This window comes from Carya illinoinensis, chromosome 14 (genome assembly GCF_018687715.1).
Source record: "Carya illinoinensis cultivar Pawnee chromosome 14, C.illinoinensisPawnee_v1, whole genome shotgun sequence".
In the NCBI taxonomy this organism is placed as follows: domain Eukaryota; kingdom Viridiplantae; phylum Streptophyta; class Magnoliopsida; order Fagales; family Juglandaceae; genus Carya; species Carya illinoinensis.
The window spans coordinates 4,766,956-4,828,072 of record NC_056765.1 but is presented as its reverse complement, the minus strand read 5'-3'; the positions used below and the strand labels follow the sequence as shown (position 1 = coordinate 4,828,072).

Sequence of the window (61,117 nt, the reverse complement as noted above, 5' to 3'; positions counted from 1 at the left end):
CTTAGCTCTGATACCAATTGTTACTGATCATAGGCCACATCTATGTCACCTAACAATTGTACCTACCAGACTAGCCGGCCACCGTCTCTACCGGTGCACCGTCACTCATGGTCGGTGAGTCTTGCTTCGGTGACACAGTCACAAGCGAGAGTTCTCATGAGTGATCTGCCTGTATGAACAGTACAGGTCAACTAGCTCTGATACCAATTGTTGCCCAGATGACTAACACAAGAGGGGGGGTGAATTGAGTTGTATTAAAAAAAAATAATAATTATAAATCAAATATATAATATAAAATATAAACAAAATATGAAATAACAATAAATATAAAGAGTAAGGGTAAGAGAGAAGCAAACTCAGTATGTTAACGAGGTTCGGCCCCACTGCCTACGTCCTCGCCTCAAGCTACCCCTTGAGGATTCCCAAATTCACTATTCAACCTCCTTCAGGTGGAGATAGAAATCTATTACACCTTTGAACAACACCGCTACAAAAGATCCGTGTAGAACACCCTCTACACTTGCAATCACCTTACACGTGGTGATTCAACTATTCCCCGTGTAGAATACTTTCTACACACACAAGGGTTATACACACCCTTTTTCTGATACAAGAGTTGATAGTGGGTAGGTTATCAGAAAACACTTCTCAATGAGTGAAATAAGAACAATACAGCGCAAACTATATCTCTCAAAATGAACAAGGATTAAGGCTCAATGCTTAGAGAAGAGAGAATGAAAGTTTTGAATGAATGTTGTATGCTCTTGGTGTTGTAAATGTGAAGCTCTCAAATAATCTATTTATAGGCATATGAGACTTCATATTCAAATTTAAAAAGATTCACATGTCAAAGACAACATCATTCACTTTTTCAAAAAATTCAAATAAAAGGTTCTTCTTTTTCAATTGTCAAAGACAACATCATTCATTTTTTTTCAAAAAAATCAAACCTAATCTTTTACTTTTGGCATATGACAAAATGAGCACACTTTCTTTTTCAAAAAATTCAAACCTAATCTTTTACTTTTTGCATATGACAAAAGGAGCACACTTTCATTTTCAAAAAATTCAAACCTAATATTTTACTTTTTATATATGACAAAATGAGCACACTTTACTTTTCAAAAATTTCAAACAAAATCATCTACCTTTTATATAAGTCTAAAAAAGCATCAATTACTTTTGAAAATATTCAAATAAAACATGCACATGTGAAAGATGACAATCAATCATCTTTAATATTTTCAAAGTTCAACCCTTTAATTAAGGCATGCACATGTAAAAGATGACAATCAATCATCTTTCAAAATTTTCAAATTTAATTTTCAAAAATATTCATTCACATGTGGAAAATGTATTTTAATGCTTTATGATAAAATATTAATTTTGAGCATTAATCCTAATTTCGAATTTTAAGAGATTTACAACATTACTCTATGACTTTAATGTGAACTTATTTCCTTCTTGCTCATGCTTGGTTCTTTGATGTGCTTGATTCCATTGTGTGAACAACTTGAGCTTGAAACTCCTTTATTCTTTGAATTCATTTGTTATCATCAAAATCCATGTGTAGATTTATAATCACATGAAACTTGAAACCTTGGGTTCAACACATTTCATGAAAAATCTCTTCAGGAGGCACTCTTCAGGAGGGTTATACTCTTCAAGAGTTTATATGGGAGAATTTTATACAGAAAATTTGGATGGATCTTATTGCTTGATTGTGGGTACGGCCTCTTCAGGAGCACCAAATTATTTGTGCTTTTCTCTTTCGAGGTGTTTAATCTTTTGTATTAATATGTCTCACATGCTTTTAGACATGTCTTATGTTCATTAGATTGCTAAATTTCTTAATTGTCCTACTGGGACTTCAATCTTCCGTAGGATTTTAGCAGCTAAAATATGAGACATTTTTATCTTATTACATCCATAAATTAATTATCATTTGAACTTCCAGTTCATCTATGATAATCAAGATAACGTCGAATTATTTCATTTTATTTGCTTTTAGCAAATTTTTCTTTCCACTCCTAGTGGTAAGGATTTATAGTAAAAGAATCTTCTGGTTCTTCTATGGACGTCCATATGAAAATTATTCGACTTATCGTAATTGATTTTGGATTATTAAAATAATCATGAAAAGATACAAATATTTTGAATCATATCACTTTTGATGCATCATAATATTTGATTCAAAATATTTGATTCAATAATTGTATAATATCATCTCAAAGAGAAAACTGGTAGTTTTTTCAAGACGAGCTTCTGGCCCGAAATCATAAAAGTATTATAAAGATATTCATTATCACATCCAATCTCTTTCGTTTCTTTGAATAAAATGCATCATTTTTTTCACTACAAAGAATAAAATGATATAAATCTAATATCATTTATTTCAGGAAATGATGTGAAACTATTATGACGTGACTAATACTTTCTTATCAAAAACTCATTATTTTACTTAGCCACTAGAAGACCAGATATAAATTTAGAATATATTGTGAACTTTTGTACTCGTTATTGCTACTTCAGGAGCACACTCGATATTGCTACTTCAGAAGCACATTCGAGATATTCATTTTAAACATATATTCTTTAGTGGCTTTTCTTTACACAATTTCAATTATGCAACTTCAGGTATATTAATCATAATGAGCTTTTGGTACACGTATCACTTCTTTAAACTATGATATACTCAATAAAATTATTGATTTAAAGCGATCTTTCAGGAATGCTCCATTTCTATTATAAGATGAAACTTATTATCAATAATTCATAACAAGTATAAAAAATAAATAGAACTTATATATAAATTATGTGAATAAAAATTTATCACAAATATAACTGAGTTATAAATTATGTGAATAAATATAAAATTTTATCAAATAATAAAAATAAATATAATTTTTAATACTCATCTTAGAGATTATAAATAATATATTAAAAAATTTACTTAAAGTGAAGAGTAATAACTTCTTAATCATCGGAACCTACGTGCTGAATAGAAGATCCAATTAAATTGGGGTCGTAGGAGCGCATGGGCGGCCTCATCATCTCCTGGAGGTCGTCGTCAGTAAGTTCGGGCAGCACTGCCTTTAGTTTAGGAGCTGTTTCGGGCTTCAGCTGGGCTTGGCATCTGAGGAGCTGGGCAACGTAGACGTTGGTGAGGCCCATCTCCACCGCTACCTGACTGTAAGACTTGCCGGAACTGCGTTTCACCGCTAGCAACCAATTCGCTATGCTCACTTTGCTTTCTGCCATTTCAGACCAAATCTTGCGTACCTGTGCGTCTGAGAGATTAAAGTTGTCCAGGAACCGTCTGGGAAAGCAGTGATTCGGGTCGCCAATGTATATGGACTGCCCCAGGTAATCGATGCCTTCGACTCTTCAATCCATCTCCACCATTTCTTCACGACATGAATCAACCCATAAAGAAATTCAGATCTGCAAGGCCATCCGGTCAACGAGAAGAGGAGGATGTAGTCTATGTGGTCCTAGATCCGCCGGAGAATAATTCTGATCATTCTTTCGCTTGCTTCCGGTCCCCATCATTCCAGATATGTAAAGGATGTTCGTGCCCAGATCCGAAAGATTTCCCTCTTCATCTGAGAGGGTGAGACCGATCTGGATCAGAGTCAAATGGTCGACGTTGGCCTTGAGGACCATGTAATGACGAGCGGGCTGTCAACAAGAGAACCCATAATCCCGAGAACGGACCGGCCATTCAAGACGAGTTGCATCTGTCGGAGTGCGAGCTGCATCTGCTGGATCTGGTGACCGAGTTGCCGAAGAAGACGAGGCACAGGGTTCGTTTCCTCCGCCGGAGGCAATAGAGGCAGGTTTGGGAGAAAGGCCGGATGGTTCCTCTACACGCCTTTCCGAGTCGAGGTGCATGGGGACATGAAGAAGGTTCCCGAGGAGGTGATCGAGTCGATCAAGAAGAACAAGATTTGCCTAAAGGGTAGGTTGGCCACGCCCATGGGAGGCGGCGTGAACTCGCTCAACATTCGAAGCTTCAAGTGAGAATAATGAAAAAGAACTGGGTTTTCTTGGCCGAAGCTCCAGGATTCCGGCAAGCATGTGGCCGAACTCTCTGATTCGAACTCTGTCATACATGAAAGTTAGGCCTTTCCTGCTACCATCTATCCCATGAGAGAGAAACTCGAGAACTAAGCGGCAGAAGGAAGATTTTTCACGCATCGTGCTGATAACGTTGCTGATAACGTGTCGTGAATCAAAGACAAAAAGAGAGAATGAGAGAGAGGTTTCGTTATACTCATTCATGAACTTAGAAATATCTAAGTAGACTTTTATGCTGATCACATAAATATTTGTTTATCTTTATTTACATTTTTAATGCTTGATTTATTATTTATTTCATGGTTGCATCCAAGCACTGTTTTAATGCTCCCGTCATCATTGTGGGTCATTCGACCATATTGTTAGACTCTGACTCCATTGAAAAATTACATCAATAATTATGGTAGAAATTTAAATAAAATAGAAAATGAGAAAAAGAGAATGAGAGAGAAGAAATTTTTGAGGACTATATATTGTTTATTATGAATAATTCAATAAGGCATAAGTCCCTATAAAGAAATTACAAGAAGATAGGTAAGATAATCTCTAGATAATTATAAAATTCAATTATCTTAATAATAATCAAATCAGATTTTACTTTGAGCTTGATTTGATTTTATCTTTATCTCTAACATGATAGAGATAAGTATGCGTCACAGGCGAAGAAAGACCTATAGGTGACCAATTAAGAGACACTCACGAGAAGATTACGTGGTACAAGGTGATTAAGAGTTGAAACTGAGTAAAACATTCGGAGATTATAGGATAATGCAAGGAATAACCATGGCTAGCAGGGAATCTTACTTGGGGTTTGTCTCGTGAAAGGTTCACGCCAACATAATAGGCCAGTCCCGCATAGATACCCATGTTGGCGGCACACTATCATCTCCAGTATCTTATCCACGAGAAAGACTTTACCAAATGGGATGCCTTAAACCATATAAATACACCACCAAGTATGTGCCGCTAGATTATTAGATTGATTAAGAGACTTTAGGTTTTCTTTAACTTAAGCATTGGAGTTAGGGGTGTAGCCGGTTCGATTTTGAAAACATTTTGGAACTGAATCGGTATATACCAACTTTGAAAATTTAAGAAATAATATGGATCGATTCATTACCAAAATCAGAACTTTCAGTTTTTTCAGTTTTGAACTTATACAATCCGGTTTTCCAGTTTACTGTTTACACGTGTAACACTATATAAGTTTAATATTATAATATTTTCAATACTAAAGTTAACGTCGTGTTTTGTACACCCTTGGGCCGGGTTGCTCAGCGGTGCAGGTCTTCACTTATGGCGGATCCTGAGGCGGGAGAGGGGTGGCACTGCGGTAGCCCGGGAAACCTTTGATGGCAAAGTTAGTATAGAGTAGAGATAAAATGATTAAATAAGAAGACAACAGTTATATATGATTGACAACAGACTTGAATTCATCCCCACTTACCTCCTAGTTCTGGGTGACTTTTTATACTTGGTCATTCAAGTTAGGACATGCCTTGTGTTTTCGGGCGAAGGGACGCCTCTCCTTGAAGTCTCCACCACCATATTGAATTTAATGCGGTGTGGTTTTTTTGTGTCAATCATTTAATGCGGTATGGGTCTTTGGTAGCATTGCCGGATGCCGTCTCTTTCCTTTTTCCCGATTATGGTTTCCTGCACCCTTTTGTAACGTCACATCTCAATGTTGATGATTACCTCTAATCTGCATGGGTCTGGATCCTGCCCAACCCGCATGGGTTTGGGACCCACCCTGGCTATCAAAGGGGGGCCCTTCCGAGCTCGAGTCGTCATTCCTGGAGCTCATGGGGCTTGGCGAAGTAATGGGCCTAGGGCAGTACTATGGGCTTTAGGCCCTGACGAATATACCCCCTAACAGTTACCCCGCCAATTCTCATTGGGTTGATCTGATGGAAATTTTCATAGCTTCTTGTTTATCACAGTTGATCACTCTTCTTGTCAATGAATGGCGACATGAGCTGGTTAGTGGCCATTCCATGTGTCCGATGGTGATTCCTCATATACTGCTACCGGGGTGCCAATATGGTTCCTATTGCTTCACATTCCTTGCAAGTTTAGGTTGTCAGATGTTACCCCTCTCTCTGCAACTATGAGACCATGCCTTTAAATTCGCTCCCCTTTCCATTCGCATTGCTATCTTTCTTCTGCCTTTTGTACTTTTGCTTAGCCCACTGCCCCCATTTTTTGCAACTTCAACCCTTTTTGGCTTAACTTAGTTTTCTCAGCCCCGATGGCTTCCTAGAAATCCACCAACTTGACTTGGCTGGCTTGTTAGAGCCCGGGTTTTTGGGTTGCCACTGGCGCTCTGGGGCTCTGGGGCTCTCTCTCTCTCTCTCTCTCTCTCTCTCTCTCTCTCTCTCTCTCTCTCTCTCTCTCTCTCTCTCTCTCTATCTCTCTCTCTCTCTCTCTCCCGCCGTGCGCCACCTCTCTTATCTTCTTCCCCACCAGCTGGCAACCTCACCCCTCCATTTTTAGCCCCTCCCGCGTCACAAAACTTCTCCACACATGGCTTCAAGCTGTACGCTCTTAGTGTCCCAGTGCCACTGTGGCACCACCTTGGGCTGCCATCTTCTCACCACCTCACCGGCAACCTCCCAACTACCTAACTCACCCAACATCAGCCCCGATCTGCCACTATTGAAGCCCCTCCATCTTTTTTTTTTTATTTGGATATTTTAGCCTTTAACCGCCGCCCACACCGCTACCCACGACCAACCACCATTACCAATAGCTTCACCAACACCTCTAAGTCCTTCCCTAGCCATCCCAAATCTTTGTTTATTGATTGGACTAAACTGTGACTCAAATTAATGAATCAAAAATCTAGTGCAGTTTTACCTGCAAGTATACAGGCGTTGTAGTATCTTACAGGATCGAATCCACGGGGAAAGGTTACTTAAAATTAAACTTGTTGAAAAATGTGAAAAACTTCACAAAGAGAAAACAAGAGGATGATATGTACAATGGATGGAAGAGGTTACTAGTCATAGACTAGATTCATATTTTTAGATTTGTGATTGTCGGATTGGAATGTAAATGACTAACAGATTAAATTCAGAGATTAATAAAACTAAATTAAGAACTAAACTAAATTAGAAAATAATTGACAAAACATGTATTGAAAATTGAAAATGCATAAAACCAATAATCTAGGATTCATCACAAATTCTCAAATTAAACCTTAGCAATTGTAATCACTATTAAAATGAAAACTTAATGAAACAATAAAAATAAATAACATGAAATAAGTAAGCAACAAATAAATTACCCAACTAAAACAAAAACAAACCAAGAAGAAAACCACCTCCAAGATGCTAGTCGAAAGAAAAAACGTAAAGAAGAAGAACAAAGACATCGAACTGCTAAACGAAAATTAAATGCATGAAGACAAGGCAAACCACCTAGTTCATGAGGTCTCAAAGTAAAAGCAATACAATAAATGAAAAAAACAAAAACTGCACTGTTGCTTCTTCTAAACAGAAAATAAATTAAGATCAAAACAAAACAAACTTGCACTGCTGCTACTTCTTGAAAACAGAAAATAAAAAGACCAAAACAAAAACTTGTGCTGCTACTAGATTCTCAACAGAAAATAAAACAAGTCCAAAAACTCCCACACCGTGGTGCTATGCTTGCTTTTAAAACAGAAGACAAAATAAGAAAACAACTAAAAAAACTGCCCGAGCTCCAATTCTTCAAAGTCTGAAAGAAATAAGAAAGATCCCCTCCGAAGACTCCTGGTTGCTGCCACTTCTTCTAAACAGCAAACAAAATAAGAAAAACAAACACTAAAGACTGACCGTGTAAACAACTCCCCCCGGTTCAACAAAAAGAATAGAAACTTTAAACTAAACTACTGCCCGAGCTCCCTTTCTTCCAAGTCTCCCCTCTGAAAATAAAGCAAGAAGTTCCCATCAAAGCAAAAGCAAACTCCCTCTCCACTCAAGGGAAGCATCATTCGGTCTCTCCACTCAAGGGAAGCATCCTTCCAATCTCGGCTGCACCATCCAAAAGCAAAAGCAAGCAAGAACCCCCACTCGGTCTCCAAGTAAAGCAAGAAGTACCCCACCAACATTCTCCTCTCCCCACTTGAAAGTAAAGCAAGAAGTCCACCATCAAAGCAAAAGCAAGCTCCACCCAAGCACCACCAACCGTCCCTCTCCACTCAAGGGAAGCATCTCACGGGACCACTCACTCCACTCAAGGGAAAAGTAAGCTCTCTCCACTCAAGCCCCCCACCTCCACGAAAAAAGTAAAAGACATAGCACTCCAGCCGTGGCCCCTGCATGTCTGAATTGCTATCATGCATGTGTGGTTTGTTGAGTGCTTCGTGTGAGTGGAGTGCTGTCCATGTGTCTGGTCCCATGTTGTCCGAAGTTCCAGCTAAATTCCTCAATTCCGACTCCCACCTTTCACTCCTTCATCTCGGCTGCACACTCCTTTATTCCTTTTCTTTAAGTTCAGCTCTTCCACTCATTACTCTCCCTCTCTACTCACTTTTTCTCACCCTTTCTATATTCATGCATTCACTTTCAGCGACTCCACTCTCTCTTCATCTTAGGATAATTAACTAATAAAGGCTAAACACAACAGCCCCACATCAATTGTTCTCCTCCATCACGGATGATCTCTTCAATCACCTCTCAACCGATTGCTGCCTCTCTTTCCAGCACAACTCACCAGCTCCAAACTCATGCACCGATCGGCTGCAGCAAAAATAAAAACACCCACCGGTTGCTTTCTCTTTACTTTCCAGCACAACATAGTTTAATTCCAGCACACTCACCGGTTGCACATGTTTCTTCATTCTTTATACATGGCCTCAATCCACCGATTTCTCTCATCTTATTCAATTCAAACCAAGGTTGCCGAGTGGATGATTTCTTGGATGATTTCTTTTCCAGCCCCACATTAATTGCTTTCACCTTTGTCTCTTTTATTTATTCCATGGAGTACCATGCATGTTTGCTTTGCTGCTGTACATTTGCAATTCAAACACAGTTTCCAATCTCACGAGGTCCCCTTTAAATGAATTTCAGAGCACGAATTGCATTGACATGTTGCAGATTTCATTGGTATGGTGCCATTGAATCTATTATTGCTTAGATCAAGCTTGCACCTGAGGATTGATATCGCAATTTTATTTGATCATGTGAATTTTATTTGAACTGAAAATAAAAATAACACTCAAAAATAAATTAAAAGAAAAATAGATTATCACAAATAAACTATATATGTGAGGAAATATTGTCTCATTAAATCATAGTTATAAAATTAAGCATAAACATGATATTAATCAATTAAAAATCACAACTCGTATTTATGCTTATTAACTATTTTTCCATCTAAAACCAATAATAATGTCATGATGAATTGAAAATACATTGGTTTTAAATAGCTAAAATATGCAATATTTCAGCTCAATCACACCCCCCAACTAGCATTTTGCTAATCCTTGAGCAAAATAATGAAAATTAGTTGAGATGAACATTGCATAAAGCTCGAAATTCAAACAAAAACAATCAAACATAATTCTGAATTCTCACAAAAAATCGATTCGTGACTACTCAACACCAGGATTTATATCCACAAGGAAAGTCTCAGTAATTGTTCACATAGAATTGGGGCAAATGTCTCAGAACTCGGATATGTGTGTGTGGCTAAACCTCTGTATGTTCCTCACTAATAAACATGATTTATCATAGGATTTTTCAACCTTAAGATTAATCATTATTGATTCTAACTACCTGAAAGCCTAAGGGACTAGCAGTTTTCACGCCAACTCTGTTTAAAGGTTGATCATTCAACCCCCAAAGTTTTGGGTAACTGTTTCTAGCCCTTTATTTAGGAAAACTTACATGATTTTTTTTTGTTTTCTTTTCTTTTCGTTTTCTTTTCTTTTCTTTTTCTTTTTCCTTTTTTTTTTTTTTTTTTTTTTTTTTTTTTTTTTTATATAAGGCTCGGTAGTCCTGCAGTTTACTTCTCCTGTTTTAAATCAATGAACATTAATGAGGAACACTACAAGTGTAAGCATGTGCAAAAAGTTCTTTCAAAACTTGCCCTTCATTCTATATAAATTATACTAATTCTCATTTTTGTAAATATCGAATCCCGGTGTTTCAAGTCACTCCTCAACAAAATATGATGCATCATAAGTCATGTTCTATATTTAAGGTTGAAAATAAATCTTCACAAAATAATTCCGCTCAACTACTCCACCAAGATACTCAAATTTCACAAAAAAATGCCAGAAGTGTGCGTTAATCGTGCACCTCACAAATTTTATTTTATTTTATTTTATTTTATTTTATTTTATTTTTTTTATTTATTTATTTTTTAAAGGAATTTAACACATTTAACAGAAAACCCTCCCCCCAACTAAATGTGACATTATCCTCAATGTTCAGCAATGAATATCCGATGATGTATGTTATACAGTCATGATTAAACAAAGAGGAAACAAATTCACTTGAGATATTCGAGTGCACAAAAGGAGTAGATTTCTGTCAAAGTTAAAAACATAACAGAAAACAAAAGAAGGAAAAACAAAACAACACATATAGTATATACAATGATGATTCAGAAATTAATTCTGATACGCAGGATCCTCCAAAGTAGTGGACCCAAAACAAAATAAACAAAATGCAAAACAAGCAAGAATTTTTTTTTTTTTTTTTTTTTTTTTTTTTTTTTTTTACATAAACTTGAGGTTTTTAGCCTCAAGTTTGAGACGCTCATGCTCTTCATACAGCATCAGGTCATCCTTAGCCATGGGAGCTGGCAAGCGGAATGAAGAATCTAAAAGAGACTTCAAATGTCTATTCTTCTGCCGTTCAATTCCTTCCCTTATGTGAGCCTCTTGAGAAATTCGTTGAAGTACAACGATTTGTTCTTTCAGCCTTTCAACCTCATTGTTTTTGGCTTGTACCCTTTGGGAAAAAGCCACAATGGAGGATGAGTAGCGAGTCCCAAGACTCACCAGGTCGTAGATAGCCTCTGAGTCCGACCTATTAGCCATACTATTATTTTCAAGTTGCAGCATGGCACTAATGGTGGCTGCGGAAAGAACAGGAGGTTGGGATGCAGAAGGTCTCATGGATTGATCTAGAGGAATGCTTGAGGAATGAGCCATTTGCTAGAAGAATAGAAAGCTTAAAGACGAGAAAGTTGAAAGAATGCAGATGAGTTTATAGAGATGAGAATGAAAACTTGATGCGGATTTGATGAAGTTCAGGACTGATTTTATAGAGATAGTACAACGAACCAGACGAGCTATCATCCACGTCAAAAAGCAATGTGATTTCGGTGAAATGACAACTCGGAGCCTAAAATCCCGTTTTTCAACAACATCAGGTGATTTCAAATCTCCAGCCACTCTTGTCAGATCACGGACGGATCCAACTATTTTTTTAACTTTCAAATCTCCAGCCACTTGTCAGATCACGGACGGATCCAATTATTATTTTTTTAACTATCTACAGTCACACTTGTCGGATCACGGACGGATCCAACTTTTCTTTTCAACTATCTACAGTGTCTACTAACGCACCGTTTTATTCATTCCACACCCCCCAACTAGTGAGAGACATAGTCTTTATTGAATCGAACGAAAGAAAACAAAGTGCACAGATCTCAACAAGCAAAACAAACAATCAACATGAAATATAAAATCAAAGCAAACAAACAAATAAAAACAAAGCAAGTAAAGAAAACTGTAAAGGAGGAAAAACAAATCAAGACACTTCCCTGGGATTTACAATGTACGGCCCACTCCATCGGGATTTGCAAAATTTTTGAAATTGTTTTCTTAGCTCGGAGAGAAACCGACGTTTATTTTGGGTGGACCATTCAGAAGGTAATCGCTCAGTCCCTTGAAATGGTAAAGAAAAATCTGCAAAACAATCAAAAAATTTAAAATCATCTTCATTATCAGAGAAAGGAGAATTTGAGCAAATAAACTTTGTTGGTGTCAAACTCTCCACAGCATTCAAACCACTTGTGTCATCAAAATGTGTTGGCATCTTGCAAGTGTTGAAAACGTTCAACTTAAGTGCCATGTTCCCAAAGGTAAGTTTTACAACTCCACTTTTGCCAGCTGCCAATCTCTGAGGATAGGGTACCACAGGTTGGTATCCCTTACTAGTTTCAGCATCTGCACTCACAGGCTTCTTCTGTTCTGGTCTTGCTACCTCTGGTTCTTTTTCAGCTTCATCCGTCACTGCTGCATCTTTAGGCGTAGGAGCAATTACCTCTGTGTTTATGGTCATCTCAGGTCGGGGAACTTCCTTCCCACTTCTCAAGGTAAGAACAGCTTTTGCTGTCTCAACAATGTCTCCCTTTTCTTGAGCATGTAATGCAGAGGTCAAGTCGCTGATAGAACTTCTCAGCTCAGTAATGGCCTGTATTGTCTGAGCTTGTCCCTGCATAAAAGCCTGTAATGTTTCCTCAAGGGTTTCCTTATGTGGAGGCTGTGCAGGAAATTTCCCTTTCTCTAGGGTGCTCAAGGTTGTGCTCATTTTATTAACACTGCTAGGCAACTCATTTATGGCCTGAGTATTTTGATTATTTGTGTTGGCCTGAATGAATTGTTGAAGTGTATTTGCCATCTGTGCCATACTGTCTTCTAGAGTCTTATTGGCAAATGATGAAGACTGAGGACTTTGTGCAGCTACATGAGGTTGAAATCCAGGATGAGCTACATAAGGATAGCTCTGAGGATTTTGATATGACGGATACTGGTGCTGAGGAGCACCTTGATTAAATGGCTGCTGCTGAGGTGGTAGGGACCAACCAGGCTGATCATTTCTCCATGAGAAATTTGGGTGATTTCTCCACCCCGGATTATATGTGTTGGAGAAGGGCTGATTCTGTGCTTGATTGACCCAGTTAGTTGATTGGATTGGCTCAGACCAACCATCTTGAAATACTGGCATGACATGATACATCGATCTTATATGGTGGAGATGAGTGGTTGATGCAAATGAGATGAATAACCAGAGATAAAATGGTAAAAAAAAAAAAAAAAATAACAAGTTTAAATTTAAGTTAAACTACTTTCCCTGGCAACGGCGCCAAAAACTTGATTGGACTAAACTGTGACTCAAATTAATGAATCAAAAATCTAGTGCAATTTTACCTGCAAGTATACAGGCGTTGTAGTATCTTACAGGATCGAATCCACGGGGAAAGGTTACTTAAAATTAAACTTGTTGAAAAATGTGAAAAACTTCACAAAGAGAAAACAAGATGATGATATGTACAATGGATGGAAGAGGTTACTAGTCATGGACTAGATTCATATTTTTAGATTTGTGATTGTCGGATTGGAATGTAAATGACTAACAGATTAAATTCAGAGATTAATAAAACTAAATTAAGAACTAAACTAAATTAGAAAATAATTGACAAAACATGTATTGAAAATTGAAAATGCATAAAACCAATAATCTAGGATTCATCACAAATTCTCAAATTAAACCTTAGCAATTGTAATCACTATTAAAATGAAAACTTAATGAAACAATAAAAATAAATAACATGAAATAAGTAAGCAACAAATAAATTACCCAACTAAAACAAAAACAAACCAAGAAGAAAACCACCTCCAAGATGCTAGTCGAAAGAAAAAACGTAAAGAAGAAGAACAAAGACATCGAACTGCTAAACGAAAATTAAATGCATGAAGACAAGGCAAACCGCCTAGTTCATGAGGTCTCAAAGTAAAAGCAATACAATAAATGAAAAAAACCAAAAACTGCACTGTTGCTTCTTCTAAACAGAAAATAAATTAAGATCAAAACAAAACAAACTTGCACTGCTGCTACTTCTTGAAAACAGAAAATAAAAAGACCAAAACAAAAACTTGTGCTGCTACTAGATTCTCAACAGAAAATAAAACAAGTCCAAAAACTCCCACACCGTGGTGCTATGCTTGCTTTTAAAACAGAAGACAAAATAAGAAAACAACTAAAAAAACTGCCCGAGCTCCAATTCTTCAAAGTCTGAAAGAAATAAGAAAGATCCCCTCCGAAGACTCCTGGTTGCTGCCACTTCTTCTAAACAGCAAACAAAATAAGAAAAACAAACACTAAAGACTGACCGTGTAAACAACTCCCCCCGGTTCAACAAAAAGAATAGAAACTTTAAACTAAACTACTGCCCGAGCTCCCTTTCTTCCAAGTCTCCCCTCTGAAAATAAAGCAAGAAGTTCCCATCAAAGCAAAAGCAAACTCCCTCTCCACTCAAGGGAAGCATCATTCGGTCTCTCCACTCAAGGGAAGCATCCTTCCAATCTCGGCTGCACCATCCAAAAGCAAAAGCAAGCAAGAACCCCCACTCAGTCTCCAAGTAAAGCAAGAAGTACCCCACCAACATTCTCCTCTCCCCACTCGAAAGTAAAGCAAGAAGTCCACCATCAAAGCAAAAGCAAGCTCCACCCAAGCACCACCAGCCGTCCCTCTCCACTCAAGGGAAGCATCTCACGGGACCACTCACTCCACTCAAGGGAAAAGTAAGCTCTCTCCACTCAAGCCCCCCACCTCCACGAAAAAAGTAAAAGACATAGCACTCCAGCCGTGGCCCCTGCATGTCTGAATTGCTATCATGCATGTGTGGTTTGTTGAGTGCTTCGTGTGAGTGGAGTGCTGTCCATGTGTCTGGTCCCATGTTGTCCGAAGTTCCAGCTAAATTCCTCAATTCCGACTCCCACCTTTCACTCCTTCATCTCGGCTGCACACTCCTTTATTCCTTTTCTTTAAGTTCAGCTCTTCCACTCATTACTCTTCCACTCATTACTCTCCCTCTCTACTCACTTTTTCTCACCCTTTCTATATTCATGCATTCACTTTCAGCGACTCCACTCTCTCTTCATCTTAGGATAATTAACTAATAAAGGCTAAACACAACAACCCCACATCAATTGTTCTCCTCCATCACGGATGATCTCTTCAATCACCTCTCAACCGATTGCTGCCTCTCTTTCCAGCACAACTCACCAGCTCCAAACTCATGCACCGATCGGCTGCAGCAAAAATAAAAACACCCACCGGTTGCTTTCTCTTTACTTTCCAGCACAACATAGTTTAATTCCAGCACACTCACCGGTTGCACATGTTTCTTCATTCTTTATACATGGCCTCAATCCACCGATTTCTCCCATCTTATTCAATTCAAACCAAGGTTGCCGAGTGGATGATTTCTTGGATGATTTCTTTTCCAGCCCCACATTAATTGCTTTCACCTTTGTCTCTTTTATTTATTCCATGGAGTCCCATGCATGTTTGCTTTGCTGCTGTACATTTGCAATTCAAACACAGTTTCCAATCTCACGAGGTCCCCTTTAAATGAATTTCAGAGCACGAATTGCATTGACATGTTGCAGATTTCATTGGTATGGTGCCATTGAATCTATTATTGCTTAGATCAAGCTTGCACCTGAGGATTGATATCGGAATTTTATTTGATCATGTGAATTTTATTTGAACTGAAAATAAAAATAACACTCAAAAATAAATTAAAAGAAAAATAGATTATCACAAATAAACTATATATGTGAGGAAATATTGTCTCATTAAATCATAGTTATAAAATTAAGCATAAACATGATATTAATCAATTAAAAATCACAACTCGTATTTATGCTTATTAACTATTTTTCCATCTAAAACCAATAATAATGTCATGATGAATTTAAAATACATTGGTTTTAAATAGCTAAAATATGCAATATTTCAGCTCAATCACACCCCCCAACTAGCATTTTGCTAATCCTTGAGCAAAATAGTGAAAATTAGTTGAGATGAACATTGCATAAAGCTCGAAATTCAAACAAAAACAATCAAACATAATTCTGAATTCTCACAAAAAATCGATTCGTGACTACTCAACACCAGGAGTTATATCCACAAGGAAAGTCTCAGTAATTGTTCACATAGAATTGGGGCAAATGTCTCAGAACTCGGATATGTGTGTGTGGCTAAACCTCTGTATGTTCCTCACTAATAAACATGATTTATCATAGGATTTTTCAACCTTAAGATTAATCATTATTGATTCTAACTACCTCAAAGCCATCCCAAATCTTTGTTTATCCCCTTTCAAAATTGAGTATTTTGAGACCCACAACTTTGTCTGAATTTACAATGTTACGTTGCTATGCTGCTACCTATACCGCCTCCGTGATCTTTGAAAATTATATTTTGAGAAGTGTCTGGGTGTTGAGATACTCTCAACACTTCTCAACATACTCCATTACTATTCATTATTTTATTATTACTTTTCACCTACTTTTTACTACTATTTAATATTCTATTATTACTTTTCATCTACTTTTTCACTACTATTCAACACCCAAACCTAATATTGTTACGCTAACAACTTTTCTGGAGTTGGTTGGTTGTGCCGGACTTAGAGTCAAAGGAATATGGGGGTCGGGTTGGATTTGATGATGGTTTGTTTATTTAGATTAATTGTGTTTGTGTGTATTATGTTGTCTTTAGTATCATGATTTTTATTGCATTATGGCATGCATATTTATGCATTGTACATAAAAAGAAAACTGACTTTTCATGTGAGAAATGAATTTGGATTGTTTTGTGATTAATGATTGATAAGGATTGAGAGAGAGGAAAAAGAGACTGTAGGGATGGTGGTAAGCAGGGACGGTGGTAGAGTCCCACTTGTGATTCCTGCCTACGGTGTACACGGTAGGGATGGTGGTAGTCCCGCCTGCGATTCCTACTTATAGTGGGAGCTGTAGGGATGTGATGCGACTAAAATCTGACTCAAATTAATGAATCAAAAATCTAGTGCAGTTTTACCTGCAAGTATACAGGCGTTGTAGTATCTTACAGGATCGAATCCACAGGGAAAGGTTACTTAAAATTAAACTTGTTGAAAAAGATGTGAAAAACTTCACAAAGAGAAAACAAGAGGATGATATGTACAATGGATGGAAGAGTTTACTAGTCATGGACTAGATTCATATTTTTAGATTTGTGATTGTCGGATTGGAATGTAAATGACTAACAGATTAAATTCAGAGATTAATAAAACTAAATTAAGAACTAAACTAGATTAGAAAATAATTGACAAAACATGTATTGAAAATTAAAAATGCATAAAACCAATAATCTAGGGTTCATCACAAATTCTCAAATTAAACCTTAGTAATTGTAATCACTATTAAAATGAAAACTTAATGAAACATTAAAAATAAATAACATGAAATAAGTAAGCAACAATTAAATTACATGAAGAAAAATAAACTTGCAAACTCCAAACGATGAACACAAACGAGAGAAAGGAAAAAGAAATGCTCAATGCTACAACCGAAAGAATAAAAACTAAATATGAGAAGTAAAACAAGTAAACAAGTAAACAAAAATGAAAATGAAACAAGTAAACAAAAACTAAAACTTTACGTGGTGCTGCTACTAGCTTCTAAACAGAAAATAAAACAAGAAAACAATACAATAAATGAAAACTGCCGTGCCATTGCTTTTAAACAGAAAAATAAAACAACTCAACTCCTAAAACAACTACTGCCCGAGAAGAAGAAGTGTCATGTGTTGCTGCCTGCTGCTCTCCTTGCTAGGTACACGAAAACAAGAACTTAAAACTAAACTCTCACTACTCTGCTGTCCAAATGAGAAAACAAAGAAACAGAAAAAAAAACAAAAACTTAGCTACTGCTGTCCGAATGAGAATGAAAGAAAAAACAACAAGTTCAACTCCTACTAAACTCCTACTGACCGAGCTCCAGGTCTGAACCAAAACAAAATAAGAAAAGCAAAAGCCTTCCCCTAAGCTACTGCCCGAGAAGAAGAAGTGTCATGTCCTTCCCCTAAGCTACTGCCCGAGAAGAAGAAGTGTCATGTCCTTCCCCTTAAAGTAAAGCAAGAAGTTTCCATCCAAGCAAAAGCAAGCTCCACCCCAATACCACCAGCCGTCCCTCTCCACTCAAGGGAAGCATCATTCGGTCTCTCCACTCAAGTAAAAGCTAAGCACTCCAGCCGTGGCTCTCCACTCAAGGGAAAGAGAAATGGAAAGCAAAATCATGCTCCCGGGACCACTCTCTCCACTCAAGGGAAGCATCTCAACTCTCTCCACTCAAGCCGTCCCTCCGTATGAAACCAAAAACAAAAAAAAAGAAGAAGAATCAAACTCTCTCCACTAAACGGAAAAGTAAGGAAAGCAAAAATCATTCCACTCTCTCCACTCAAGCTCCCCACTTCCACGAAAAAAGATAAAGCATAGCACTCCAGCCGTGGCCCCTGCATGTCTGAATTGCTATCATGCATGTGTGAGTTGTTGAGTTGCTTCGTGTGAGTCCCATGCATGGTGTGTTCATTGCATGTCAGTAGCTTCCCACCTCTCTACCAAACTGACCCCACTTATCACTTCTTCAATCTCGTGCACCATCAAATTAATACTTTTAATAAAATTCCCTTCGACTTGATGAGCACTTCGGCTGGTAGCCGAAAACATCCACTTGCTGAAGATTAATTGATTTGTTTTATCTTGATTTCTTTCACTTTTAGCACTTACACATCACTCCTTCAGCTGCCCCACACATCACTCCTTCAAATGAAAAGTATGAAAGGCTACCAGCCCTCTCTCCACTCAAACGGAATCCTCCTTTTCTTCTCCTGTGCCTCTCCGTGGCCAAGAAACCACCTCACGAAAAAGTAAAAACATGAGTGCTCCGAATGATGTTCTGCTGATGTGTGAGTGCTGCAGCTCTGATGGTTTGTTGAGCATGTTTCCGAATGATGTGAGTGGGTCCGAATGAAGCTGTGAATGAGGCAGATAGTTGTGGTCTTGCATGTGTATTACATGTTGTCCGAATGACTGCCAGCTGTGTTGAGTGAGTGCTGCTTTTATGTGTGAGTAATGATGCTCCTGCTGTCATGTGTGAGCTGCATTTGAGCTGCATGTGCATGGACAGACCATTTTTGTGTGCATCGTGTGAGGTCATGTACTGTTGTGTCCAAGCATCTCGGCTGCTTTAATGAGTTCATTCCACTCATTACTCTTCCACTCATTACTCTTCCACTTCAAACCCTCTCTACTTTCCTTTTTTACTTTGTCGTCCAGCACTATATATGATGAATACTTTAAATGTTGTTGAAATGTGCCTCATGTGCCTCTCGGCTGGCTGGCTTTGCTTTCATGTTGAAATGCTTCCAGCCTCTTCTTTTGCTTTCATGCGTCCACCTTTGTCTCTTTTATTTATTCCATGGAGTCCCATGCATGGTGTTCGTATGCTTGCATGTGTATTTGTTGTTTTAATGCAAGTTGAGTGGCTTGGATCCCATGCATGGTCCGAATGAATGGTCTGCATATTTTTGTTGCATGTTGCCGAAAGCTTCTTCACCATCATCCTCTATCTTTCTTCCAACTCAATATCACCACCTACACTGCATCATGCACATATGGTTGTCACTTGTTCACAAACAATAAAAATAACACTCAGAAATAAATTAAAAGAAAAATAGATTATCACAAATAAATTATATATGTGAGGAAATATTGTCCCATTAAATCATAGTTATAAAATTAAGCATAAACATGATATTAATCAATTAAAAATCGCAACTCGTATTTATGCTTATTAACTATTTTTCCATCTAAAACCAATAATAATGTCATGATGAATTTAAAATACATTGGTTTTAAATAACTAAAATATGCAATATTTCAGCTCAATCAGGATGGTAGTAAGTAGGGATTGTGGTAGTTCCGCTTATAATTCCTGCATACGATGCATGCGGTAGGGATGGTGGTAAGCAGGGATGGTGGGGTGGTAAGCAGCGATGGTGGTAGAGTCCCACCTATAGTGCTTTGATAGATTGAAAGAGAGGATAAAAGAACTGTAGAGATGGTGGTAAGTAGGGCCGGTGCTAGAGTCACATATGTGATTCTTGCATATGGTGCACGCGATAGGGATGGTGGTAGTTCCGCCTGTGATTCCCGCCTACAATGGGAGTTGTATGGATGGTGATAAATAGAAATGGTGGTAGTCTCGCCTATGATTCCCGCCTACAGTGCACGCGGTAGGGATGGTAGTAGAGTCCCACCTGCGATTCCCGCCTACAGTATTAATTGGTTAATGGGATATTTTTTTAAAAAAATGACGGTTTTGAATAAATGGATATGTGAACCATTTTTTGGAAAAATAATGGATTTTATGATTGGGTCATTTTCTGATAAAATTGTGGATGGTTATTTTTGGGAAATGGTTTTGGATCACATGCATGTTTTGTTATGTGCATGCATGTTTGTTGGATGCATTAATATATTTTTATCTCTTGAATTGTTTGGTTGATTACTTGCTAAGACTCGCAATCTTATGGTATTTGATACCCTGCGGTATTGTTTTATAGTACTGTAGATTTTGATGTAGATGATGATGTAGAGCTTGAGGATGCGACTCTACCGAGGGAGTGACGTGTGGTCACTTTGGTTCGTGGGTTATGTATCACTTTTTGGTTATGTAAATATTGGTCTTTCCTTTACTTTCGTTAGATAACTGTATAATATTTTGAAATACTTTTATTTTATTTTGTGTGTATTTAAATTTATGGTACTTAGTTGGCTAACTTTTAATCATCCGTTGCGACCTTGTTATACACATTGTGTATGTTGCACACACTAGGAGTACTTATTGTTGGAGTGCGTGACCTGTGTTGTCATCATCCCAACATTACGATTCTCCCATTTCTATACTTGGGAGTCAGGGCGTCACAATTCAGACATAAACAACTCACTAAATGCTCAAAACAGCAATTTGAACCCATTGTTGCCATCTCGTTGAGATACAAGTTTCTCTTATTTTAATTTACTTTGATCTCCAAAATTAGAAAAATGAAGAGCTCTTGATTTTCACCTTCTAAATTTATTTCTCTCTCTCTCTCTCTCTCTCTCTCTCTCTCTCTCTCTCTCTCTCTCTCTCTCTCTCTCTCTCTCAATTTTAGTTAAAAAAGAAAAGTTGACCTCATGAGGCTGCTAAGTGCTAATCTATTAATGAGGTTTCAGTTCGTTCAATCAATTCGGTTTTTTTTTTTTTTTTCTTTTCTCAGTTCTTTTGTATAAAGAAATTCAATAAAATTCTAACTTCAAGTTATCATATTGACCAACAGCTAAGTGTGTTTTGTTAATTTTGACGGCTTTTAAATACTTGTCAGACTAAGCAGCAGGAGAGATTAATATTGAAGAAGAGTAGAGAGGAGCAACTTTCTAAGCGATTAATAATGAAGAGACGGTTTTTATTAGAAGAATCTCATCTTAGAAAGAGTTTGCCTTTAATTCGAGAGAAACTTGCATTTTGTGAGGAACCGCAAATGATCGATGTTGATCCCATGCATGGTAAGCAACTTTGGGAACTTTATAAAAGGAAAGTATGAATAAAATATTATAGATTAAGAGCAATACTAAATATAGATCTAAGTTGCGCAAGCATATTATTTGTAATAAACATAGGACCCCTACGAAGGTCTCATTTTTATGAAGTGGGTCATACGGGATTTACAAATCTAAAACATTTACAGATCATTTTTCATAAACTAAAGGGAATAATTGTGACCTGGAGCTTTTCCCATAATAAACAAAGCATCCAAATAAAGGGTAATGCTACACCTACAGGGTGAGAATCCTCACCAAACAGCCAAAATGTTTTGTTATCTCTTTGGTTTTTTTTTTTTTTTTTTTTTTTTTTTTTTTTTTTTTTTTTACTTTTTACTTTTTTTCAAATATTTTTTTAAACACTTTGAACATTATTTAAAAATACAGAAAGTTATAAACTCAATTAAAACTACTTTTTAACCATTAAGTAAATAATAAAAGGAGAATTGGTACAAAAAATTGGTGACATTACTCGGTGGGAGTTGTGTTTTCCCCAAATAATTCATATCAGCCACTGATTAGATTTGCAAAAGGTATGACTTCAATTTTAATTCATACTAGAATATTAGTTTACACTACAACAAAAATTCATTGTTGGGACGATTTTTGTTTGGGACGAAACAAAAATTGTCCTAAAAAATGAGATATATGGACGAAATTCAAATTTCATTCCTAAAAAAATGATAGAAGGTGTTTACCATTCGAATGGTATATGTAGGAATGAAAATTTTCATCCCTAATAAAATAACCGTTTGAACATCCACAAAAAACGTTCGAACCAAATAAAATAAACATTTGAATAGATATTACATATGGTCAAACAACAATTTAGCGTGTTAAGTGACAAAATTTAGTAGGATATTAACTTACCATTCGAACAACATACAACAACGTTCAAACGTCAAAGTTAATCAATGTTTGAACATATATTATACATAATCGAACGGGGAATTGGCGGGTTAAGTCAATAAATTTAGCGCATTAACTCATTGTTTGAACAATATACAATAACGTTTGAATGTCAAAGATAATCAATATTCAAACACATATTATATATGATCGAATGGAAAATTGGCGTGTTAAGTCAATAAATTTAGTGAAGCATTGACTTATCATTCGAACTAATACGTTGATCAATGTTCGAATGTAAAATAAAGTGTTTGGACAGAGATTTATTGCAGAAATACCTAGAGGGAATGGAGAAACATTCGAACGTGATATATTCCGTTCAAATGGTTACATAATTTTTACAATTATTGATGGCAACAAAATACCTTACTTAATTATGGATAAATATTTTGTGATATCCCGTTTTTACGTATATTTTTATTAAATGAGTATTTTAATTTAATTTAAATATTCATTTTTTTTGTTTTAAATTTATCAAATTTTAATTGGATTTATTTAGTTGTGAAATTTATTTTGAGGTGTTTTCTTAATATTAATTTTGTCTATGTTTAAATTGATCTTTAATTTAACTTAGTTTATTTTTGGATTTTAAATTTTTTTGTTAGTTTTTACTAGTTATTTATTTTATTTTAGCTAGATATTTTGTTTAGATTATTTTATTCAATCTATTGCTTTTAAAATTATTTTTGTTGGATCAGTTTCTAGACCCTAGATGTGAGGACTGGACCTCATTTATTTTCCCCATCTTTCCTTTTTCTCTTTTCTTTTTCTTCTTCCTCTTTCTTTTCCCTTTTTCTTTTCTTTTCCTCATTTCTTCTCTTCCGGTTCTCTCTCCCTGTGCAATCTCTTTCTCTTTCTCCATCTTCCGTTGTTTCTTTCGTTCCACCCAGACCGCTGCCGTTCGCCGTCATGCACTGCACCGCCCCCACCGTTCGACTCCCCTCTGGCCGATGAACCTCTCCACCAAATCTCAGCCCCATCCTAGCCACCGTTAGCCGTCGTGAGCTCCTTCAAACCGCATGGTTTTTCCTATATTACGCCGCCGTCGTTCTACCTTCGGCCACCATCTCTTCACCATTTCATCACTGATCTCTTGTCGACCTAACCCACCCATTTCCAGCTCCAATCTGTCACCGGAGCAACCACCACTCCACCTCCGTTTTCTCTGCCACCCACCCATGGCCAACCACCACTTCCACTAGCTTCATAAACACCTCTAAGTCATTCTCTATCAATCTCAAGTCTTGGTTTGTTCCCATTCGAAAGTGGGTATTTTATAACCCACGGCCACAATGTATTTTCACACTGTTATGTTGTTTCTCCGCCACATTTTGCAAACAATAATTTGTGATTGGTTTGTTATGTCGGACTGAGTCCGAAGAGTCGGGGGTTGGATGGATTTGAGGATGGAGTTATTTATGTTTGGATGAGGTTTGGTTTTGTGTCATACATTGCATAGTGCATGCATGTTCATGTTTGAAAAATGAAAACTGAGTTTTCGTGTAATTGCATGCATGTACATGTGTTGGAAATTGAAAACTGGGTTTTCAAGTGAAAAATTATTTTGGGTATATTTGAACGATTGGATTGACTGGTTTGAGTCAGAGGTACTGTAGGGATGGTGGTAAGCAGGGACAATGGTAGAGTCCCGCATGCGATTCCCGCTTATAGACGAAATTGTAGGGATGGTGGTAAACAGGGACAGTGGTAGAGTCCAACCTGTGATTTCCACCTACGGTGCATGCGTAGGGATAGTGGTAAGTAAGGATGATGGTAGAGTCCTGCCTGTAATTCCCGCCTACAGTACTATGATGGCTTGGTTAATGGGCCATTTCTGGAAAATGGCGAGATTGAATTTTTAGGCCATTATTTGGGATAATGGCGAGGAAATATTTTAAATGAAATATTTTGGGCCAAAATAGGATTTTGGTGTGCGTGGAAAATGTGAATTTTCGGGACATATGCATATGGCATCATTTTCATGTATTTGGTTATTGTATGAATGTATTTTTATCTTGAGATTTGTTTGGTTAGTTACTTACCTGCGGTACTGTCTTTAGGAGGTGGCTCTGCCGGAGGATTGATTTGGTGCTTTTGGTTATTTATTAGAAAAATTATTTCTGTCTTTAAATTATATATTTTGGTTTATAATGATATTGGAACTTGTAATATTTTTAGTATGCTTATTTTTAAGTGAGTTTGTATTTAAAAAAAAAATCCGGTATTTAGTCGACTAACTTTATTTTTTTCCGATGCGCTATTTTTGTTGTACAATTTCGTTTGCACACACACTTGGCACTTAGCGATGGGATGTGTGACCTGTGTTGTCATCATCCCGACGCCTCGATTTCCACGTGTCCGTACATGAGAGTTGGGGGCATCACATATTTAATTTATATAAAATTTAGCAATTGAATAATATGAATAATAGAAATCAATAATTAAATTAGAAAAGACAAAAAAGATTTAGTTCATAATTAAATTAAATTTACAAAACACCATATATTGTCCATACCAAAAACTAAAAATAAAAAAATTAAATAAAAGATAGAAACGACTAAGATCCCAACTCTCTGCACACATCCTCGACTGCAGCGAGACGTGTCTCTAGCTTTGTCAGTTGAGTATTGATTGTGACTTGAGTCGCAGACATGGCATCAATCTTTGTATGTAAGTCAGAGATGCTAGCATTAATCTTTGTACGTAAGTCAGAGATGATAGTATTAATCTTTGTACGTAAGTTAGACATGGCAATATGGTTCTCCGTATGCGCTATATCAATCACTGCTGATGTCTGTCTGCTGATCTCTGCATGCACTATATCAGCCATCTCTTCACGAGTAGCTGTGTCTGATGCCTCAGCTTGTGTGGATGTCTCACCGACTGATACTCCACGATCTCACAGGTGTGCATCTCTTTAAGTATCAACCGGGTTTGGAATAGGACCATGAAGACGAAGTCTTGAGTATCCCATGTTTCATGACAAGGTGGAGGAGTTGGTTAGTCTCATCGGCTCCCAAACACACTTGGCAATATCTGGTAGGATCACAGCATATAGCGGAAATTGGGTGACTTGGATCCCAAATGGCAATATATCTATCATAATGTACCAGGTCTTTGATCGAATCCTATCGAATATAAAATCCACTAGGTCGATAGGAACGCCACAAGCGATGCGTATCATAAGTTTCGCCTGATCTATGTCAACCTCTGTCTTGTTCTACCACGGATCAATATTTTTGGCATTGATCAAATTCATGATCTTGAATAAACTAGATAGATCTACCTTTTTGATGCTCTTCGTCCCATTATAGGGAGGAGCATTTGGACCAACTCCCTCATCTCATGATCAACAAGGCCATCGAGTTCATCTATAGAAGATGCCTTGTCCTCAGCCATCTTCCCATCACCCAAAACTGGAGACTTTATGAGCATCACGTTCGGATATGCAGTATGCAATTTATGAATACCAATAAAATTAGCGAGTCTGTTAGTTAAAAATATAATTGAAGCTCGAGGTCCCATGCTTTGTTCTTTGGGTCAAGGATTGATGTCCAACCACGATCAATGCTAGCATTAAGCTCTTACACAAACTTGTAAAGGCAAAAATTGGCTAGGATTAGATGACTAAATGATAAGGTTTATCTTATCATTATTTGATTAAATTTGGATAAATGATAAGGTTTATCTTATCATTATTTGATTAAATTTGGATGAATGTAAAATAAGTATTGATTTGTATCTAAACAATATTGAGTCTATCTAGAAGTTTTAGGAGTTGTTTAGATAAGGCCCTGAAGTCAAAATCGAGTTCTGATAGTTTTGCCCTTATCCAGAAGAAATCTGAAACAGAGTTTAGTATATATCAGAAGAAGTTATCACGAAATGTTAGCAGTCCGTCGGGACGCGTTTTCGCGTCTGTTGCTAACCGTCAGCAAAGTCCTACTGTAACTAGAACTCTTTTCAGACTTTCTATTTAAAGGGATTCGGTTTTGTATCTTCTCAAGGACTTCAAGCCACGAATTTTACAGAGGAGATTCTGAGCGTTTATGAGAGAAAATTCACTTGAGAATTTTCATGGGATTTTTCATATCTTCTTGAGTGTGATTGTGCTTTGAGTGTGAAGCAACATCGATTGGATTTCAGCCTTTGGAGTTCCAGAAGGAAAGTCAACATTTGAAGATCGCCAGAGGTTCTGGCTGCTACTGCGGTAGAAGACAAACGGGTCGTTTGTCTAGGCAAGTAAGAGAGTCGAATTGCAAAGGTTTTGTAATTGATTATTGCTTGTAATTGTTTTTCAAATAATAAGATTGACTTTCCTGGGTTTGGCTACCCCGTAGGGTTTTACCTTTAAAGAGTTCTTTAAAGGGTTTCCCTTCGTAACCAATCGTTGTGTTTTGCAAGTTTGATTATTTATTTTAAAGTATTTGATTCGTTTCATAATCTTAATAATTGAGATCTAACTTATTTGTTTAAGGAAATTGGTAGACAATTTCGTGGTTTTACAGGGGTACGTTGGGAATTTCAAAACTTATGTACCTTTGGCTATAAGTTCATGGTAAAAGTTCTCCAAGATATAAAAGAGCTTATTGAGAAGCATTGTTTGGTCATGTTTAAATAATTGATTTATATTAATATTATTTAATGTGTATGCAAAATTTAGAATATTCTGGATGTAATATCTTTGTGTATATATTTTTTCAAGGATGACTTCGAACTAAATTTTGGTCAGAGAGAGGAGTGTAAGACTATCGATTAGATTATGTGTAATACATTTCACAAATATAAGGCGAGGTGTCATGAGCATTATAATAAGTTAAAGAACAAGGAAGATGTACACCAATATCTTTTTCAGGATGTTCGACCTTTTGATTGGGAAAAATTTTGTGACATGTTTGAGGATTCATCATATAAGGTATAATTAAATGAATATTTTTACGTAGCCTATTTATAATTTTCACTTCCTAATATTTACAATTTCTATGCAAGAATGAAGTTCTATAAATAAAACAAATGGATCAAAATTAAAGATTCATCATCATGCAAGTTCAAGATCTTTCAATCACCTCTCTAACAAATTGGTAATATAGTTTGTTATTTGGAGGTATTCTAATGATTTTATAACTCAACAAATGTCTCTTGTAGCAAGAGTCAAATGCCAATTATGATTTGACAAAATTATATGCTGCATTACATATTAATCGTAATAGAGAGTGGACTCATCCCGATACCCGTGAGAATTATATAAGTATTATAATCTATTTTAATTAAGCATATTTGAATATTTGTGACGACATTAATTCTTTTTCTTGTGTGTAATAAATGGTTGCCCTACGTGTTAAATTTGCATAAGATCAAAATTTCTTAACAAGTGATGTTGAAATTTTTAGACAAGTTTTTGGTCAACATTCAGGATATTTGAGGGGTTTGGGTTGTTATGTAAAGCCTTTGAACTCTTCCTCATCTTTCGAGTTTGCCTATAACACCTCTATAGCGTTAGAGAAGGTAAATTCCAAAATTGAAGAATTTATTGCAAGGTAGTATGAGTTAGAGGTTTAATTGACAAAACAAGTAGATATGAGGATGTACATGAAACAACAAGAACAACAATAAGAAGTGTTCAAGAGAGAGGTGCAACTTCAAATGCAGATGCTTATGTAACAGTTCAGGTCTTTAAGCAATTGATGTACATTATACATACATATTTTGTGATCTATTTCTATACGAAGAATACTAGTACTACTGTTTTATTTATTTAGTTCGTACGTATTAGACTACTTTGTGGGTATTGAACAAATTGTAATGTATTTTTTTTTTAAATATTATGTGTCTATTTAGTTTTTTATTATTGGGTAAAATAAAATACATTCAACTCAATACGTTCAAACATATTTTACTGTTCGACCATTATATTGTTTGTTCAAACGTTTCCTCATGCCTATTTGATCGAATGGACTTGTATCGATCAAACATCATGAAGGATGAGTTCAAACATATTTGGCCTTCAAACTTCAAGTTTGTATCGTTTGAATATGATTCTGGGACGACATTCAAGCGTCCCAAAAAAAAAAATTGTTCGAATGCGATCGAATGGTTTTACTCAAATTCGTTCCGAAAGATATTTTTTATGACAAAATTAATATTTTCGTCCTAAAATATATTTTGGTACACTATTATTGAAACGAGCTTGGGATGATTTTTTTTTTTTATCCCAAGAAATATTTTGGGACGAAATCATTGTTTTTGGGTCGAAAATTTTCAACCCATAAAACCACCTCTTTTGTAGTGTCATATATACACACACACACACACACACACACACACACATTAGTAAGGGCAGTGTTCATTTTTTTCCCGGATATCTGCTGGTTTAGTTTACAGAGAGAACGTCTGCCTTGTCTCTAGAATAATCCCATTTACGTGAGAGTCATAGCTGGAGAGGAGGGTGGAGCTGCGTCTCTCACCCTCCTCTCCTTCCCCTTTTCCATTTTTGTACTGTATATACACTTTCAAGGTAGTGTTTTTTCTCCCCTCCCTCCACCGGTTCGGTTTTGGTCAAATATGTTGCCCTCTGTTTGCCAACTGCCTACACGCGCCCCACCACCCCATCCTATAGCTTCTGATCTATTGGGACGGCTCGGAGTTGCACCAAAAAGGTCGGTGTGTGTCCTTCACGTGTGGCTTGTTTCCGCGCGTGTTCCCCACGCGCCTCCACACAATGATGCTTCTGACGGCTACACGCGTCATACTAGTGGTTTCATCTCGCCGAGATCTTCCAGATTTGGGCTACCCAGTCTCCATCCCATTGGCGTGTGACTGCCACGGTCCATCACTGGAGTGCGAAAATGTAGATTAGCTCACCCGATGTCGTGCTTTCTACCATGTTATCGTTTTCTCTAACTGGTGATCTCGAAGAAGGGACTGCGGGCCTCTCCAAAAATTATCTCAAGACAACAAATAACAATGCATCCACCACCTTCATCGCTCTCTGTAATGGTTTTCATTACCATCTTTTAAGACGGAATCCTCTTGGTAGGACATTGGTGTATACCAAAAAATTGGTCGTAAAAATCTATTTTTTTCTTCTTTTTATCCACTCACTCTTTGTATTATTGTTATTATTCTGGAATGTTTGTTGGAGAACTATACCCCCTCCTCATATATCATCTTTTCTACTTTAATATAAAGTTTACTCACTTTCTTAAAAGAAAAAAGGGCAATGTTCATTGCACATGGGCCCAGTTGAAAAAAAAAAATCATAGTAAATAATAAATGAAAAGGTAAATAAAGAAATTTAAACATATCTAAAATATGTCATATATTCACAAAAGTTAAACAAAACATAATAAAAAGGAAAAAACTATGGACTTTATATTACAAGTCTAGGTTGTATTAAGTATATAATTATAACAGTGGAAAATTAAAATAATAAAAGATTTCGAACATCTACCGTGTTGCTTCAGTTATAGGATTGATTGAGAGCTTGTTCTCAATATTTATACAATAAAAAATTGAATAGAATAAAATATTGTAGGGAATTAAATATCTTATTACCAGTGTTTTGAGTAACATCATTAATAGTATTATGAATATCATACTTCTTATTAGTATTATCAATATCACATTTTGAAAATATGAAACTTGTTGATATCAGATTTCTTATTAAAGGAGTAAATTTGTCCAAACAAAAAAACATTTACGTTTCGAAATGATATATCGAAACAAATAATTAAATAAAAATCATTAATAAATGAAAAGAATAATATATAAGTAACCAACACATAAGCAAATAAAATCTTGTGAAACATTATTTTTTTTATGTGAAAATAATATAGTTTTAAAAAATCTTTTTATTTAATATTGTTAAATGAGATTAAATCGAATTACCTCAAGGAGCGGAATTTTCGCGAGGTCGGATCTTTGCTCGTCTTATGGCCCATGTCACTATGTTGTTTGCACTTCTACGTCACTTAGGAGGCTACTAGAGTCTCCTAAATAATTCCACGCTTCAAGATCAAGAGATCTAGATGGTTTCTCTAGGAAAACGTAGAGAGAGAGAAGAGTTTTTCTTAGACTTTTTCCACACCAATAAAATGTCCGTACACCCTCTTTAGAAAAGAGTTTTCACATCTGGAAGTTAATTAACTTCCCTGCAAATGAGGAAGTTAAATAACTTCCCTTAAAGTTGTGATAGTGGTGGGGAGTTAACAAATAACTTCCCCACCTATGTGGGTAGTGGACACAACTTGGTAATGGGTTTTACCCATTACCAACATCTCCCACTTGTCCACTATGGACGTTATGTCTATTAACAATCTCTTCATGCTCTCTCAATCAATTATCCCTCATACAGAAAATGAAGCGTGCGACTTGACGAGAAGACAAAGGGTAGGAGTACTATATTAAGTCACCATCATACTCACATAGTACATCACTCATTATATCTCGTCTATGCCCCAGATTATTTGATCTCACTAGATCAAGTGTCCTTAATCCCTCACAAGTTTATAACTTAAAGCAATTCTTGACCTCATATCATATAATATGCTCATGATTATATCGAGTTTAAACGACATAATCGCCCGGGCTATGAGACATAAAATAACAAGTAAGAATCCAAACAATCTTCCCTAGACACTCATGTCAATTCAATTAGACTTGACTGCTTTCCTAGACATGTTTCGCGAGACCGTATCATATGTGGCCCTAAGAAAACATGCTAAAGTAGCAACATCAAGTTTTCATTTCATGACATAGTTCTAGGTTCAAGGGCATTAGATCATTTATTGATCCATTAGGGCTCACATAGTGATGGAGTAGGGATCCATCCAATCACTCCCTCAAAAGGTCGTCTATAGCACATACAGTATGAAATGTATGTTACGACGAAACTCCCGCTTAATTGGGCATGTCATATTCAAAACGCCGTAAGAATCTTAGTCTAGTCGTCACAAAGACGTTCTAACTTGAGTTTCTTAGCACAGTCACTCATCTAGTGCCTGCCTAAGATCTCATATTCCGCTTTAATCAGGCTTTATGAAGTTGTCCAAATGCTTCATATACGACTCTTGTAAGTCTCATCTTAGCTAAGCTAAGGCGACATTATTTAAATTTATCTTAAATGCTCCCAAAGCATCAAGATATTTACTAGCTCGCTTTCCAAGCCCCAAAGTAAACAATTTGTCTCATCTTGCTTGCAACTCAAACGCCAAGGTGATCATCTATGTGAGTAGACTGATCTCTGCCTGTGACATCTTTATTATGTGTGCTTTACACTTAGTATCACTTAATTAATAATTTGAGATAAATACAATAATCTCACTACGATAGATACTAATAGTATTAAATGTACAATAAAGTTAAGGTATCATCAATACAACATATATCAAATCCGATGAAGTCCCAAACTCCTAACATGAGTTTGGAAAACATTTCTACTAGTAGCCTTAGTAAGAGGATCAGCTACCATCTTGTTAGTAGAGATATGTTGTAGCATCACCTCACCCCACGCAACATATCTCGAATGTAGTGAAAATGAATATCTATGTGTTTGGTTTTGCCATGGTATTTGGGATCCTTGGCATATGCCAAAGCTACCATACTATCACTGTATATCTTAATGGCTTCATTTGCAAGAGCCGTAACATCTAGGCGCTGGAAGAATCTCCTCAACCAAACAGCTTCTTGTACAGCTGCTAAACAAGCAACGTACTCTGACTCCATCGTGGACAAAGCAATGCATGATTGTTTCTTGCTACACCAAGAAATAGCTCCTCCACTAAGCATAAATGAGTAACCCGTCGTGGATTTTCGCTCATCTTTGTCACTAGCCCAATCAGCATCGCTATAACCCTTCAGTCTCATGTCTCCACCCTGGTAACAAGGAACGAGGTCTGCTGTCCCACGAAGGTATCGAAAAATCCTCTTAACTGCTTGCCAATGAACAGGTCCTGGGTTACTCTGATAACGACTAACCAATCCAACCGCAAAACAAATGTCAGGTCGTGTACACAACATAGCATACATCAGACTTCCAATTGCACTTGCATAAGGAACTCTGGTCATTTCTTTCTTTTCCTCATCATTCTTAGGGCAATGTTCTAGGCTCAAAGAATAACCCTTCTCAATTGGAGTGTCTATGGGTTTGGAGTTATGCATGCGAAATCGTTCTAGAATTTTCTTAACATAAGTCTCTTGAGACAAACCAAGAAATTTCCTAGATCGATCCCTTGAAATTTTAACTCCCAGCACATAATTTGCTTCACCCATGTCCTTCATCTCAAAAGTAGAGGACAACCACTCTTTTGTGGCAACTATTATCTCCATACTATTTCCAGCTAATAATATGTCATCCACATACAAAGATAAAATTAGAAAATTTTTTCCTGTACGTTTGACATACACACAATGGTCTTCTTCTAGCATTTCAAAGCCAATTGAAGTAATGGCCTCATGAAATCTGAAGTACCATTGTCTAGACGATTGTTTAAGGCCATAAATAGAACGTTTCAGTTGGCATACTTTGCGCTCTTGTCCCTCAGCCTCAAAACCAACAGGTTGATCCATATAAATCTCCTCGTCTAGTTCTCCATTGAGAAATGCAGTTTTCACATCCATTTGAAAAAGTTCCAAATCTAGATGTGCAACTATAGCTAGAATGAGGTGAATAGAAGCAAATCTCACCACATGGGAGAATGTTTCTTCATAATCTATACCCTCTCTTTGAGTATAGCCCTTTGCCACTAGTCGGGCCTTATACTTGTCAATTGATCCATCTACCTGACGCTTAATTTTTAAAACCCATTGGTTTCCAATAGATTTGCGCCCAGGTGGAAGATCAACTAACTCCCAAACTTGGTTTTTTGCCATAGAACTCATCTCATCTCTCATAGCAGCTAGCCATTTATTTGAAGCAGATGAACTTAGTGCTTCTTCATAAGAAGAAGGTTCATCAAAGTCACACGGAGCACACATGAAAGATTCCCCTTCAATCTCAAAACGACGACGAGGAATGGGTACACGTTCGCTTCTACGTAACTGAGACTCTTGTGAGTCATTTTCTAGTGGTATACTCCCACTAGGAGGCAAGTCACTCCCACTATCTTTTGCGATTCTAGGATGTGATAATGCTCCACCCTCGCCAAACGATGGTGTAACTCCCTCAATTTCTTGTAACTCTAAAAGTTCACAATCATTCTTTGCTTCACCAATACTGGGAAAATCACTCTCGATAAATGTAACATCACGAGACTCAATTTCTGTCATCCTTCCGCTAGGATGTTCACCAAACATTACATAACCCTTTGAGCTCTCTGAATATCTTATAAAGATATACTTATTTGCTCTAGGGCCAAGTTTCCCATACTTGTGGGAAGTGGTGTGAACATAACCTGCACAACCCCAAGGACGCAAATGTTCCAAATTTGGTTTTGCATTATTCCATAACTCATATGGGGTTGAAGGAACTGACTTGGAAGGCACACGATTCAAAATGTAGGCTGCAACTAAAAGAGCATCCCCCCAAAAAGATATTGGTAGGTTAGCTTGCACCATCATTGATCGAACCATTTCCAATAGGGTACGATTTCTTCTTTCCGCAACACCATTTTGTTGTGGTGTGCCAGGAATCGTTAATTGCCTGCATATCCCTTTTTGCTCACATATTCCTTGAAACTCTTTAGATAAGTACTCTCGACCCCGATCAGTTCGTAGAATTTTTAAATTCCTTTCTTTTTGATTCTCAACCATAGCTACAAAGCGTTTGAAGCAGTCTAATGCTTCAAAACGATGGGAGATCAAATAGACATAACTGAAACGTGAGTAGTCATCTATAAATGTGAGAAAATAAGAGGTGCCATGGCGTGCCTTTACATTCATAGGTCCACAAATATCAGAATGGACTAGCTCTAAAGGATAAGATGCCCTAGGAGCCTTTCCAAAAGGCTTCCTACAAGCCTTACCAGCTAAACAAGGCTCACACACAGGTAGGCTTATATTAGCGAGAGACCCCAATGGGCCTTCTCTAGCTAGTCTAGCCATTCTATCTTTTCCTATGTGGCCTAGTCTAGCGTGCCATTTCAATGAATTAGAAACAACATTATCATCATTTGAAACCACAAAAGAAAATGAGGAATTATCTAAATCCAACGTAAAGAAACCATTCGAAAGAAAACCATGTCCATACAAAGCCCTATCCAAATAAAAGTCCAGCTGAGGGCCATCAAAATGAAAAGTAAAACCAAGTTCCAACATAGAGATAACTGAAAATAGATTACATTGAACACCAGGTGCATATAGCACATCATGAAGAAGTAACAAGCGCCCTAAACGCATCTTGAGTTGGTAGGTGCCAACTCCAAGCACTTCCTCCCGAGTTCCGTTACCCAATATAACGTACTGTCTGCCAACTGGTATTCTTCTATAATCTACGAATCCAACTCGATCTCGAGCTACATGTTTGGTTGCTCCTGTGTCTACAATCCATTCAGGGATTGAGTGAGCAACAAAGATATGTGAACAAACATAAGTAATGAGAGAGTTGTGTTTAAGGGGTACCTTCTTTGCCTCAGTGCACTCACGAGCAAAGTGTCCCATTTTTCCACAGTTATAGCACTTCAATTTGGACTTGTCCTTGCCAGCACGTTTGCCTCTGCGGCGCTTTGCTACTTTTCCATCCTTTGGCCCAAGATGTTTTGCCGTTCCAGTAGATCTCCCATGTTGCTTACGCTTAGGCATGAATGCCTTGCGCTTTCCAGCTTGGGCAACAAGTAGAATATTACGGTGCGCATCTATGCGCTCCGCCTCTAGCTCCAAATGGCGAGATATATCAACAAAAGTCTTAATATTCTCACTGTGTGTCAAAACAAGTTTCATTTGCCCCCAAGTTGACTCGGGCAATGATCGTATCACAGCAGTAACTTGCTGTTCATCAGTGAGATTATTGCCAGCAGCCTTCAAATCACGAATCAAGGCAGACATCGACCTCAAATGCTCAGTCATGGTATGTTTAGGGTTCATAACATACTGCTCAAACCTCAAGGTGAGCGCACGGAGCCTAGTAGCTGATGTTCCCCCATAGGTGATTTTCAGCTGGTTCCACATATCTTGGGCAGTCGGGCAGTTCTCAAACTCCCTAATAAGATCATTGTGCATGCTGCTAAGCATGGTAAAGCGTGCACACCGATCTTTCTTTACCCAAGCCTGATAGGCTTCCATATCACGACGATGTTGGGAAGTATTCCCTTCCTCAGGTTGAATCATAAGGTGAGACAGATTCTCAAGGACCTCTTGTTCATTAAGCAGATATTGGATTTTTCTATGCCACATGTCATAGTTGGTCCCATCCAATTTCTCTCTTTTAGTAAGGTCAGCAACTACGTTCTTAGTAGCCATTATCACTACATTCATTACGCGAAATTGGACATTAGCACACATTTAATTTTATTCCAAAATCTAACTAGACAATGGAATTCCTTCCAATATATTGAGATCGAAAATTTCGCGAAAAGCTAGTAATCATCTCCCACTATATGAGTCAAAATACCATATCCAATTAATTTTGAATAAAATTGATTCATTTAAAAAAAAAAAATGCACATATACTCCATTCATAAAAAAAACATAATCATGCAAATAGGCTCCACCCGAAGCCTCATTGGTAATTTGGTGCATCATGTTAATGTGACCTTAAAGTATATCGATAGACGTGAAACACATCCCTTTACATGGCTTCAACAATAAAATTACATTCCCAATACTACATATCCAAAGAAAAAACCTACTACGAATTTTCTAGGAGAACAATAAATTAATAGGGATGCCACGTCATCGATATACTCATAAGGTTCACCTTATCCATTCACTTAAAAAAAACATGAGCCCAACAAATTACCAATATCAACTCTATCCATTTTAATAAAATAAACCAATAAACTCAAACATTCAATCATAGTAGTATGCATGATGGTTTAATGGATAGAGAGCCCACATTCTCAACTAATGAGAAGGGTTTCATAGGTTATCAAAACTAGGGACACATATTCAATGTGGACATTCATTTAATAATAAATCAAGACATATATTCACAATTGATTTATATAAAAAACACATAACATATAAAATCGACTCTCTGTTTCAAGCAAAAAAAGAAATGAATCAACTTTAAACACCAACACTTGATTACACTTGCCGGAAGTGACAAAAAATTATGTCGGAATCCTCCGCACGCGCCCCCACGCGCCGCCTATGCGTGTGGGCTTAGTTTTTGCTCTAGAGGCTGTTTTTCCTCTGTTTCACTTGCCGCGGTGGAGAGTGCACATCACCTCCGCCTCTCATGGTGTTTTCAGACTCTAAACTTAAACTCCAGTGATTTTAATGTATATATATGTTGGTAAACTAATTAAAAACCGGAGCCAAGTAGATGGGTGTACTACACTCTCTTTTACCGAGAGTGGGACAAGGAAAAAAAAACTGTTCATCGTCTTCTTCCCCAAGCCAAAAAATTGGTTTTTTTCCGATTTTGAGCAGCCACATTCAATCAATCATAACTTACTCATACGAAGTCCAAATCAAGCATATGATATATCAAATTAAAGTTATCGAACCTAGCTTTCTAAACATGTAATATTTATCTCCATAAAATAAGATATGATTTGTTAAAACGGGGCTCAAAGTCACTGTCTTAACATGAACTTCAAAAACTAGGGTTTCGGATTTCTTCTTCTATATTCAACGAAACTTCACCAAATTTAATAGACATGTTTCTGACATTATAGGGATTATTTTCATGTAAATTATTCAACCTTAAACAAGTCAAACCGTAGCCTCTAATGAAAAAACCGAAACATAAATAATCACACGAAACAGAAAAAGAGAATGAAGAAGGACACTCTGAACAAGCACACAATGACATGCAGAAAACACCATGCAACAGACAAGTTGATGTAAAGCAAGATGCAGCAGCTGAAAAGCATAAAGCACAACACAGAAAAGTAAAGCAACAGAGAAGCATGAAAGCACACATCAACAGCTAATTAAGAGTGCACACAATTGCAGATGAAGTGATGTAAAGCAGTGTCTTAGGTTGTCATGAAAAGCCATATCCTAGATTACTTGTAAATCAGTAGAAAATGAAAAGTTAATTTTAGGACTCTTTCTCTTTAGTTTTTCTGCTTTCTGTAGTGTATATATACTTGTAACAGAACCAGCATTCGAGTAAGTGAATGAATGAGATTTCCAATAGCCTTCTCTTCCATCTGAAGCTATATTCTTTTCTCATATCTTCCTTCCACCTTCTGGTTTTCACAAGTGCTACTCTGCACCTTACTTTCTTACATGGTACCAGAGCAGTAGTTATTGTAAACAATGGAAGAAGAATCAGTCGACCAAAATAACCAGCATGTTTCACGCTTCCTCAACTTCTCTGACCAAAATAATCCATATAGGATAGAACACGGAGATAACACAGCAGCCAGTTTGGTTGCTGACCTCCTAACCACAGAAAACTATGTTACTTGGTCTAGGGCTATGAGAAGAGCACTCAGGGCCAAGAACAAGATTGGCTTCATTAATGGGGACATCAAAAGACCTGCAAGTCAGGATGATCCCCTCATGGAGGCTTGGGAACGCTTAATTGAGCTGAAATATTGCACATTTTAGCTATTTAAAACCAATGTATTTTAAATTCATCATGACATTATTATTGGTTTTAAATGGAAAAATGGTTAAAATGAATAAATCAAAGTTGTGATTTTAATTGATTAAAAGCATGAATTTCTGCTTGAATTCTACCAACTATTGATTACTTGCATTCTAGTTCATAATTTTTCTTGCTTTCCATTATCATTTGCATTTGTACCATTGTTTTTCTTGTTCTTCATGTTCATAAAGTTTCTTGAGCTATCTTTTCATCTTTTGGGTTCAATTCATGAACCTCAAAAGATAGAAGCACTTCTTGCCATCTTTGAATGGAAGTTGCTCAAGCTAATTTTTCATTTGTGTTATTAAGTGTTTTTTTTTTTAATCTCCATCTCCATTTTTCATGCATACCATGGTTCATTATGTTCATGCCTTGTTCATACTTTGTCTTGAGATTTCCCACCATTTAAACAATCCCAACTCCATCTAACCTCATACACGGCTACACCAATCACCCCACATCATGCTCACTTAAACCATGACCCACCATAGCCCTCCAACAAGCCACCAAACTTACCGTCCAACCCATCCCCCATTTTCCTTAAACCTAGCCACCACCTAAAAAAGTGGTCATTTGCTTTTCATTAGCTAATTTGCCCTTAGTCATTTCGGCTAGCTACCATCTCACCAATGGATCCCTTTTCACACTCAAATAAACCCACCAACTCATTTCCAACCCACCTAAATTATACATTAATTGGAAGGCTGCTGGTTTGGCTTAACTTACATCGATTGTTGCAGCTAAATTAAGGTGAGGAACATGTGATGGATTGGAAGAAAAGGGCTGCTGTTGTCCACCGAAACTATATGAAGAAGAAGGCTGCTGCTCTCCACCAAATTTAACATTGAAAAAGTCATAAAAGGCTGCTTCCTTTCCATTGAATTGGACAAGAACCGAAATGAAGGAAAAAAGAAAGAAAACATGTGACAAATTGAAAAGAAGTCGGCTGGAGAGGCAATGAAGAAACCGTGTATGAATTTGTATAAGTTAGGCAAGAAGTTAGGCAAGAAGTTAGGCATGAAGACTTGGTTGTTTGGTTTGAATTAATAAACCAATTGAATAAAATAAGAAAGGAGGAATGCAATGAAAGACACGGCAATGAATGTAGGAATGCAAGTGGCCGAAATTGAGGTGTGAATGCAAATTGAGTGTGAATGCAAGATTGAAGTGTAAAACCAATTGAATGAGAGATGAAGTAGCCAAGATGTTCGGCTATAAAATGGGTGCACTCCGAAGCTTACAAAGGGAACAACTAGGACAACTCAATCTTAGACAAACACAACTCAACACACACAATTTTCTGCTATGTACTTGAAAGAATTAGCTCTTTTTTGTTTTAAGAAATTTTGTTTCTCCTTTTAGTTTCAAAGCTTTGTTTTTTTTAGCATTTTTTTTTAATGTATTAAGATTTGTTCTAGAATTGTATTTCATTAAGTGTAATACCTTAATTTCCATAAAGTGTGCTAGTTTGTTTCATTACTAGTTTGTTTCATTATTAGTTTGTTTCATTACTAGTTTGTTTCATACAATAAAAGAAATTGTTTTAGAAGTTTTTAATCAAGTGTGCTATTTTGTTTCATAAAGAATTGTTTTAGAAGTTCTAATTAATTGTGTTACCTTAATTTATTGCAAGAAAGGTTTGGTTTTAAGCTTTTGTTTTTGTTTTTGATTTTTCTGAACATCATACGTGGATAGCAGATGAATTGTTATAGAGTTTTTATTAAAGGTTTAGAGATTAATTTTCAAGAGTGATACGTAAGAAGTTGTTTCCTTTTTGTTTTAAATTTAAATTGAATAGTGAAAGGAAGTTTTCGTTTAGACTTTTCGTTCCCTATTTTATTTTAAAGTTTATAGAATACTTTTGAGTTTCTGTTTACTTATTTCGTGTTATTTATTTTTCTTACTTCTTTAAGTTTTCATTTAATAGTGATTACAATTGTTATGTGTTATTTTGAGAATCCGTAATTTAATTACAAAGATGAATTCTAGAATCTTGGTTTTGGGCATTTTTAATTTTCAGTTCATGTTTTGTCAATTACTTTCTAATTTAGTTTAATGCTTAATTTAGTTTTATTAGTTTCTTAGTTTAATTTATTAGTCCTTTACATTCCAATCCAACAAACAAAAAAAAATTCACAAGACATGAATCTAGTCCATGACTAGTACCTTTTTCCATCCATTGCATATACCATCATTTTATTTTCTCTTTGTGAAGTTTTTCACATTTTTTTCAACGAGTTTAATTTTAAGCAACTTTCCCTGAGGAGACGATCTAGGAATTTATTCCTAATTATTACACGACATCCTCCTGCACTTGGGATAGCATTAGTGTTACTCATTTTTGAGTGAGTCAACGCTGCAATGATGTAGTGGTATCCTGGATTCACAACTCAGTAAGCAACTCTGTGAGAACTAGTTTGGTGTTTGTTGATGATGCTTGTGCTATTTGGAAAGAACTGCAAGATAGGCTTTCACAACAAAATGGGCCACGTATTTTTCAGCTAAAGAAATCTTTGGCAAGCCTCTCACAAGGAGATGATTCAGTGAGCATTTACTTTGGAAAACTCAAGACCATTTGGGATGAGCTAGCCCTATATGAGCCGATGCCTGAATGTAGCTGTGGTCAACTAAAGATCCTAATGGAGAGGTACCAAAGGGACTGTGTCATCCAGTTCCTTATGGGATTAAGTGACTGCTACTCCAACACTAGGGACCAGATCATGCTGATTGAACCCATGCCTGCATTGAATAGAGTCTTCTCCATGACTCAACAGCAGGAGAAACAACACCAGATGATTTCTGGTACACCTTCCCCTGACCTTATGGCCATGTTCACTAAAGGGAGTTTTGGTAACTTCAAGCCTACAAACAGGCATGAAAGGCCTTATTGTACACATTGTAAGATGCAGGGACACACTTTAGATACCTGTTTTAAGGCTGGAAATGCAAAAACACCTGTGTGCAGCCACTGCAACATGAGTGGACACGTGATAGACAAATGCTACAAGCTGCATGGGTATCCACCAGGGCATAAAATGCACAATAAAGGAAAGGGATCAAGTGTTTTTGTTGCTCAATCGAACATCCAAGTTGAAGTGGATCAAGGAGAAGGAGGTGATGATAAAATGGCACTCATCAAAGGGCAATACCAACAGCTTCTTGCCTTTCTGCAGTAGAAGGATCACTCAGTCAAATCTCCTGCAGGACAACATCAAACCAATTTTCCCATTGCAACAAACGCAACAAACACTTCCAAGATGTCTGGTATTTTCTCTTGCCTTTCAGCCTATACACAAAAACCCTCTAGTTTTTCTGACATTCCTTGGATTCTAGACACGGGTGCAACTGACCATATAGTTTGCAGCCCCTGTTTCTTCAACACAGTCACTAAAAGTGCACCTTGTTCAGTTAAGCTTCCAAATGGTGAGAAGGTTCCAGTCACACACATAGGAACAGTTAGAATTACTGAACACATCATTTTGAATGATGTGCTTTGTGTTCCATCATTTTCTTTCAATTTGTTATTTGCCAGAAAAATTGCTAAGGACCTTGCTTGTTGCCTTGTTTTTCTATCAAACTGTTGTTTTCTACAGGACCTTTTGTCATGGACCACGATTGGGATGGGTGAAACCAAGGATGGATTGTATCATTTGCTGAAAGTGAAAGTCTCTCCCTCAGCATTGATGACCACCCTTTCAAAGTTTTCCAAGAAAGACAGCTTCATTTCTGCTTCTGTCATGAATAGCATTTGTGTTTCAGACCTTTGGCATTTTCGCCTAGGCCATGTTTCAGATTCTAGGATTTCTTTAATTAATGATCCTATTGTACGAAGACCTTTACCCTCAAATGACAAAATGCCTTGCTGTGTTTGTCCTATGGCCAAGCAGCACAGGCTGCCTTTTGCTCACAGCTCTCATCACTCTTCTAACAGTTTTGAAATTGTTCATTTTGATCTTTGGGGGCCCTTTTCAGAAATAGCTTATGATGGAACTCGTTTCTTCCTCACTATTGTGGATGACTTTACTCGAACCACTTGGGTTTACCTCCTTAAAAATAAATCTGACACAAGACAGTGCATAGTGTCCTTCTTCAACTTAGTTGAGACCCAGTTTGGAACTAAAATTAAAACTGTTAGGAGTGACAATGGTGCTGAGTTCCAAATGAAAGACTTTTTCAGTAAGAAAGGTGTCATTCATCAAAGGAGTTGTGTCCAAACACCTCAACAAAGGAGTTGTGGGGGAAGAAGTGTGTTTTTCTAGGGTATCCTTTTGGAGTCAAAGGTTACAAGTTGCTTGATCTTGAAAGCAAAAGTGTGTTTGTGTCTAGAGATGTCTTCTTTCACGAGTCCATTTTCCCTTTCCAAATGAATTCAACTCCACAGCAGCTGTCCATGCCCACCATTGAGCAGGATGTTGACCATCCTTTAGCTAAGTCTTCTCCTTACTGTACTGACCCCCATTGTGATGATCATGCTCCAACTCTTCAGCCACCACAAACAGAAAATCATCCTCTCTCTTCACCAAGACCATCACATCTTCCCAATAGCATTCATAGCCCTGATCTTACCACATCAGAGCTATTGTCCACACCTGAATTTTCTGAAGAAAGTAACCCCATACACCTTCCTGCTTCTACAGATCAGCCTTTGCAACCCCTTTTGTTTCAATCTCCACCTCGAAAGTCAACCAGGGCAAAGAAGGCACCTCAATACCTTCAAGATTATCACTGCCAGCAAGTCACCCTTGGTTTCCCTTCCCACTCTGTGGATCAGACAGCTCCATCCTCTTCAGGTATATCTTTTCCTTTGTCAAGCACTTTATCATATCAAAAATTCTCTCCTAATTTTCAAGCCTTTTCCACTTGCATTTCCACTCAAACTGAGCCACAAACATATCACCAAGCTGTTAAAGATCCTAATTGGTGCAAGGCTATGGAAGCTGAGTTGACAGCTTTAGAATTAAACAACACATGGGTGATTTCTGACTTACCACCAGGAAAGGTTCCAATTGATTGTAAATATGTTTACAAGGTGAAGTGTAACTCAGATGGAACAGTTGAAAGGCTAAAGGCTCGACTTGTTGCAAAGGGATATACACAGCAAGAAGGGATAGACTACCATGAGACTTTCTCTCCTGTTGCTAAGATGGTTACAGTGAGAAGTTTGCTTTCCATAGCTACAGTGAAAGGTTGGCAATTGCATCAGTTCGATGTGAACAATGCATTCCTTCATGGGGACTTAGAAGAGGAAATCTATATGCAAAAACCTCCAGGGTACAACAAAGGAAGGCCAGATCAGGTATGCAAGTTACAGAAGAGTTTGTATGGCTTGAAGCAAGCCTCAAGGCAGTGGTATTCTAAGCTTTCTGCTGCATTACTTGAGTTTGGTTTTAAGCAATCAAAGGCTGACTATAGCCTTTTCACAATGAAAGGACCTGATTCATTTACTGCATTATTAGTGTATGTGGATGATATTATTGTGGCTAGTGATAGTGCAGAATCTGTTACCCTCATGAAGACCTTCTTGAATCAAAAATTCAAGATTAAAGAGTTGGGTCACCTAAGGTATTTTCTTGGGATAGAGGTGGCTCGATCCTCCAAAGGAATCCACATTTGCCAAAGGAAGTATGCACTTGACATTCTTGCAGATTTGGGTACTCTTGGTTCAAGACCTGTTAAGGTACCTATGGACCAAAACACTAAACTAAGCAAGGGCACTGGTCAAATGCTTCCTGATCCAGCAGTGTACAGGAGACTCATTGGTCGATTACTCTACTTAACAATTACAAGACCTAACATCTGCTATAGTGTGCAAAATTTGAGCCAATTCATGGATAGTCCAACCCACATTCACTTGAGTGCAGCTCAAAAGGTTCTAAGGTACATAAAGGGAGCTCCTGGTCAGGGGATTTTGTTCTCTTCCTCAGCTGAACTTCAACTGTCAGCATATTGTGACTCAGATTGGGCATCCTGCCCCGATACTAGGAGATCAGTCACAGGATATTTTGTGTTCCTTGGAACTTCCTTGATATCTTGGAAGTCCAAGAAACAGTCCATTGTGTCCCGGTCCTCTGCTGAAGCAGAATATAGGGCCATGGCAGCAACTTGCTGTGAAGTGACTTGGATAAAATATCTCTTCACAGATTTGCTAGTACCTCATGCACAAGCTGTCACTCTTTACTGTGATAATCAAGCAGCTTTACATATTGCATCTAACCCTGTATTCCATGAAAGGACCAAGCATATTGAGCTAGATTGTCATCTCATAAGGGATAAAATATTGGAAGGAAGTATTCAGACTTCTCACATTTCTAGTAGGCTACAATTGGCTGATGTATTCACTAAGGCACTCCCTGCTTATCTCATTGATTCACATCTAGGCAAGATGGGAGTAGTCAATTACTACTCTCCATCTTGTGGGGGGCTATTATCACACGAAACAGAAAAAGAGAATGAAGAAGGACATTCTGAACAAGCACACAATGACATGCAGAAAACACCATGCAGCAGACAAGTTGATGTAAAGCAAGATGCAGCAGCTGAAAAGCATAAAGCACAACACAGAAAAGTAAAGCAACAGAGAAGCATGAAAGCACACATCAACAGCTAATTAAGAGTGCACACAATTGCAGATGAAGTGATGTAAAGCAGTGTCTTAGGTTGTCTTGAAAAGCCATATCCTAGATTACTTGTAAATCAGTAGAAAATGAAAAGTTAATTTTAGGACTCTTTCTCTTTAGTTTTTCTGCTTTTTGTAGTGTATATATACTTGTAACAGAACCAGCATTCGAGTAAGTGAATGAATGAGATTTCCAATAGCCTTCTCTTCCATCTGAAGCTATATTCTTTTCTCATATCTTCCTTCCACCTTCTGGTTTTCACAAGTGCTACTCTGCACCTTACTTTCTTACAAAATGCTTAATTTATTAAGAAAAGTAGATAGAGAATTAGAGAGAGTCAGGCACACCGCCTAGTCGTCCCATGAAAAGCTAACACCTTTGCAGTTTGCAGTTTGCAGTTTGCACTCTCTCTCCCATCCTATGAGCATTCACATTGGACTATGCATATGCATATGCAAAGCCATTTTTACATAATATTAACATAAATTGGTCTACATTGGATTCTCTATCTCTAAAAATTTAGCTAACTATAAACAGTGTTACTACAACTTTCCATATCTACTATTTACTCTCCAAGTTTTATTTTAATCTTTATTTCTCTCTCCTCCCACACACTCTCTCCCCTCCCCCCCCCCCTCTCCCCCCAAACGGGTTTCGTTCAATCATTTTCCAAAATCTCAAATTTCCCTTTGGGCTTCAGCAACAAACCCCCGTAAATTTAGACTTCATCCTGATGCAAGTGCAACCATGAAACTGAGACTTAGATCCGTCGAATCCAAGCAAACCCTCATAATCGAAGTTCCCCCACCTTCTACTCTCCAACAACTTCAAAAAACCCTCTCTCAATCACAAGGACGAGCTCCAGGCCTCCTCACCCGAGGCATCCCTGCACTCCCTTGGAATTACCTCAGGTGACCTTCTCTATTTCACCTTCGATCTCGCCGGCTTCTCTTCTCCAATCCAAACCCAGGTCCGAGATTCTGTACATGGAAATTGCACTCTAAAAGAAAAAAAAATTAGGTAAAAAAATAATAATAATAAAATGATAATATTTTATTATTATTTTGTTTTAAATATGGATAAACCAATGTGAAAGTTTTGTTGAAATGATAAATTGGATATGCAAAAGAGGTGAATTTGCATATGCATATAGATAAACCAATGTGAATGCTCTATGATCAATGAATGTGTACATGCAAATTAAACTTATTTTATTACTTTACAGTTTGCAGACTTTGCACACCGCCTCCTGCACGCTACAGCCTCCGTCACTCTCAATATTCGTCTCTTTCTTTTTCCTCGAGATATGTGTTAGTGCAGACTTTGCACACCGCCACCTGCACGCTGCAGCCTCCACCACTCTCAATATTCGTCTCTTTCTTTGTCGGTTTGCACACCGCCTACTGCACGCTGCAGCCTCCATCACTCTCACTATTCGTCTCTTTCTTTTTCCTCGATATGTGTCAATGCTCACTCCCTCTCATTTCCCATTGGACTATGCTACAGCCACAGCTGGTGGGAGCGGAGCCACCGCTAAGCTTAAAATTTTTATTTTTATTTTTTTAAAATCATTTATTAATACTTTTAGATATTTTAAAAAAATATAAAAAATTAATAATAATATAAAATACTTTTTTTCTTAAACGTTAAGAAAAAAAAAATTTAGCTAGCCCGCCAGCGGGAGCAACCTAAGTATTTTCCTTTCCCATCTCACCAAGAGCATTCTCATTTGAGAGACGTTTGAGGCGGGTCGGGTGTCAAATCATTTTTTAAGAGCATTCACATCCCATTCCCCATCTCCATCTCTATAATTTAACTTAAAATCACATTTCCTCAAATTTTTTCCTAAATTTTATTCATCTTCTAGAAACCTCCCACATCCCATTCCCTATCCCTATCTCTATTCTATTAAATAATATTTCTCTATTCTTTTTTTATTACTTTTTTCTCTCCCATTTACAATCTTAACTACTAACTCTTTTGTCTTATTATCTTTTTTCTCAAATATCAATTTCTATTAAATTTTTTTACAGTTTTGACTATCAAATATAATATTTTTTTAACCGAAATTCGTATTATAAAAATAGTAATTTTTTTTATTTAATTAGTGCATTTTCTAACGTGATGGCCATATTTTATTATTTAGTATTCTTTATCCATTTTTTTAATGGTCTTGAACCTAGTCACGTATTGAATATAAAATTTCCACTCATTTTTTTCTCGGTAACAGTGGCCTCGTATTTCTTTCAGTAATAGTGGATTAAATTTGGCATAATTTATAATTGTTTCTGAAATTATGGCATCCAATTTACTTGCACAAAAGTAACAGGAAACTATCATCAAAAGTACAATAAAAAAATTACATTACAATCAATCCAAATCTCGGGCATTACTGTGTCTCATCATGATTTCCGTCTGGAGTTGCTGGAAATATAGCCGCTGCATTTCTGGCATGACACTCACATCCATCATCATAATGCGCTGATCTGATTCCTTCTTTGCAAGCTCCACTTTCTCAGCCTCCAACCTCAGTCTTTCGTCCTCTTGACGGATTTTACTTTGCTCTTTTTCAGCTTCAATCCTCATCTTCTCTGCCTCAATCCTCATCTTCTCTGCCTCCAACCTCAGTCTTTCATCTTCAAGATGTAATTTTTTTTCCTCTTTCTCCTTGTCATACTCTATCTTTTCGGCCTTAAGGCGATAAAACTCTTTCTCCTGAGCACGTGACTCCTCTAAAAGAGTATACTTCATCTTTCTAAGTTGTAAATTTTCCTCTGCTTGCTTGCCTTGGGCCTTTCGTTTCCCTTTTTCAGCTTTCCTGCCCATTGGTCGGTCCAATTCAGCAACTTCATTTTCTATCACATTCTCTGTCTCGAGATCAAAAACTGAATCCTCCGTAGCGGCGGAATATCGAGTTGAGGTCGGGGTCAGGGACGGGGACATCGTCTTTCTTCACAGCGGAACATCCTTTGTGGCGCGCCAAATCCACTTAGGTTGGTCCTTCAATAGGTGCCAACAATGCTCAAACTGGAAACTGCATTTTTCTAGCGATTGGTACATAATCTTCGTCTTCTCAAACTTGTATTTAAACAAATAAAATCCATGTTAAACCACTGAAAATGAAAAAATATTTTACTTGTAAAATAAGTAAGCGTATGGTATTTTTACCTTATCTTGCTTGGTCATGTCACTTTGATTTAACCTTTCAACTTGAGCTAGTTTCGCACAAAATTTATTTGTGGCCTTTTGAATAGCCGACCACCGATGTATTAAAGACTTTATTATCTGCTCATTTGTGGTTTCTTTATATTGTTGAAAGTACTCAAAGATTTTTTCCCAAAGTTGGGAGTGTTTCTGATCTGTTCCCTGAACGGCATCAAGGCTACAATTTAGCCATGCGGAGACAAGTAACTTGTCTTCTTCGGGGGTGAAGTTTGCACCCCTCATTGATTTTCTAATGCCGTTAGGCTCGTTAGGGGGTAAGGGTGGAGAGGCATCGATGGTCATAGGAGAGTTCCCACTTTGCCCACCGTAAGTGGGATCGAGTTGAGGATCTTGTCTAAGAAGGTTGGTGAAGTACATATGTCCAGAGTCTTGAGAATCCATCTCTAAAAAAATAATGAAAAGGTGGATCAAATTCATCTCACTTTGAAGTTTGGGTTTCAGTCGGGGCTCAGGAACCGAATGGTGACATTATGAAAATTTGGCCACCCACTCATGGCTGCAACGACTGGTTGCCAGGACTTGTTGGCCGTCCGGGTTACCTAACCATTGAGGAGATGGCCATAAATCTCCTTAATCCTAACATGCGGTTGTCATCATCATAGCCGAGGGGGTTTAATTTACACATTACACATCTATCGCAACAGAATACAAACAATAACAAACAGCATGCAAATCACAAAACACAAAATAAGAGCATTCTCATCCGGTTCCCCATATTGAATAAGACAATAAATGTGGCTCAGAATGGTGTAAATATGGACAACATGCGAAATCAAGGAGTCCAACATTGAATGGCTGCAAAACCTCACCCAAACCCCGATTGCAGTTTATGGAGAGTACCACAAACTGCAACTTGGCCTATTCGAGTAACGATTACCCCGCCATATTGATGGGGCCCCAATTACACTTCTGAATTAACCCCATCATCACAGCCTAATTATATTCCTCCCTCCCCCGAATGACACGAAACACTGCAAATGACCAAACAACAACGAAGAAATTACTCAATGACCAACAAAAAAATATATTCATCGTCTGTGTTCCACATGAAAGAGATAAAAACAAAAAAAAATATACATATAAAAATAAAATAAAAAATTAAATAACAACCACTAATAAACGAATGTAAAAAATTTTAGATAGAACTATTTGTTAATATTTGAGGAAAAAAGAGAAAAATGAAGAACCAGAACATATTTGGAAAAGAACATATAGATATATATATATATATATATATATATATATATATATATATATAATATCATCTAAATTAACAGCATAAAAGAGATGCGTGTAAGACCTGATTCATACCATTTTCCCCCCTCCATACCTCATAAATCTAATTCATTAATGTTAAGGCCAATGTATTTTCTATATGTGTGTGTACATATTTATATATATGTCCGTGTGCGTGTGTATAAAGATATAGATGAACTCAAATATATTCATCCACAAAGATATAAAATGGTATCTGGCCAGTACAGCCACGGTCAAAGGTCTATCCACTCATATTCACATAATATTATGTACTGAGGCATAGAAAAATGTAACAACCTATCAAGATCAATATGACATGATAATTAGCAGTATTCCATCCCTTCTGACAAATGCCAAGCTGAGATATCATTAGACAGCCATATTCATACCAAAACCTCATCACAGAGCTACCATGATTGTAAACTTGAATAAAAATAAACTGTTGCCATATAGGAACGTATCACCAGTGATAAAACAACATGCTATAGCATCATCTCCTCAAACAACATGCATAGTTTGCATTATCTCCTCAAAGCCACAAAGTGGCAGATCGATACCACTGTTGAAAATTGTCTGCATCTACTCCAAAACTTTCAAGAATGAACCTCACCATATGTCTCACACCTTGTCAACACAATAGCACATGAGCTTGTTACAATGACAGCTCACCCTTCCATGATAACACATTCTTCGACTCTATTATTCATAACTCTCTATATTGGATTCGCCATTTGCCATAACTTTTTTTTGCTGCCACATACTGACATACATCATCTCCAAATCTTATTAATTAGATCTGTTTGATCCTATTGATGCAATTTCTCACTAAAAATGTATCGATAGAGAAGGACATTTTTAATAGTAAAAAAGGGAACACTAAAAATAATAGGTGCCATTCAATTATTGTAATGACAGCAGAGAAATCCAAAATCAAAAAAGGATTTCTAATTGGGAAAACATATGTTCTATCTACCCAAAATTTTCAACAACAAGGTGCTTCGACAGAAGTGACAATGACAATGCTCGACATGATCTGTAAAAGTTAACTGAGTTTGGGTTTCATGCCATCATTTCAGGTAGATTAATAACCCACCAATAACCAAAATCAGCAGTGACCAAACATCACACAAAAGCAATGGAGAAATCCCCAAATCGGCAGTTACCCAAAATGACAGTTTTTAGCATCCTCAAATCCACAAATCCCAACATCGGCACAGACCCAAAATCACAGCAATAATATGATAAATTCACAGCAATCAAACTCACAGCAAAATCACAGCATTTTGCCCCCAAAATGCTCGGTTATAGAGACAAGAAACACTCACATGGTATGCCGATAGAAACATTCCCATCAGAAAACCACAACATTCCCTCGCCGATAGAAACACAGGGGGCACAAAACCATAACCAACGCCGAAATCAACACAGGAACCAGCCGAGAGGTAAGAAAAAATTTCCTTCACATGCAACAATGGGAAACCAAAGATCCAAATGCAAAAGCCATGCCGACCCAAAATCATAGCAATAATATGATAAATTCACAGCAAAATCACAGCAATAAAACTCACAGCAAAATCACAGCATTTTGCCCCCAAAATGCTCGGTTACAGAGACAAGAAACACTCACATGGTATGCCGATAGAAACATTCCCATCAGAAAACCACAACATTCCCTCGCCGATAGAAACACAGGAGGCACAAAACCATAACCAATGCCGAAATCAACACAAGAACGAACCGAGAGGCAAGAAAAAATTTCCTTCACATGCAACAATGGGAAACCAAAGATCCAAATGCAAAAACCACAAATCGGGGCAATATAATCGAAGATTCACCTTCGATTAGACCAAGGAGGGGTGCAGGTGCTGCGTTCCGGGGAGGGAAGGGAGAAGAAGTCGCGGGTCGAGCTCCAAAACCGTTGGGGCGAATATGGGATGTGGATGTACAGTGGATCCCCATATATGGGGATTTACTGTAGCGCCCCTTAAATTGGACCCCATTTTGGGGATCCGGATGGAGATGGGTTTTATGTAAAAACCCTAAAAATTACCTCAAAATATAGAGATGCGGGACTGATGCGGGGCCTGATGTGAATGCTCTAAGCCAGCAAATGAGTTGTTGCCATGTATAAGTTTCAACAAAGTAATAAGTTTCAACAAAGTAGAGAATAGTCATGTATGTACTTGATGACATTTTTTGTATTCTCATTTCTTCTCTCTCCCCTCCTCCCCCCACCACCGTTGCCGTCGGCCTCCTCCCCATCTCTCTGTGTGTAAAATAAAACACTCTTTTCTCCACCCCCACCCCCATCGACCTCTTCCCCCGTCAATTCACAATATTATCTCCACTTCATTCCCTTCGAAAACCTACTTTCTCCCTCCCTCTCCTCCGATTGTTGGCCCCTCAACCGTATATGAGATTTATTTTTCCCATTCTTCTTAGTTGGACAACGTATTTTCGTTGTATAAATAGTCTCAATAATTTTTTGAGTTAATTTCTTTGTGATGTGTATTTTAATTTGAAATTCAAACATTTTGAACAGACCCACCTCTGTTTCGTATTGGCAAATGAAAATGGTGAATCTCAAACATGGGCCATTATTTATAGCATCTAAATTGGTATATCCAAGGGATTGGAAAATCTCCATATAAGATTTGAGAAGCCCGTAATAAATGGAAACCTCAAGTCAAAAAACATACTTTTGGATAGCAATTACCATCCTTACATCTCTGACTTCGGCCTTCATCTTCTGTTGAATGCTGCTGCTAGCCAAAAGATGCTTGAAGATTCAATAGTTGAGGGTTCAGGGAGGGAGCCTATCAATGAGAACCCAACTCCTGATGAGGATTTTTATCAGCCCAACTTCTTGGGGAATGACGTCCATGGACATAGGATTTGAGAGTTATTTTGTCTTGAAGTGCTTCCCAATGAATAAAGCTGGAACCAATTTACAAAATGATGTTCTATGTGGATCTTTTCAGGAGGTGTGCTGGGTTAAGAAGATAAAAGGGAAAAATGGTATAGGAAAAGAGGAGGGGGAGATGGCTCAGGGGGAAAGTAGAGAGAACTCAGAGAAGATAAGGGAATAAATTGATCCTATACACTAGTACCTACAGAAAGATAAATAAATCTCATATCTGTTGAGATTCTATTGGCTGGTGTAAATATGTGAATGACACCTGACCGGTTGTTAGCTTTTCTCTTCTCATTTATACATGCATATGCGTGTGCAAAGTATATTAGCATAATATGATTTTAAAATTTACTATATTGAATTATGTATTTTTATATTTTTATATAGTTATAAATAGTATTTATATAAATTTGAAGATCCATTATTCACTCCTTAAATTTTATTTTACTCATTATTTCTCTCTCCTCCTATTCTCTCTCTCACAACTCTTTCCTCTTATCCCTCTCTCAATAATACACCAAACTATCATGTTCACATTCATTTTATTATTATAATATATTAGGAAAACACTATAGACACAAAAGGATCCTACAAAGGGATCCAACACACTGATGTGGCACACTGCCATGTCTCCTACCTATTTCTTTTCCTCTTTATTTCTCCCCCTCCCCCCATGCTGGCCCCTCTTTGTGATGACCCGTTTTTACGTGTATTTTCACTGAAGGTGCCTTTTAATTTATTTAATATAATAGTTCTTTTATTCTAAGTTATTGTATTTTAAATTGGTTTTAATTTATTTGATGTTGTGTTTAATTTATTTTAGTCGTTTTACGATTTTTAATATCGTTTTCGGCGGATCTGTTTTTGATTTCCGGAGTGAGGATTGGACCTCATTTCTTTTCTTTTCTCTTTTACTTTTTCCCTTTTCCTTTTTCTTTTTCTTCTTTTCTTCTTTTCTTCCTTTTTTCTTCCTCTTTCCTTCCCGGGTTCTCTCTCCCCGCGCAGCACTTCTCTCTTTTCTCCTTCCCGTCGCCGCCCCTTTGACCGCCCAGTTCTTCGCCGTCCGGCCACCGTTTAGTGCACCGCCACCACCATTCTCTTCTCCTTCCACCAGAGATCATCCCCACCAATTTTCAGAGCCATCGGACCAGCCGTTAGCCTTTGAGAGCCGCCGGAAGTCACTTTCACAGCCCAGAACCGCCGTTCGCCGGTGGCGTGGCATACACCACCCACCCAGTTTTCTTCCCCTCTCATCGGTGAAAATCCCCACCAAGTTTCACCTCCATCCGAGCCACCGTTAGCTGCCACGAGCTCCTCCAAGCCATACGGTTTTTCACCGTTTCCGGTGCCGTCGCACCACCTCCGGCCACCATCTTTTCACAGCTTCTTCCCCTACCTCTTGCCGACCTAAACCACCCATTTCCGGCCTCGATCCGTTGCCGGAGCAGCTCCCACGAGCTCAACTCCGTTCAGCCCCTTTTTGGCCTTCGACCGCCATTTCCACCACCACCCACGGCCAAAACTCATTTCCCTTAGCTTCATAAATATCTCAATGTCATTCCCTATCAATCCCGAGCTTTGGTTTGTCCCCGTTCGAAAATGGGTAATTTATTACCCACGGCCACAGTGTAAATTACACTGTTACGTTGCTTTTTTTCCGCCGTTTGCAACGCCGCGAGCTTTCAAAAAATACCATATAGCGCAGTAAGTATTTTCTAAACTCTACTTTTAGATTTAAATATATTTTGCTCATACAATAAATTATTGCTGCTGGTTGGTTGATTCCGGACTGAGTCCGAGGAGTTCGGGGGTCGGATGGATTGAGGACGGAGTGCTTGGTTTTGTTTGTTTGGGTTTGCTTGTTTATTTGTGCTATGAGGCGTGAGTTGCATATTGGGTTTATGTGCATATTGTTTTTAATCGAAAAAATCCCGTTTTATTGGCGTAAATGGTTTTTGGGTGCGTGTGTCTCACGAGCCCAAGCCGAGATGGGTTATTATCTCGGTGGAGCTCCTCTGGTCACTCGGGAGTGGATAAAACTGAGTGACATCCCCTGGGTTGTCGCAGGGCGACGATCGGATCGCACGATACAGTAACGCTGTCGTGTCGACTCCGTGGTCCCTAGAGTGGTGGGGACTAGAGGATGGCCTGGCCAGGTACGCGCTGGGCGCGAGTCTGGGCATCACTCGTTTAGGTGTCACATGCGTGGTCGTTACCTGCGGTGTGGCACAGAGCCAGGGTGTGCGGATGATCCCTAGGGGAGATCATGGTGCATGCATAACCGGATTGTTTTTATGGTTTTCGGATGTGGGCCATTTTCTGGGAAAATGGCGATGCTTGGTTTCCGAGGTTTTTGATCCATTTTCTAGGAAAATGGTGGTTTGGACCATTATCTGGGATAATGGCGAGGCTTGGTTTTAAGGATATGTTTTGTGGGCCAAATGGGTTTTTGGCGTGTGTGGTAAAAATGTGGTTTTGCGGGACATGTGCATTGGCTTTTCTTGCATCCATGTTGTTTGAGTTTTATATGTTTTTATCTAGTGGTGTTTGGAGTTTACTTACCTGCGGCACCATTTTTTGGTACCGTAGATTTTGGTGCAGAGATCGAGGATGAGGAGGAGGAGGCTGAGCCCGAGGATACGGCTCCGCCGGGTTGCTGATGTTATGTTTTGTATTTGGTTTAAAAATTATATTTGTGTTATGTAATATTTTATTTACGTATGTTTTAAACAGCTTGTATTATAACAAGAAAAATTCTGGTACTTAGTTATTGACTTGCTTTTCGCTGCGTATTTCTCGTGCACATTCATCGCTTATACACACACTTGACACTCGTCGATAGGATGATGACCCGGGATGTCATCATCCGGACGTCTCTATTTTCTCGTGTCCGTGCATGGGGATTTGGGGGCGTCACAGGTGGTATCAGAGCGGTTTGGGTCTGGGTAAAACCACATGTCCCGTAGGTAGTACCAGAATTTTTTTTTAAAGTTGTGTTTTAAAATTTATTTTAAGTAAAGTTGCTTTTGAATATGTTTTAATTGTTTTATTTGTTTGAGCTTGTTTGCTTGTATGTATTTATTTAGTTGTGTTATTGCATGCTGGTTTCTTTTTTTTTGTTTTCTTGTTATGTGGTTTGGTTTGGGTTTTTGGTTGTATGTTGTTGGTTTTATTTGTTTTCTTAAAGGAAGGTCAAGAGTTGTTTTGTGGCAGGAAGGCGGTATAATCGAGGATACTATTATTAGGCTTGAACCTTTAGTGTAGTAGGCTTGAATTTTTTTTTTTTGCGATGTGGTTTGCTTGTATGATGATTGAGATCAAGGTTTTGTAGAATTTATGTAACGAGGCTATAGTATAGGAGAGTGTAGGTTCAACGAACTTGAAGGATATGGTTAAGGGAATTTTATTTAAGGTTTGGGGTCTTTTGCCGCGGTGACCTGGCAGCGCTTTAAGAAAGAATTTAATGATCGCTTCTTTCCCAATTCCGTGAGGCGGCAAAAAGCAAGAGAGTTCTCAAGCTTGGTCCAAGGGAGCATGACTGTGGAACAGTACGCCCGAAGATTTATAGAACTTGGGCGATTTGCTCCCCACCTCATTGCCTCGGAAGAGATGCGAGCCGAGCGTTTCCAGGAGGGTTTACGCCCTGATATACGCCGTATGGTGGTCAGCCACCGGATATCCACTTTTCAGGACTTAGTGGATGTGGCCACCCTTATAGAGCGGGAGAATAATCTGAGTATGGGCTCCCCTCCAGGACATAAGAGGCGAAATTTTTCTGGTGAAGGAAGCAGCTCGGGTTCGCCTCAGAAATTTATTCAGCGGACCGAAACTCGACCTCAAGCGTCCTCAGGTGTTCGTATGGGAGGACGGGTGCCAATTTGTGGAGCATGTAATAGAGCTCATGAGGGTGAGTGTCGTCTGGGTAGTAATCAATGTTTTGAATGCGGTCAGACGGGGCATTTTGCTCGTGAGTGCCCCAGTCGAGTTCAAGAAAGCCGTGGAGCTCGTCGCAGTGGTAGAACTAACTAGAGGCATTTAGCTCGGGCTCATGTGCGCAGTGACTCTTTGTACCGTTGGAGGCGAGGTTACGGAGACTCAGAATGCTAGAGTCATGGCAGGTAGGGGTCTAATCTAATCTTTAGTGATGAACGCCTTGTGTGGTTTGTTTTTCTTATATTATAGAGGCTTAGAGAGAGTGGCATGATCTGGGTGATCTTTTAGGGAAGTAGAATAATTGAGTTCTTTAGTTCCGAGGAGTTTATGAGATGGTCTATAGCGTAGTAGATTGTAAGTTCAACAAATTTCAAGGATAGATTTTGTGAAATTTCATTAAAGTTTTAAAGTTTGGGGCCTTATAGATTTTAGGAAAATAAGTTTATGGTAATTAAGGTGTTAGGTTCGACAAGCTTTGGGGGGGAAATAATTAAATTTCGAGTTTTAGATTTCGTGATTCGGATGAATAATTTGGTGACAATTGGTGCTTTAGATTTTACAAGCTTTTAAGGTGAATGTTTTGGATTAAAGCTACCAATCTTGAGAATTTCAGAAAATGATTTATTATCTAGTAATGTTTTAGAATTTGAAGGATTTGAGAGTCGATTTTCTTTTATGCGATGTAAGTTTCTTGATCTTAGAAGTTCTGGAAGATGATTCTTATTTGATTTAAGGTTTTAGAATTGCAGAGTTGAAGGACTGATTTATAATAAGAGTTGAGTTCTTAGTTTTACAGACTTAGTGTTGTAGCTTGATCTACTCTAGTGAGTGATTAGTTTGTAACCATTAAAATGGGGTTGATTAGAGTTGAGTTGTTGATATGAAAATTTTTCTAGAGTAGATTTCTTTGAGGATTGGAGGTAATGACCTAGTGCGTGTATTTCTTTGAGGATTGAAGATATCGAGCTAGTTTAGAAAATAATTATTGTTAACTCGAGGTTGTAGTGGCAAATTTTAGGAAATGATTCTATTGACTCGAAAGATATAGGTCCATCAGGGTGTTGGAAATAGTAGATTTTGTGTTGGTATTAAATACGATTGAATTTGAGGCTATATGATCTGCAGACTTTTGGGAATGGATTCTTAGCAGGTCTAAGGTCATTCTCGGTACCAAACGTTAAGCAATGGCTAGTTGCTGATTTAAGGATATAAGTTGAGTAGATTCATGAATGATTCTTGTTGAGTTGAGGATATAAGTCCAGGTGATGGAAATGTAATAATGGATCACTTGTACGTTTGAATGATTTGTGGTGTTGGCTAAGAGTACATGAGATTGATGAGTAGTAATGGTAAGTGCGTATGGATTTCGGGGAGTGCTGGTTCTAGTCTCATCTATTTTTGGCTTGGTAGGAGTTGAAGAGGAATCTGTGTGATAATATTAAATTCAAGAGATTTTGGCTCTGGGTCCTTTGGTAAGTTGAACGAAATGTACAGTCGAATCGGGTTACCCATTGGGATGATGGTTTGAAACGACTGTTGTATTCATCTTGAGAATTAATTGCGACTTGAAGTTATAGGAATTTAAATTGGTGAGGCTATACTTTTCTTTCGAGATCAAGTATCTAGTTGGGAGAATTGGAGATATGGTTGATTGAGCTAGAATATATTGCAAAACTTGAGCTTAACCGTTTTATCTTCCGTTTATCAATGCCTTGACTGGATTGGTAATCGAGAAAATTATCTAGAATCCGAAATAAAGAGAGTCTCAAACCCAACCCAAGTGTTCGTTAATTTGTTTTTCTTAAGAAACTCCAATTTCAATTTCGATTATCTTTCTGCATTGCTTTTTTAATTTTATTTTCATCTCTTATAATCGACACCATGTTACCCAAAAATCTCATATATGCTTTGATAACCCTTTGTCCCTGTGGAATACGATCCTGGACTTATCCTTGATACAACTTGACACTTCTGCACTTGGAAGCACATTCTCGAGACGAGTCAAGTTTTTGGCGCCGTTGCCGGGGAAAGTTGTTTAACTTAAATTTAAACTTGTTATTTATTTTATTTATTTATTTATTTATTTTACTCATCTCATTTGCATCAACCACTCATCTCCACCATATTAGAATGATGTATCATTTCATGCCAGTATTTCAAGAAGGTTGGTCTGAGCCAATCCAATCAACTAACTGGGTCAATCAAGCACAAAATCAGCATTTCTCCAACACATATAATCCGGGGTGGAATAATCACCCAAATTTCTCATGGAGAAATGATCAGCCTGGTTGGTCCCCACCTCCTCAGCACCAGTATCCGCCATATCAAAATCCTTAGAGCTATCCTTATGTAGCTCATCCTGGATTTCAACCTCATGTACTTGCACAGCCTCCACATAAGGAAACCCTTGAGGAAACATTACAGGCTTTTATGCAGGGACAAGCTCAGACAATGCAAGCCATTACTGAGCTGAGAAGTTCTATCAGCGACTTGAAATCTGCATTACATGCTCAAGAAAAGGGAGACGTTGTTGAAACAGCAGAAGCTGTTCTTACCTTGAGAAGTGGGAAGGAAGTTCCCCGACCTGAGATGACAATAGACACAGAGGTAATTGCTCCTACGCCTAAAGATGTAGCAGAGACGGATGAAGCTGAAAAAGAACCAGAGGTAGCAAGACCAGAACAGAAGGAGCCTGTGAGTGCAGATGCTGAAACTAATAAGAGATACCAACCTGTGGTACCCTATCCTCAGAGATTGGCAGCTGGCAAAAGTGGAGTTGTGAAACTTACCTTTGGGAACATGGCACTTAAGTTGAATGTTTTCAACACCTGCAAGATGCCAGCAAGTGGTTTGAATGCTGTGGAGAGTTTGACACCAACGAAGTTTATTTGCTCAAATTCTCCTTTCTCTGATAATGAAGATGATTTTAAATTTTTTGATTGTTTTGCAGATTCTTCTCTACCATTTCAAGGGACTGAGAGAACACCTTCTGAATGGTCCACTCAAAATAAACGTCGGTTTCTCTCCGAGCTAAGAAAACAGTTTCAAAAATTTTGCAAATCCCGATGGAGTGGGCTGTACATTGCAAGATCCCAGGGGAGTGTCTTGATTTCCTTTTCCTCCTTTACAGTTTTCTTTATTTGCTTTGTTTTTATTTGTTTGTTTGCTTTGATTTTATATTTCATGTTGATTGTTTGTTTTGCTTGTTGAGATCTGTGCACTTTGTTTTCTTTCGTTCGATTCAATAAAGACTATGTCTCTCACTAGTTGAGGGGTGTGGAATGAATAAAACGGTGCGTTAGTAGACACTGTAGATAGTTTAATAAAAAAAAAAAAAAAAGGTTGGATCCGTCCGTGATCCGACAAGTGTGACTGTAGATAGTTGAAAAGAAAAGTTGGATCCGTCCGTGATCCGACAAGTGTGACTGTAGATAGTTAAAAATAAAAAAAATAAAAAAAAATAAAAATAAAAAATAAAAATAATTTGATCCGTCCGTGATCTGACAAGTGGCTGGAGATTTGAAAGTTAAAAGAATAGTTGGATCCGTCCGTGATCTGACAAGAGTGGCTGGAGATTTGAAATCACCTGATGTTGTTGAAAAACGGGATTTGAGGCTCCGAGTTGTCATTTCACCGAAATCACATTGCTTTTTGACGTGGATGATAACTCGTCTGGTTCATTGTACTACCTCTATAAAATCAGTCCTGAACTTCATCAAATCCGCATCAAGTTTTCATTCTCATCTCCATAAACTCATCTGCATTCTTCCAACTTTCTCATTTTTAAGTTTCTAGTCTTCTGTCAATGGCTCATTCCTCAAGCATTCCTCTAGATCAATCCATGAGGCCTTCTGCATCCCAACCTCCTGTTCTTTCCGCAGCCACCATTAGCGCCATGCTGCAACTGGAAAATAATAGTATGGCTAATAGGTCGGACACAGATGCTATCTACGACCTGGTGAGTCTTGGGACTCGCTACTCATCCTCCATTGTGGCTTTTTCCCAAAGGGTACAAGCCAAAAACAATGAGGTTGAAAGGCTGAAAGAACAAATCGTTGTACTTCAACGAATTTCTCAAGAGGCTCACATAAGGGAAGGAATCGAACGGCAGAAGAATAGACATTTGAAGTCTCTTTTAGATTCTTCATTCCGCTTGCCAGCTCCCATGGCTAAGGATGACCTGATGCTGTATGAAGAGCATGAGCATCTCAAACTTGAGGCTAAAAACCTCAAGTTTATGTAAAAAAAATAAAAAATAAAATTAAAAAAAAAAAAAAAAAAAAAAAAAAAAAAAAAAAAAACTTCTTTCTTGCTTGTTTTGCATTTTGTTTATTTTGTTTTGGGTCCACTACTTTGGAGGATCCTGCGTATCAGAATTAATTTCTGAATCATCATTGTATATACCATATGTGTTGTTTTGTTTTTCCTTCTTTTGTTTTCTGTTATGTTTTTAACTTTGACAGAAATCTACTCCTTTTGTGCACTCGAATATCTCAAGTGAATTTGTTTCCTCTCTGTTTAATCATGACTGTATAACATACATCATCGGATATTTATTGCTGAACATTGAGGACAATGTCACATTTAGTTGGGGGGAGGGTTTTCTGTTAAATGTGTTAAATTCCTTTAAAAAATTAAAAAAAAAAAAAAAAAGAGAGGAGAAAATAAAGAAAAAAAATGAAAATAGAAAAAAAAAATTAAAATAAAATTTGTGAGGTGCACGATTAACACACACTTCTGGTATTTTTGTTAGATTTGAGTATCTTGGTGGAGTAGTTGAGCGGAATTATTTTGTGAAGATTTATTTTCAACCTTAAGCATAGAACATGACTTATGATGCATCATATTTTGTTGAGGAGTGACTTGAAACACCGGGATGCGATATTTACAAAAATGAGAATTAGTATAATTTATATAGAATGAAGGGCAAGTTTTGAAAGAACATTTTGCACTTGCTTACACTTGTAGTGTTCCTCATTAATGTTCATTGATTTAAAACAGGAGAAGTAAACTGCAGGACTACCGAGCCTTATATATATATATATAAAAAAAAAAAAAAAA

At 37.6% G+C, this 61,117-nt stretch overlaps 1 protein-coding gene and 2 long non-coding RNA genes across 3 annotated transcripts; 1 reads left to right on the top strand and 2 right to left on the bottom strand.

The window, feature by feature from the left end:
- Positions 1-2,623: 2,623 nt before the first annotated feature.
- On the bottom strand, positions 2,624-7,024 carry LOC122295035. The gene is made up of 2 exons (XR_006237836.1): positions 4,885-7,024; positions 2,624-4,216 (listed from the first exon to the last, which is right to left on the bottom strand). It is a non-coding gene; the product is annotated as an uncharacterized LOC122295035 (long non-coding RNA).
- Positions 7,025-13,756: 6,732 nt separating this feature from the next.
- On the bottom strand, positions 13,757-18,921 carry LOC122294917. The gene is made up of 2 exons (XR_006237793.1): positions 17,629-18,921; positions 13,757-15,534 (listed from the first exon to the last, which is right to left on the bottom strand). It is a non-coding gene; the product is annotated as an uncharacterized LOC122294917 (long non-coding RNA).
- An 18,855-nt stretch (positions 18,922-37,776) lies between these two features.
- LOC122293478 lies at positions 37,777-41,286 on the top strand. Its single transcript, XM_043102057.1, has 2 exons — positions 37,777-38,005; positions 40,481-41,286. The coding sequence occupies exons 1-2, from the start codon at positions 37,777-37,779 to the stop codon at positions 41,284-41,286; spliced, it is 1,035 nt and encodes a 344-aa protein (XP_042957991.1).
- Positions 41,287-61,117: the final 19,831 nt, after the last annotated feature.

What these genes read in the sequence shown, in the direction of transcription:
- LOC122293478 (XM_043102057.1), top strand. Translation starts at nt 37,777, where the DNA reads ATGGAAGAAGAATCAGTCGACCAAAATAACCAGCATGTTTCACGCTTC. An exon ending in GGACATCAAAAGACCTGCAA is followed by an intron (nt 38,006 to 40,480) that starts GTCAGGATGATC and finishes GCAATGATGTAG; the next exon opens with TGGTATCCTGGATTCACAAC.